Here is a 72,089-nt window from a genome sequence, read left to right on the forward strand (position 1 = left end):
CCAAAACATCTGGAGGGCACCTGGTTAGGGAAGGCTATGTTAGAAGATTGTGTCTTGGCAGCTTTTGATATTATTAGTAGGACAAAACTGATCAGAGAAAGAGATAGGAAGCACACCTCTTTCCAGGCCTGGTAAGAGTGATGTCATCTAGACCTTGTTGAGTATCTGTGAAAGATAACCCCTACAGTACGGGCAAGGAGAAGCAAGGGGAGCGGTAGCTTTGATGGGGACACTGCTGGGAGATCTACTGCAGGAGTGTCAGCCTACATCTTTGCTATGATTAAATAACTACAATTATTAATGAAAGACTGTATGTTTCACTCTCCAAAAGAGACAGATCCCAAGTAACCACTGCACTGCAAATCTACATTACAGGGACATTGCTAGTCCTGGGATCATAAAGTGCCAGTCCCAAATCTACTCAAAGGGCCCTGGATCTATTCTACAGAATGATGGGTGTCTAATGTTGCTCTTAGAATTGTTTTTATCAACTTAATTGCCATGCAGGGGGTGTGGGATTTTCAAATGACATTCAAGGGTTAATTCTCCCCATGCCACATGTAGTGATACCCCTCCCACAATAAAATATGCATGGGACTCAATGCAAATTAACTGTTTTGGCTGAGATATTAATTGGCTAACTTTGCACTCTGTTAAATGTAAACAAATCCTTGCAATTATTTCTATATTTGTATGTATAGATACAAACTAGCATTGGTTATTTTATGCAGGTTTATGTTCTATGAGTATTAGCCTCAAACCTTTGTGCCTAACAAACCCCAGTTGCTCAGAGGCATAGTGTTCAGGGAAAAACTCCATGAGAACACAGATATCATGAGAATGAAAGCTTAGAATATAGATTATATGTGCTGGATCAGACCAAGATCCACGGGAGACTTGCTTCTGGGTCATTATGAAGTTCTTTGCTTTGCAGACAGAGCCTATGCAATATTTAGTCAGAAGTGAACCTCACCAATTTTAGAAGGATTTAAGCGTGCCCCAAACTGCTGTTCCAGGGTTAATTTTCTCTCACACTTTGGCAGGCTACTATTGTTTACAAAAATACAAAGAACAATAATCTTACTGTTTTGAACCTATAAACACCTTTTTAGAATGGTCTTTGCTCAGACTGATCAAGTTCATTCCTTCACTGTGGCTCCCCTCTTCAAAATTAAAAAGACGTATGTATATATAGTGTGATTCAGCACCCCAGAAAGAGGGCATGTTTTTCCCCTTCAATCAGCATGCAAAATTCTTCCCAGAATATTCCCGTGCAGCTTAGCAACTGGTAGAGACATTCATTCCCAAAGTAGTGTTACAGGCCAAGATAATGACTGGCAAACAACCAAACTGAGCTGGTATTGTTGCCATGCCTTTCACATCAACAAAGGAAAGCAATGCAAATTTACTTCTGGTAGGCTCTGACTTTTCTGCCCAGCAGAATTAAAGACGAGAGTGTGTCTTGTTTGAATAGGAATCAGATTTGCTTCTAGGACTCAAATGTAATAGATCCACTGACCTGTTAGTAAGTTGTGCACTACAAAGATGTGGTAAGAATCGCAGAACCTAATGCAAGATGTGTGCGTGTGTAAATACCTTCATGAACATTTACATGGTCTTAACACCTGTTCATAGCTGAGAATATGTGCATGCTCACATGTACCTCATGCATAAGAACATAAGAAAAGCCATGCTGGATCAGACCAAAGGTCCATTCAGTCCAACAGTCTGTGCACATGGTGGCAAACCAGCTGCCCACAGGATTGCTCAAGCAGGATGGGTGCAAGACCTCCACCTGCCCAAGCTTCTCAGCAACTGGTATATGCAGGCATGCAACCTCTCTGAAGGAGACTGGTAGCCACGTACAGCCTCTTCTTTCATGAGTCTGTTCAAGCCCCTTTTAAATCCTCCCAAATTGGTGGCTATCATCACTTCCCATGGCAGCAAATTCCATAGTTTAAATATATGTTGCATGGAGAAGTACATCCTTTTACCTATCCTAGACTAATGAGCTTCATGGAATGACCGAGGGTTTGAGTGTTATGGGAGAGGAAGAAAAAAGTTTTTCTATCTACTTTCTCCATACTGTGCACTATTTTAAACACTTTTCTCTTGTTTCCTTTTTTTCTAAGCTGAATAGTCCCAATTGTTGTAGCTGTTCCTCATAGGAGAAATGCTGCTGCCGCCTCATCATTTTTATGCCCTTCTCCATATTTTTCCAACTCAGTAATTACCTTTTTCAGGTAAGGTGACCAGAACTGAACACAATATTCCAAGTGTACCAAAGATTTTTATAAGATTTTGGCATTTCTATTTTCCATCCCATTCCTAATTATTCATAGCTTGGAATTTGCCTTTTTCACTGGGCCAACATTTTCACTTAGCTATGCGCCACTACCCCAAGATCCCGTTCTTGTTCAGTCACTGCAATCATATACTTGATGTAAGCCGCCCCGAGGCTTCGGCGAATGGGGCAGCCTAGAAATTTTCTAAATGAATGAATGAATGAATGAATGAATGTTGGGGAAGTTTTGCCTCAACATGTTTTTCTTTACAGTTGCTTATATTGAACTGCATTTTCCATTTTCATGCCCACTCTTTCAGAACCATCCACTGCTTCTTTTGATCCATACTGGATGGACTGCCTTTGACCCACTTTAAAGGCTTTGCTGACATCTATAAACATGGTCTGATCTTCTTCTGACCTTCTTTGATCTGCTCCTGTAGTCAACATGTATTTGCAATCACTTCCTCTTCCTTTTTGGAATCCTTTCTGAACATCAGACATTCCTCATTCTATATAGGGTAAAAATCATTGTTGTAACACCCTGAGCAACTGTTTCTTTCTATGGAAAATTAGTTCACTGACCCCATAGTTGCTGTACCTCTTAGCTTTTCCTTTCCTGGGGATTTGCATGAACAGTCTGTGGACCATTGTTTTGTTTTCCATATTTGCTGGCATAATCTTGTTAGGATTTGGACTGATTCAGTCTCTGCTGTTTGGAATAGTTCTGTTGGTATCCTATCTAGCCCAGGTGCTTTATTCCTTCCAAGTGCTTCAGAGCAGCTTCCACTTCACTTCTTGATACTGCAAGTCCTTCTTCATAGGACTGATCTTCAAAGCATTCTGCCATCTTTGTATCTCTTCTGTATAGTTCTTCCATATATTGCTTCTGTATTCTAGTCAGATAGACTACTCCTGTTTCAGCATTCCCAATCTAGGTTTAAATTTCCCTTGGACTGCTTCGATCTTCTGGAAGTGGTGTTTTTTTCTTTTGTTGTTTTTGACCTTAATTTCTTCATTTGCACTGGCCATTGTCATAGTTCTTTTTGCCGCTACATGAAAGTTGCTTTCAGGATCCCGTCCCTGTTACTGTCACATTTCTGTGCCTGTCTAATGCTGGTACTGTATTCCTCCCAAGTACATTCAGAGCAGCTTACACTAGCCAGCATCTAGCTTCATTGGAGTGCTGCTTAGAGGATATGATAGTGGTGGCAGGACAGCCCATCAACACCAGCAACTTCCCCAAATGGACAGCTTTATCAAGTCCTCAAGGCTTAGCTGCCACTTGTTCCATGCATCTATCACCTCTAAGCTGGCTACCACGGAGCCAGGATTAACCATGAGGTACCCGTGTTGGATGCTGTATGATGCTATGATATTACTCATTGGAAGTAGCAACTGGATTGGGATTGAGCTGTAGTGTTCCTGTTACCAAGAAAGACAGTGCTAAGATTATTAAAGCTGCCACTTTTTGATCTTGGGCAGCTGCTGTCTTACATGCAGGTAGGCTCAATGGTGATGTTGACTGAGTCTAAATCAAGAAGCAGTTCAGGACAGTGTTCAGTCAAAAACATCAGAGGCTAATGAAAGAGTAGACATACATTGTGGTCAGTAAGTGGAAACTTTCAGCTTCCACTTCATTGGCCTGGTTTTTGCCCACGTATGCAGCCTCATAATTTCTTCATGAGTCAGTGAGAGTGGTGTGGTTACTGCTAAAAGTAAAAAATGTGCCCAAATCATGCATTTCATGTGGCAATTGGCATCTCTGGATATCATATGCTTAATTTCTGAGGCAGAATACATTCCCATTTTCTTTAGAAACAGGAGAGGCAGGGGAAATGGAATGGAATGAGAGGATGTTTGCAGACACTGTGCTGTATTTTACATCCAGTTCATGACAACTGACAAATGTAGACTTGAGATTGTCTGCCAAACATTACAAATCAATACGTGAAAGTCCGGAGCCTCAGCATTTTCTTCTGTTATAGTCTGGGGCCTTGTACCTAGGCCAGAAGGGCAGAGCCAAAATGCACTACTGCTTTGTTACTGCTTTCTTCTGAGTGATGCTTACTACTTACGGTTATACACATATACCTCACCTCCAATTGGTGAGAGTTTTGAGGAATTCTGATGCTTACCCACAGCTCTGTTTTGTTAGTAGGAAGTCACTGAATACAGGATGTTTCTCCGGTCAGGGGAGGGGGAGATTCTCTTAACACATGCATGCACCCAAATGCAGAAACACATGTAGGCTGAGTGTAAGATGATGGTTGACAGTGTTAATTGTTGTGAAACACCCATAGTACTTGGGCTGTTGGGTGGTATGGAGATTTAATTAATTAATAAGTTTCCAATGCAATTCTGTTCCTTTTCATATTTCTAGAGAACCTTTAGGGTTTCCTGTAGAGGGCTAAATCAGCCCTCTGTCTCTTTCAGGCATGATTCCAGCACAAACTTCCTGCTACATACATAGATCTCACCCACCTCTCCCCTTGTCTAGTGGGAGTGGGAAACGGTATGGAATGTTCTAAAGTTGGAGTGGTTTGGAATGTTCCAAGGGAAAAGTCATGTGACAAGCTGTTAAAATCACTAGTGATTTCTACTAATAGCAGTAATGTTTGTAAAATCTTACTACTGAATAGGATCACCATTATCCATGAATTCTAGTCTTCTTAGCTCATTGCATTCTTAACTAGAAGCAAGATTCAGGATTAGATCAGACATCCAACCTGGTCCAGTTTTGAAACACACGAGTCATTCTGATTTTTTCCTAAAGGCAATGTGTTGACAATGTTTCAAGTTACATTTCTCTGAACTGTCAACACAGTTTAGGAACATTTGCAGAAACACACTGGTGGTTTGGAAATGATATAATCTCTGTAGGAAGCTTTGGATGCTTCCAGGTGAGGCTTTTCTGGTTCCATCACCTTGCCTCATTCATGGAATTTTGTGCTGTGGTTGGGCAAAAATGTTTTCCAATTGTGGCACTTCCAAGTTTTTCTTACCGCTTGTTTTTGTTTTACTGCAGAAAATCTGCTAAGAATAGGTGGAATAGCTATATAATACTTTCTAACCATCAGCTCTGGAAGCATCTGATCACAGTGTAGCAAAATCACTGTGAAAGCCGTTCATGTGATGAAAAGGAATCATGATAGTGTGAACATGAGCTTCTAAAAGGAGTTTCAAGAAAAGGCTTTTATTATACTTCAGGCATAGTATGTTCTAAGGGCCCAGACAACTTACTCCATTTGCAACCTTCTTATCTCTTCCCATTGTTTCTTCTGTCATTTCTCTTACTCATCAGTAAGGCAGGAATAGCTGCACCATGCATTTTGACTGGTGACACTTGGAGTTTTCCATCTGGAAGCAGCCACACCAATCTTTTTTCCTTGCTTCTGCTGGGGTGTACAGAGTTCCAGCAAATAATTTCTGGAGCTCAGTGAAATGGCAATCTGATAATCTTTTATTTTGTGCTACAGGATTAGGGGAAGAGAATGTGCAAGAGACTCAGGCATCGACATGGATGGAACCAATTACCAAGGGAGGTTGCAGGTTCTCCCATGTTTGAAGGCATTCAAGATGCAACTGGACAGCCATCTGAGAGGGAACATTTAACTTGGTGTCCTGAACTACGCAGCAGTTTGGACTTGATGGCTTTCTGTGACCCACCCAATCCTACTATTCTATGATTCTTTATATAATCTCTTATGATTTCAATCTTGTACATGTCTGTCTACTCAAAAGTAAGTTGCATTAAATTCAATGGGGTGTACCACCAGATAAAGGACTGCAGTTTCTTTCACTTCAACTGGCATGCCCATTAGCTCTTAGTTTTCAAGCTTGACTGGCAACTGGCAAAGCATTCACAAGGACACAACCAAAATTCATCCACTGCCAGGTTACTGATTAGAGGGCCTTCTTCCCCAGATCAGTTTGCGGTGGAGGGAAACAAATAAGCTAGAACTGGAAACATTAGAAATGATTGAAATATCCTTATGCTACTCCTTCTTTTTGAAGGAAGAACAACTTAATGTACAGGATCATATTGGTCTGCACAGGTTGATACATTAAAAACAAGCAAACACACATGTGCACACACACATACACACTTAATCCGAGGAGCCAGGGCATTCCAATGAACATGCAGTGGCTGCTGTGCCCTTGTGGAATGTCTTCTCTGTCACCATCATGTAATATCCATGGATGACAAGGATTATAGTAAACCTGAGGAGAAGAAAGATCTCCAGAAGTCATCTCCCATCATTCCTGATCATTGGCCATGACTGGGGGGCAAGAACGTCTGGAAGTTGTAGTCCAAAACATCTGCAGATTGACTTTCTGCCACCCCTGCAGTAAGCCATCCTTCCTCAGCCTGATACCTTCCCAAATCCTGCATTGTCCCTGTTCCATGGGACTCATGGAAGATACAGTCCAAGGCATCAGGAATACTTCCTGCTGACAAGTATTGAGTCGTGAGGTTTAATTCTCTCTGTGGAGCCCCAGTGTCAAAATTTCTCTACCTGAAACCTCATTTCTCATCAGACCCAGTCAGCATGGAGACTGGCCAAGAATGCTGGGAGTTGTAGTCAAAAATAACCGGCAGGCACCAGGTTGGTAAAGTTTTCCTTGCTAATACTATTACGATATCCAGCTCTGTCGCGCCAGGATGAAAGTAACGGAGTGCGTGTTGGTTTTCCGGGGACACGGGGCGGGAGCCAGCCAAAGGACTTCGCTCTTCCCATTCCGCTAGCCGGCGCATTCCAGTGCACTGAAAAGCCAGAGAAGTGAGGGCAGTCTCCAGACAGGGCAGCGCTTCACACCCACCATTGCACATGTGCAGAGAGCTTGCACATGCTCCCTGGCCGCCGCTCGCGAGGTGTGCACATGCTCAGTAGCAAAATGGACGCTTTATTGATGCAGGGTTCATTTTAATAGCGCCGCGGTCGCTGCCGAGAGATCGCTTTGCCGCTGCCTTCCAGCCTGCTCGCGACCCTCGGCTCGGCGATGGGCCGCTGCAGGCTTCTCAGCCGCCCGCGGCCGTGATCGAGGGGGCGGCATCCTGGCACTGTTGCGTCTTTCCTGGCTTGTGGTAAGTCCTCCTCCCCCGCGACCCCCAAATGCAGCGCCTGCACCCAGGAAAAGGGCACTGTCGTGGCGCCGGGCTGAGGGCTGGGGGCGATCCTGCTGCGCACCCGCTTCCAGAGGAAAGGAGAAACTGCGGCATGCATGAGGCTGGCTCGCGGTGGGGAGGGGAGACCGGCGGGTGGGCCGTGGCAGACAAGGCGATGCTCCACACCCTTGCAGGCGCTCGATCTGGACTGCCGCTCCCGTCCGCCCTGCAAAGAAGGGCGGTGGGGCTTCCGAGCCGTCCTGCTTGCTCCCTGCCGGCAGCCCCTTCGTTCAGGACCTCGGCCAGCACTATGCAGCTGCCGGAGCGCTGTGGCCGCCGGCTGCGCTCGCCAGGGGCATGGCCTCCTTCCGGTGTTGGCGAGCCACTGGGCACCTCCTGGTGCTGTTGCTGTTGAGGCCCGAGGGGACGGAGGCAGGCAGGTATGCGGGAAGTGCAAGTTGCACTGGAGGGAAATCGCCCCTTCCTGCCTTTGGTGGGGCCTTGGGGCGCTTCTGGAAGCCCCCTCCCCCAGTTAAATTGTGGGAAGGTCCGCATGGCATGAATAGAAGGGGTTCCTGACCTCTTCTGGTCAGTGGGGAGGAAGAGGAAATCACCTCTGCTTTGGGAAAGGAACGCAATGGCCTTGTTGCTTCGGCGAAGCAAGGAGGAGGGCAAGCACGAGGGGCAGAAGAGCAGCGAGACTGATGAGGCGGCAGCAAAGGGACACCTGTTGCCAAGGTTACACAGACCATCTTCCCGATCTTTTAAAACACATTTCAAAGCAGTATCCTCCGATAGAAGCACTATCAGTTTCATTTTCCCTTTGCAGCTGTCTGGTTTTCATTGCCTGGGTAATGTGTGTTGATATTTTCATACGCGGGCAGAGAGGTCACAAAAGTCCCTCGGCAGCAGTGGATGCATGAGATGGTGCAGGTGGACCACACTACTGTGTCACTAGGGGGACGGGGAGACACCACCATCACCACTGCTGCTGCAGGGGACGATGGCCTAGCAATCAAAGCGCGGCTGTGGGAATGGAGGGCCCCATGTCTCCTTTGGCTGGAAGCCCTGGCTGCTGTTGCTCTGGGCATAAGAAGATGCTTCTTCTGCTGCTCTTGGAAGGAAGACAAGAATGTCTTCTGTTGCTGTGATGGAAGGGATATAAATATCCTCCTGCTTTTAAGAAAAAAGAAAATGTGTCTAGCCTCTGCATTAGAATAAGTGGGAGAAAGAAGAATGGAAAAATAGAGCTATGCAGCTAGTGCATAGTCAATCCCTTGCTTTAGAGAGCAAAGGAGAAAGGAGAAAGCACTGCATATGGTGCTGAGACCATGAAATGCAGAGATCTTTTTCCCTCTCGCAGTTCAGCTAGATGCATTATTTGGCATTATTCATGCTGTATGAAATCCACTGGAATGAAATGTTCAATAAGCAAGCATCATTCAAATACGATGTGATAGTAAAATATTTTGAGTTGTGCAGGGAACACCAGCACTTTTTCTTGCCTATTATACATGCAGTAGTGATATAATACTAATAAGAATGCTAACCAAAGTCATTACTGGTGTTTAATTCATTGTATCAGTAGGCACATGAACTCTTTGTGCATCTTATTAAAGCATCTCAGGGCACAATACTATGCATATTTAGGCAGAATAAGTCCTACAATTCTCAGCATCCTCTAGCTAGCTATAGTGGAACTAATCCTGGGAGTCAGTATCTGAAGGACAAGGCCCTGAAGTTATATGCTATTTGTTATTCACAGCCTATTGCAATAGTTACAAGTGAGATTGGTCAGAGACACCATTGACCTGAAGATGTGTATGCTAGCATGTATGGGTGACTGTCAGATTTAACATTTGAAAAGGTGGTCTTCTGTAGTATGTAGCTTCATTTGGGAGTTTGTTCCACAAGCACTTCAACTGCAGGTGTATATTAATAATTAATACAGAACTATTATGCATTTACTAATTATTTATTTATAAAATTTGTATGCCATCTCTGGATGGCTAACAGCATAAATAAATTGACAACCCACTCTGGCTGCAATTAATAATACACAATAATAAAATTCAATATTAAAGCTTATTAAAATATTGATTAAATAAAAAGGTCTTAACCTGGCTCTGAAAAACATAATGACGGCGCCAGGCAGACCTCTCTGGGGAGCACATTCCATAGATGGGGTGCCACTGCAGAGAAGGCCCTCCTCCGGGTACTCTATCTCCTAACATCTTTCACAGAGGGTTCCCAGAGGAGGGCTTCTGTTGCCGATCTCAGGGGGCAGGAGGGCAAATAGTGAAAAAGGCGTTCCTTTAGATATCCTGGTCCCAGGCCATTTAGGGCTTTATTGGTAACAACCAGCACCTTGAATTGAGCCCGGACTTCAATGGGAAGCCAATGGAGCTGATAGAGTACTGGGGTTATATGAGAATAACGCCCAGTCCCCGACAGCATCCTGTCAGCTCTATTTTGAACCATCTGAAGTATCCGGACTGTCTTCAAGGGCAGCCCCACATAAAGCGTGTTACAGAAATCCAACTGGGAAGTAGCCAATGCATGTGTTACTGTTGCTAGGCAATCTTCCTCCAGGTAGGGATGCAGCTGATGGATTAGCCAAAGCTGAAGGAAAGCATTCCTCGCCACCACTGTCACTTGAGCTTCCAAGGACAGCTCCGGGTCGAGGAGCAATCCCAAGCTGCGGACCCTGTCCTTTAGAGGGAGTGCAACCCCATCCAGGGCATGGCCCAAGTCACCTACCCAGGAGCTCGAATCACCCACCAACAGAACCTTTATCTTATTTGGATTGAGCTTGTTTGTTGGCCCTCATCCAGCCCATTACTTCGGCCAGGCATCGGTTCAGTACAGCCACTGCCTCACCTGGGTTAGTTGAAAAGAGAGGTAGAGCTGGGTATCATCAGCATACTGATGACTCCACAGCCCAAACCTCCTGATGACCTCTCCCAATGGTGTCATGTAGATATTAAATAGCAAGGGGGACAAAAACCCTGCGGTACTCCATGGCAAAGTTGCCATGGCACAGAGCCAAAGTCCCCCAGCACCACCTTCTGGAATCAGCCATCAAGGTAGGAGTGGAACCACTGCCAAGCAGTGCCTCCTACTCCCAATCCCGCCAGCCTATCCAGGAGGATACCACGGTCGATGGTATCGAAAGTCGCTGAGAGGTCCAGGAGAACCAACAGGGATGCACTCCCCCATCTCTCTCCCTGCACAGGTCATTGTACAGGGTAACCAAGGCAGATTCAGTACTGTACCCGTGTCTGAAGCCAGACTGAAATGGGTCCAGATAATCAGTTTCATCCAAGAGTACTTGGAGTTGTCCCACTACCATCCATTCCAACACCTTGCCCAAAAACGGAATGTTGGCCATCGGTCTATAATTGGTGGTCTGGATCCAGAGATGCCTTCTTTATTATGATGAATGTATGTTGCAAATACAGAGGGCTTCATTCAAGACAGAGTGATTTTACTGGGATTATCATACTTACAAGCCTAGCCCAGATACTTCTGTCGGTAACCAGACAAATGATATCCAGGAACTGATCGTTATACGAATACATATTAGTATTTAGTGTTTTCCATGCCTGAAAGCTGTATGATTATTTCTTGTATGATTTCCCCCCTTTTTTTCCACTTTCAACCCCTTTAATATAAAACCTTTTCTCTCTCTGTTGTAGGTCAACTTTTGTTCCAGACTTTGTTCCCCACGATGAAGTGTTTACTGGCAATTCTTGTGTTTGTTTTTTTCTCCTTATATGTTGAAGAAGTCTATTCCAAAGAGAAATCTTCAAAGAAAGGGAAAGGGAAAAAGAAGCAATATCTCTGCCCTTCGTATGTTCTTTCTATATTTAAAATAACTGTGCATAATGAAAAGGGTGTTGGTTGTACTTTTACCATTTCACAACAAGAGATGGCATGCACTGAAATGCATCCGGTAGGACAACTGTTTTGAGCAAAGCAAATATCTTGTATGGAGGAAATATTCCTGTATGAGCCATGGGAAAAAAGCTGAATGAAGCTGGCAGAAAGTATGGATGAAAGAGTCTGAAGGCTTGGGAACTTTAGAGGAAAAGGAATAAGAGCATACTGCATAAAAAAGATAGGGGATAGAGGTATATAAGAAAGTTTGTTGACTGTAATGGACTGAAAACTGGGTGAAGTGGTAGATGCTTAAAGAAGGAAGAAACAGGAAAACATGGAAAAAGAAGGGTCCAGAAGAAAATGGGGCTGTCTGCTCTAGACCAAGTAGGGAATTGTGGAGGTAGTGGGTCCAGAGCCCAAGAAATGGGTAGGTCAAAAGAGCTAGTGGAAAGCCTGAATTCCACTTACTCAGTTGGATCTGAATTTAGGTGTCTGTAACATGGGTGATCGAAGTAGAATTTTCATGTTCCATCCTTCTGGTTGTCCTTCCAATCCCCCCAGTTGAATAGGGTAGTACATGGTGGAAGAGAAAAGCAGTATTCTCCTGCAAAACCCAATTCAGATGGGACTCCCAACCAACTAGATCATCTTCCCCAACTTGGTACCCTCAAGAAGTTTTGGACTAGAATTCCAATCATGCTAGCTAGAGATTATATGTCTTGTGCATCTGGAGGGCATCAGATTGGACAAGCCTGCACTAGCTGGTCATATCTTTACTATTGGTTTCTGCTTTCCAGTCTAATTCAATCAATGGTGGATTTGCATGACACGAGCCATGGCAATTTTGTTTTTTTTTTACCATTGTTGGTCTGTTGTGTAGTCTGGAATCTATTGCAGTATTTTGGTGTGCTGTGATTTTAGAAACCATGAACAGACAATGGTCTGTTCTATGGTTTCCTGGTACCACAATGACATGTCATGTTGTCTAAGCTGGAAAACACAACTCATTGCTGTGCCAAGGCAAGAACTAGAAAACTGTTTGGAAAGCATCACCGATGGCTGCCATTTTGTGCAACTGTCTGCCCGTGTTCTGCCCGCATTCTGTCCTAAAGATCTCCTCTGGGTAGGAAAGGGTAATCAGCTGGTTGGCAAGGAGAAGAGCAGTGCTGCTTATCTGATTCACCCACCGTGTACACATGCACGGAAAGCTCTTCATGCCCAGCAGAGGGGTGAAAATCAGCTTGGCAGTGGTGCCCAGTTGGGGGCTAGACATGGTTCCATCCGGAGCAGGATGGGGGCAAGTGCCTTACCAACTCCCTCATCCTCTCTGCTGTTCTTTAGGGCATGAGCCCTGTTTGCATAACAGAGGGTGCCTGAGAGTTGCAGCAAGCCAAAGGTGGCTTGCAGTCATGGTTGTCAAGGAGAAGAAGCTCATTCCTACCTGAGGTAACACCTGGAAGACTGAGAAGGCATGAAGAGATTTACTATAATGAGACTGATCATCTGCCAGGTACCTGGAAGGATAAACCCATGAACTGTGGTGACCACACAGGGATGTGTCAGCCCAGCCATGGAGTACAGTGGTACCTCGGTTCACAAATGCCTCAGTTCATGACCAAATCAGTTCACGAACAAAAATTTCAGAAAAATTTTGCCTCCTTTCACGAACTCCGCATCAGGTGACGACCACAATCGCGGCTATGTTCCTGCACGAACACAATCACGATCGCGGCCATCTTCCCCACACGAGCACAATTGTGACTGTGCCCATCTTCCCTGCTCGCGGTTGCAAACAGACCTGTGGTCACTTGCTGTGAAGCTTTTTTGTGTGCTTTTTAGCACATACAGTACTGCAAAGTATTATTCAATAATAATATTGAATAATGGCACCAAAGAAAGTGCAGCACAAGAATGGTGGTAAAAAGAACATGCAGAGGGGTAATGAAGGTGACCAGAATGTGCAGACTTTTCGCCAGAATTGACCCTGTAGCTAAGAGACAAAGAAAAGAGGAAACCCCTGAAAGAGATCTCCCCAGTGTCCTTATGGAGGGGGACTCTCTCTCCAAACAATAACCTCCCTCCCACATCTAGGTTAGTGTTCTTTACTGTACTGTACTTTGTTACTTTGTTTCAAATCTTTGTGATTAAAAATATTTACAGAATGGATTAATCTTACTTACATTGAAACTTATGGGCAAATTTAACTTGGTTCGTGACCAGAATCGGTTCACAACCATGTTTGTAAGGGTCAGAACAGATTAACCTTATTTACATTGAACATTATGGGGGAATTTGACTTGGTTCGCAACCAATTTGGGTTGTGACCAGAGTCATGGAACAAATTAAGTTCATGAACCATGGTACCACTGTACTCTTAATTTTTCTTTCTGAAAAGCACATCTATTGTGCTGCTGTGCACATCTTCATATGTATATAGCAACTTGGTAAGCAGATTAGCTGCACAGTCCTATGTGGTAAGAAACAGCCTTCCTCAAACAGGTGCCTTCCAGATGTGTTGGAGTGTAACTAGCATTAATTCCCAGAGAGTGTTGAGGATTACCCTGCCTCTCACGATCAGACTCTGGGAAGCAGGAGATGTTCTTCACTGCTTGACTGCAGACAACAACTGGCTTACAAAAAGCACATGGTGCACATTTGTTACATGGTAAATACTTGTCTGGATCACCCATGGCTTAGTCTATTTTTCTAGTTGTATTGAACATAAGCTTGAAAAAACATTCTGCTTGACTTGAAACTTCTCATCTCAGTTTTAAGATACTAGTTTATCTAATTAAGTCTTCAAAGTTGATGGTCTGAAGTTCAATTATAAGGAAGTTCTTTTCATTTTATTCTTCTAGGTAATATGTACAGTGCTATGCAAATTGCACTATATTGGCACAACCATTTTATGTGCCTCCACAATAATTTAGCAACTCTGCTGCAAGAAATTTATTTACAATCCAGGTTTACAATATCTTGTTTCTGTTCAAAGGCAATAGCATTCAGCGGGAAGTTCAGCAACACAATATGTCTTTGTGTAAGCACTTAATGTAGTGGGCTGGTTGGCTTCCCAGTACTGTATAGGTAAAATTCAATGTTTTGCAAAATGTATCTTCATTGCTCCCTCAGGGCAGATTGTCATCCAGATTCTGTTTGCCAGTGTTAAGCTGACTAGTAGCAATATGAAGCCAACAGATGGGACTACAGAAACTGCATGGGGGAAAAAGTTAATTGTTATGTCGTAGGCAAATATTTACTAGAAATGCTTTTCCATTTTCCAAATAGGAGAATTCTTGGTATGATTACTCATGCTTCTGTTTAGATATGGTTATGTAATTATTGACTAGTTTGGGAAGTTTTTCTACTGCCTGTTTAGGTCTCAAACAGCTTGTTTCCACAGTTTTACAATGCGGTTTTTACCATAAAAGAGTCATCAAATTGATCTTTCTTGGGATTTGGCTTTTGTGAAAATGGCTTTAATATTATCCATTTGAGTATCATCTCTTCTTTTATTTCACACATGTTGATGCAAATTCCTTGTTTGGTATACTTTCCTTTGATCTGAATAAAGGATTAGAGGACATGTTCATGGTTGAAGTCACAATGGCTGTTGAGGACACTAAGTTTTCACCAATATAGTTTAACTGATGGTGTTTCTGTGTGCATTGCTGGAATGGCAGCATGAATTGTGTTGGTCCAATGACTGGCAAAGCCTTCCCATTCTAAGAATTCCCTTGTTGGAGAAATGTCAGGAGTATTAGATCTCAGGTTTGGGGCCAAATCTGGCCCACCAGCTGTACAAATCCAGCACTTGGTGGTTTCTGAGACAGCAGCTCCCTCTTCCTCATGTCACCATGGTTACCGCATGTGAAGACAGAAGAAAACCACTCTCGGTTTTCTTCAGCAGCCATGGCTGGCTGAGGAATGTTAGGGGTTGTAGGACTTTTTATGTGTAAACATGGTGGGAACCTTTAGTTACTGACAGTAAGAGTATTAAGCTAAAACAAGCTGGTATTTTTGTTACTGAGCAAATTTCTCTTTCCCTTTTATCCCATCCTCCTTGCCTTCAGACCTGTGTAATATACAGTGTGGTCCCTTCTCTGAAACTGGATTCAGCCCTTGGGCTGATAGAGGTTCAAACCTCCTGATTTATGTAATATTATGACAAGTTCATTTGTACAAGAAATCATATAACTGTCTCTGTCTTCACTGGGCACTTGGAGAAGGTGGCTGTGTACTTTTGGTGAACCTGTTTAGTGAAAGTTCTGGGACTATGTTTGGTGAGATGTATCTTGAGTTAAGCATAGTATCTAATACTTTAGGTGTAATCATGTGTTGTTCAGAATAACAGCTATGTAATGGTACTATAATTGCATAATGGATACAGAATATACAGCTTTATGATATCCTTGGCTGTCAGAAGCCTTTAGTAACCTGAAACAAGGATATTAATTCATGAGAGACCTTTTGAATGTTTCAAGCTAGGAAGCATGAATGAGTCATTTGCTTTCATGTTTCTCTTGTACTTTTGAATACTGATGTGTGCGTCTCTCCTGGAGTATGGAGAGCTGCTTGTTCTTCTTTTGTGAAGATAGCAGAGACTTGTGCACAGGCAAAAACTAGCCGCAACCATTATTGGCTACAGCTCTCAGTAGCCCTTGGTGTGGCATTGGGCTGGATCTAGGCAAACTGACTGCTGGTTGATTCTCTGCTTGCACCCATATGCTGATAGACCACCCTGGGAATGATGAAAGCATTGTGGACTGATGCTGTAGGGATACCTCTTCTTCCTGAGTGTGTAGCAGGGATGCCAGATTCTAACCCAAGCAGTAGCATCATAGCTGCACATCCACAAACACACATTCACACTCCCCTGAAAGTCTTGCCAGAGATGGAAAAAGTCTGCACCTGTATAAATTATAATCAGGTAAATTATCATGAGAAAAGCCTGTTGTACTAGACCCAGTCTCAGCAGTGTGTAAAACTCTTTCCCAGCATCTGGCAGCCACCGCAAGACCACAGCAACCACAAGCAGGTCACCTAGGAGAGTAGGTGAGGAAGTCCAAGTTGACAATAGCCAACTCCACACATGGGCCTTTTTTTTATGCCTCAAAATGGACCAGAGAAGAGATGTTCTTTCTCCACTCTGCCTCTGGATTTCGTATCTCTTGAGACCAACTGGCATTGCTCTTTCCCCCCACCTCCCAGCACCTTGCAGTGAGCCCCAAGACCACCAGTCATATCACGGAATGGAAGTAGCACCATCCCATCTGCCTACCCGTATGAGGCTACAAAATGGGCCTGGCCATCTCTTTTCAGATTTACAACTCCATTTTCAAATGTTCCATTACTTTCTCCTCACCCTTCAAGGCTTTTTCTATTCTTGCAAAGCTCAGCTTCTCTCAAGCTGTCTCTTGTACATGGGTGATGCTGTTTTTGCTACACAAGGATAAGAACCTAGAGAACGTGTTTGCTATTAGTATGCATGCTGTGACCACTTTTGAAGTATCTTCCGAACTTGTTTTGGTTTTTACCATGCATGCATTGAAGGAATAAAAGCCAAAGCAGCATGTCAATGGGCCACTCTGAGCACAGATTGATTGGTGGTCCTTGGGCAGAGTGCATGGCTTTCTTTGTTGCATTTATACCCTGCTTTTCTTTTGAAGAACCCAGGGCACTGCGCCATTTCCCTCCACCAATTTTATCCTTACAACCACCCTATGAAGTCTGATAGGTTGAGGCACATGTGTGTGTGTGTGTGTGTGTGTGTGTGTGTGTGTGTGTGACTAGCTCACAATAACCTTGAGAAAGGAGTTCAAATTCTTCCCCCCAGGTCTTGTCCCACACTGTAATGGCAACACCACACGGAATCAGTGAACAGGCTGACAATTAGTGCTCCAGCTCATTACATGAACATTGAAATTTAGGTGATGTTGGTGAGGAAGCTTGCATGAACTTAAGAACAAAACTCCTTCCTCATAGATACCAGAAATTATCACTTGAATCATATATATAAGCAAACAAGCAACAGATGCAAAAGTATAATTTTATTCTGAATCTCAAGCTATGGAATTGATGAAATTCACTGTGCTCAACCAGGTATTACTGGGTTAATCTGTATGCTTATGCATTTAATGGGTTCACTGCAGACTAAAAGCAGTTGCTGATTAATCAGAAATAAGGATCTAGTAACCCCCACTGCCATGATGGGAGTCCCAGCATTTCTGCTGTCTGCCTGCTTTTCCAGTAGTTCTTGTTATGACTTATGCTAGATCCTGGGAATACAGCCCATCTGACCAAGCACCAAAAAGAATAGATAGCTGGCCCGAAGAAGAAAGGGGAAGTCTCCTTCCTGCTGGTGTTTTCTTCTGCAACGTCTCTGAACATCAGCGGAATTTGACTTGGAGTGCAGCAAAACTGTCATCCCAGTGTCAAATTTAATCTTCCTTTGCTCTTGGTCTTGAGTGTGAGCTGGAGGGGAAGGGGTCTTAGTCTATCCTAATAAAATTGCACATTTTGAGCAGAAATAAGTTATTCCCTTGGATTTATGCCAGGGACATACTACCACTGTGAAAACAATCCCTTAATATGTGGTGGCAGCTTCCCTAAGGATACAGGGAGTCTCCTGCATTGAAAGAACACAGAACAAAAAGCTCCCTTTGATAGCATAAGCTTTAGAAAGAGCCCCAGGACTGATTTTGCAGATAACACACAAGGGACCAGATTTTCTTTGGCTTTTTATTTTTAGAGTATAACATTTGGTAGTTTCATAATCACATACATGTATCAGATCAAAGTCACATAGTAATGTGGGATTTGTAGTGCTTGAAGAATCTGAATTCTTATTGCTCATGTATTTGATGAATGTGTCAAAAGGACTTTTTATGTGACAGCATTTTGATTGGCATTTTGCTGATACAGATTTCTCCACCATAGTGCAATCTGCCATTGAGAATTTGGATTGAATTCATATGGCTGCTATTAGACAGCACTTCAAGAACTCAGGAGAATAAGTGAAAGATAGTGAAGACATCAATTCTTATGTTTGCCTGTGTGCAGCTGTGTCTTGCTACTTAATCAGTGCCAGACATCCTATTCTGCGAATGTGTTTGCTACTGTGTGATTTCCTATCTGCTAACCTCATGTCATCTCTTCCTTGCATCTTGAATGAATGGAGAAGGAACAGTCCTCTACCAGTACTTCTGCTGGAGATGGACAAGCTCCTTATTTGCCTTTCACCGATCAATGCTTTGGGCCTCATGCATGCTAATGGAAGGCCAATATATGACCTGCAGTATTTAACTAGATATACAAAGTCTCATTGTGTGCTAGTTTTCAAACAACATATAACTGTTCATCCTACTTAATATATACATTAATGTAGTGAATTAGTTTGAGAATGGTAGGGAAGCCAAGAGCAATGCTACCAGGAGACCAGACTTTCCCATTAGTCTGTTCTCCGAGCAAGGTCACCAAAGGTGGAATGGCCAAATCTGAGACATCCACCCACTTAAGAAGTAGCAGTCACATTAGAAGAAAGGAATGGATACCTCAAATGGTAATTGTGCTAAGCAACTCCTGCAGGGCAGCTACTGGGCAACAGTAGTAGTTGGAGGCAATGTTGATGGAAGATCTTGGAAGACTATGTAGTGATGCTCAGGCTAACTCTGGTTAGTACTGCACAGAAGAAGGCAATAGTAAATAACTTCTGAATATTTCTCATCTTGAAAACCTTAAGATGAAACAATCCAAAATGAAACAAGTGATGATGCTGGAAGATGAAAATCCCAAGTTGAAAGGCACTGAACCAGCTACTGGGGAAGAGTGACAAACAAGTAAGAATAGTGCTGTCCCTAATGGTGCAACTGGATCAAGCAGGTCCAATAGTCTAATGACTGATAAGGTTCAATGCTGCACAACACATACAATTGGAACATCAAATATGAAAAGTGTGCACAGCAAGAAATGGAACAGCTAAACAACACAGTATTTGGTGAGAATGAACTAAAGTAGACTGGAAAGGGACATTTTCTGTTAAACAACATAAAATGTTTTAATCTGGAAATGACAAAATCAGAAGAAAGGGAGTGGCTATAATACTGAGGGAAGATGTAACACAAACAATAAGGGGTTATAAAGCAAAGTCTAATTAAATAGTATCAGTCAGAATTCTTAGAAACCTATCAATATAACCATCATTAGAAGTTTCAATCCAACATCAAATACTGAGAAAGAAGAAATGGAAAACTTTTATGCAAATGTCCAAGAAGAAATTGAGAACACCCCAAAATAAGATATACGGATAATCATAGATGACTAAAATGCAAAATTAGGAAACAAAGCAGAATCCAGTGCTGTAGGATAATTTGGACTAGGAGTTAGACAGAAATCAGGAGAACAATTCTTAGAATTCTGTGATGCCATCTATCTATCTATTATAAATACATACTTCAGGCAGCTGATCAGATGACTGTAGAGATCATCAACAGATGGCCAAAGTAGAAATCAAAGCAAAGCTGAAAAATCTCACTAACAGAAGCATATTACCAAAATACAACTTCACTAATATTCCCGAGGAATATAAAGTCCACATAAATAATAGATTTGTATTACTGAACTCAACTGACTGTGAACCAAAAGAACTCTGGATTGAAACTGGATAATATTAGGGAAGAATGTAAAAAGACCATTCTTGTGGCAAAAAAGCGTAGATGGATGACAGAAGAAACAATTGCTAAGTACTGGTGAAAAGCAAAAGGGAATAGAAACAGAGACAGAATCCTGAATGCAGCACTTAAGTGTCTAACAGATATGAAGCAAAAAACATTATGCTAAACCCCCTATTACAATCACAAGTGCAAAGAAAAAAAGAAAATAAGATCTCCTCCAGAAGACCCAAGAAATCAAAGGGAAATTCAAACATAGATTAGGAATACTGAAAGATAAACAAGAAAACATAACCTCTGACCAGGGTAAAATAAAGAGAAACTACATACAAAGAATGATATGAAAGAGAAAAAAAGGATGACTGACTCCTATGAGAAAAAACCTGCAATAAAAGAAAGTGGAGCAAAAACTGCTCCAAAAGCACTTGGAAGGAATGAAGCACCCACAGTAGGTGGGATACCAATCGAACTATTCCAAGTTGGAGAGACTGATCTATATCCTAACAATATGCTCAAAATATGGAAAATAAAATAGCAGACCACAGACTGGAAACATGAAATATAGATTCTGAGCCACACAAAAGGTATTGCAAAAGAGTGCAGCAAGTATAGGACCATTGCAGTAATTTTCCATGTAAATGAAGTGATGCTAAAAGCATGCGTATCAGCAATTTCTGATGTTCATGCTTGAGATCATACTGTAAATATATTTTGGCTACTGGAACATACCAAAGAATTTTAGAAGAAGATCAGACTACATTTTATAGACTACAACAAAGCCTTTGACTATGTGGATCATGAAAAGCCATGGATGTGTCTGAAAGAAATCGGTGGGCTTTGGCATTGAATCATGCTTATGCATAAGTTCTGTTGCAGAAAAAACTACTGTCAAGATATAATAATGGAGAAAAAGAATGGTTTCCAATAGGCAAAAGTATCAGTCAAGGGTGTATTTTATACCTCTTTGTTCAGTCCATGTTCAGAATATATTGTAAGGAAAGCTAGATTATGATCAGATGAAGGAGGACTGAAAATTGGCAGAAGATACACTGATAATTTAAGATATGTAGATTGATGCCATATTACTGGCAAAAAGCAGCACTGGACTGAAATGACTCCTGATGAAATTGAAAGAAAAAAGTGAAAAACAATGAACCTTAAGAAAACAAAACCAAAAAATATGACTGCAGAATAATCAATCAATGTTCATGTTGACAATAAAGAAATTGAAATTGTGAAAGATTTTACATCTGGTGGCTCAATTATCAATTCAGAAGGAGACTGCAACCAAAACATTAGAAGAAGATGGAGACATGGAAAGGCACCAGTGAAAGAAGTAGAAAACTTCATCAAGTGCAAAAATGTTTCACTGGAACCGAAAGGCAAGTTCATGCACACTATAGCATTCCTGATCAGTAAGTTTGCATATGAAAGCAGGACAGCAAAGAATGTTGACAGGAAGAGACCTGATGCATTTGAAACATGGTGCTGGAGAAGAACTTTGCAAATAGCCTGTACTGACAGAAGGATGCACAGGTGAGTCCCAGGTCAAATCAAGCTATAACATATCCCAAACCAAAAATGACAAAACTGAAACGACTGTATTTATGACATCTCAATAAGAAGACAAGACTCACTGGAGAAGGAAAGAATGCAACATTTAACTGTTACCAAAATCTCCCAGTTATCTGCTGAAGGCTGTACCAGTTAAACATCAAGACATATCCAAGATCAGTGTGCATTATGGCTTAATCGGAGTTATCCAAAAAAAGGCACAACACAATGGTTGTGTTGACAGAAGAAGAGGCCTACAACTTTGAGTATGCCCCCACTTTTTTGTATACATGTATGTACAGGAGTCTGATGTGAGGGAGCTGGGACCTTTTCAAAACATTTGTGAATTGTGGTAGCAGGAATCATCCTTCCAAAATATGCAGTATGTCTTGTTTTTTAAACCCCTCTTTCACTTGTTCCTAAACCTACACTTCTGTTGTTCAGAAATTTATATGAATCTAGCATAAATCCAAGCTAAAGGCCAGTAAGCAGTAAAGACCAGCCAAGGGAAGTCTATGGCCTTCCTTAGGGCTATTTACTTGAAGAGGTAAGAACAAAGCCAGGTAACAGTTCCAGGTGAAATTTGACCTGGGCTTAACAGTGTTAGGTCTCAGAATGTCAAAAGCTGGTGTCAGGTTTTGGAACTGCATCCTCTAACATAATTCCCCCATGTGAGCTAGAACTATTGTTCCTACTGGCTGGAAGACCAGAAGACTTTTAAGTCTCTCTTCACTGTGCACTACCGACTAGTTTGCAGGGTGTGTGGATCTAGCCTCATGGCTTCCAAAATTTTTTAATCCCCAGCAGTTCCATTTTATTCTTTTGTATGAATAAGCACTCATAGAATATCATTACCATTATGACAGTATTCTGGTTATGTCCATTTATCTGTATCCTTTTTGGACATGCATTGCTTGAACTATTAGCATAATACTGACTCTTTAAATATGTACTGCTATGCAACAAGTATTTCTAGGGATGTCAGCAAAACTATTCCCAAACTTGTGCATAGTTTTTAATTTATTTATCATATTAATATCCATCTTTCCAGAAATGTCACCAAGGTGGCATACAACAATAGAAGGACAATAAATTATCAGTTTATTGTTATCATTATTGTTACATGTATATCCCACCTTTTCCTCTTGGGAGGAACCCAAGGTGACTTAAATAGTTCCATTTTGTCTTAACAAGAACCCTTTAAGGCAAGTTAGGCTGACAGTAACTCGCCCAATGAGCTTAGGTCCTCAGTCCTGCACCTTACCCACCATCCCAATCTAAGCAATGTTAGACATGCCAACCACTAAACCCTGAATTTGACTACATCAAAAGACAGGCAGGATTGACAAGCAAGCCCCTTGGATTCTCCTCTGCCTCAGATTAAACTACAAGATAAAAAAGGATTCTGACCCCTGTCCCCCAGCTCCAATCCCTCCAAAATCACCCTAATGAGTTGCGACTCATTAGGTGCCACTCGTCTGAGCTTTTGTATGCCTGGTCAGTGCACTGCCAAGGAGATATTATTTGCTTGGACTGGCTGTGAGGTTTTTTCCCTGAACTAAAACCTTAGTTTTTGGGTTTTATTGTAGTGCTGGCAGTTTGCAATAAATAAGTGGGCTTTGGGTTGCAGTTTGGGCACTTGGTCTCTAAAAGGTTCACCATCAATGTCCTAGAGCAGGGGTCTCAAACTCAACTTACCTGGGGGCGGCTGGAAGTAGAGTCTGGGTGAGGCTGGGCCGCATCAAGCGGTGGTGGTGGGCCGCTCATCCCGTGTCACTCCCGGAGGCCAGCCTGGGTGCCGCCGGCGCTTTGAAGGCCGCAGGGCCCCTCCCCCATGCCCTGCCCGTCCCGGCAATTGGCCCGCGGGCCGCGAGTTTGAGACCCCTGTCCTAAAGCCTCACCTTTGCCAAACCTATTCTGCATTCTCTTTCAACATGATACTTGTCAGGGATGGTCCTCGCTTCTTCTTGCTGCGCACAGAGCAAGGTACTTTATCAACACTTTGATAAAGCAACTTTGAGTGTTCCTGTTGAATTAATGCAGATGGGGAGGAATTTGGGGTGAGTCTAAGTGGATGGCAATCTACACATCTTTTAGTGGCTCAGAACACATACCAAGGTATTCCGAATTTGGAGAGAAATAACGGCTCTCTTCTGTGACAATAATAGCCAAGCTCAGTTGAATTTACTATTTCCAATTATTTTCAGAGGACCTTGTTTTATAGACAGTTTCCCCTGTAGGCTTCATTATTATAATGCTTTGTCTTTGCTGGTTTTAGTTTTATGTAACATGCTAAACTTATTGCTGCCTTACTGTTAAATTTCTAACACTGTTTTGTTCTCATGAGAAAGACTAGCAGTTACCAATACTGTCTAGGAGACTCTTTCTGTGAGCGACACCTTTCTCCATGGACTCATTGTTTTCTGAGCCTTCTCTTCTTGCTATCAGTGCTTTACGGTAGCAATCTGTGAGCAAGCATGGCCCAAGTGAAAGCTTCTGCTCCAAAGTTCTTGTGTCAGGCCTCCAAGCTTTCCAGTCTCATTATTGTTTAGAAAAGTGAGGGTTACTTAACTCTTTCAGAAAGGAAAACCATTAAATTATCCAGTCTGCATTATATCCCTGTGATAGCTGGTCTGCATTTTATTGGTATATCTGCAATACTTATTCTGTATGTTTACTGGTACATCTGTTAATTTAGCTGACATTTAACTTAGGCTTGGAGGTCTTTATGTGTTGACCACCATATTTTATTCAGGGCATCGTCAAGATACTGAAAGCTGGCTGCTTTCATTTGATGACAAATTACTGATTGTCTGATACTTCAGTCTATTGCAAAAAAGCATTTCTGCTGCAGCACTCACTGTGCTGAAACAAATGGGCCAACCTTGTCTCCCCTGTCTAGTCCACATCCTATCAGATGCATCCACCTGGCATTGGAGAGCCAGTGCAGTGTAGTGGTTAGAACGCTGGACTGGGTGCAGGTTTTTAATCCAGTTTCTAGTGCCCACTTGGCCACAAGGCTCACTGAGTGATTCTGAGCCAATCACAGACTCTAAGCCTGTTGTTGCTGTGAGGATAAGACTGAGAGAGGAGGAGGGAGGTTATATAAGTTGCTCTGAGTTCTCTGAAAGAAAAAAGGTAGGATATAAATATAATAACGATATTTGGTTTTGAATGAGTTGTTTTTCAATTATGAGTGCAGCTAGTGCTTCAGTCAATGGGGCACAGTTTTGAAAGGTGCATTGTACGTTGGGACTAATTCGGACCTCAGCACTGAAAGGTTTTCGGTGACGAAGACTTAAAGTCACAATTAGGTGCATTCATTCATGTGTATATGTATGCGTATATTTGTAACCAGGTAACTGGGTTGGCCAAGATTTGCAACTGGCTTTTGGAAGCTAATAATACCACATTGTGGATAGGAAGGACTTTCTTGACTCTGCAAATACATCCAGAGGCTGCCATTGCAGTGAGCCTTCACAGATGGCCAGGGTGCTCTAGCAGGACCAAGCTCATTTCAGCTCCTTTTGAAGCCACTGTATTATGGTTTGGTGGTCAGGTAATGTCTGCAGCCCTCCATACCCAAAGGCCACTGCATTACATAATATGCCTCTGTCATAAGGATTTTCCTTTTCTGTAGGATATGTCCTGTCCCCCTGGAAAAGACCATGCCCAGTTCTTTAAACAGGTTTCTCAGTGAATCATTTTGCATTCAGCAATGCAATGTTGTCAGTTAATGAAGACAGTCAGCATATCGTTCACAGTGTTATATACATCTGGCCTTGTCAATGATGTATCTACATACTATTGTTTCTGAACACTTTTGTTCCGAAGACAGAAGACGAAAAAGAGAGGTATACTTTTAAAATGCCCATTCTGAAAGCAGAGAATTAAGACTGCTAAGCCTAGCCCAGCTTAGCCTGATTTAAAAGAAGATTAAGGAACATGTGAGATTTGTATTCAGACAGGATTTGCTTGCTTCTGTTTGTAAGTAAAATGAAGATTTTTGAGAACATTTCTTTCCCTTTCCTTTAAGTTTTACATGTAAGTTTCAGGCATTTCACAAGAAGTGTCCTGCTTTAATAAGTCACAAAAGCATCAACAGTACATTTTCTTCATTTTTAAAGGTGTGGATTAATGTACTAGATCCATTTCTTACTTCTGCCAAACATTAACCAATGTCACTTATTTTTAACAGACAGCAATCTGCTGAAGATCTTGCAAGGGTACCTGTTAATTCCACCAGCAACATCTTAAATAGACTTCTGGTTAGCTACGATCCCAGAATAAGACCAAATTTCAAAGGTTGGTTAATGTATAATTAAAAATTTTGAAGTTATTTAGAGGTTGATATATTTGTACCAACAATTGCTAATTGCTTAAAAAAGCACCTTGGGGGATGGTTCCAGTTCTGAATGGCAGAGGGGTTTGATAGAGGAAAATGTAAAGCTTTTTCCTATCCTATATTCCTGACCAAAATGACTGCTTTCCCAAGGCTGCTATCATATTCTCTGATGAAAAAAAGACATGGACCTGCATTTTGACTCGCTCTGGGCACTTTCCCTTGCAGGAAGCATGGGAAGCAGAATCAGAACATACTTGAACATATTTAGTTGGACCATGGGCCCATCTGGCTCAGCACTGTTAACATTGACTTGCAGTGACTCAGCAGGGCTTCAGGAAGTTTTTCCAGCCTTACTTGGAGATTCCAGTGATTGAACTTGGGACTTTTTGCATGCAAAACATGTGATCTATTATGCTGAGCGATGGTCCATCCTTGCTCCCTGTGCACTCTCCCCCCAGCCCTTCCCGCCACAAACACAAAATTTCATTTTAAAATGAGTTTATTTGACCATTGCTATTTCTTCTACAACCCTATTTGCTATTCAATCATCACTCGGAATATTGCTCTAAAATGGCTTCCAGTTCTTTGCCTTCCTACTCATTATGCCTTCCTAGTCCAAAAATAAAATTGTATCAATTCATTACAAATATTTTAATAAATATTTTATAATGTGAAGAAGAAAATGGAAATGAGATTTCCTGGCAAGTTTGACACTGAGTTTCTTTAATGGATATTTTAGGAATTCCAGTTGATGTAGCAGTTAATATTTTCATTAACAGTTTTGGATCGATTCAAGAGACAACTATGGTAAGATGGATTTTTTTCTTGACTATTTTATTTATTTGGATAATTTATATCCCATCTTTCATTTAATAACATACAAAATGGACAAAAATATTGATATTGAAGTTAAATACAGGAAGGGCACATTCCTGTATATATTTTCACTGGAAAATATACTTGTCATCCTGGAATCCTGGTTGCTATAGAACTTCTTTCTGTCTAAGTATGCATAATGTAGAGCCCTGGGACAATCATAGTACAAACAATTTAGACATTGAGAAACAACTAAATCATGAAAGAAACAAAACGGCATCCCAGTTAACATCAGAGTTAGTTTAAAATTTTAGCGTTATGAAAAGCCTATCTAAATGAAATGGCCTTTAACAGGTGGCAGAACAAGAGAGAGAGAGATTTTTAGGCTGTATTCATTTCTATAAAGGCTTGATTTTTTGACTATAAAGAATAAAATTGTATTACTTTGCAAAGAAGATCAACATAGCAATCCTAAGTAGTGTGCAGTGTCTAGTTAAGTAGCAGATAATCTCAAATACTTTGGCCACCTTAATGAGAAGGAAGGACTCCCTGGAGAAGACTCTAATGCTGGGAACAATTGAGGGCAAAAGAAGGAGGGGACGGAAGAGAATGAGGTGGCTAGATGGAGTCACTGAAGCAGTTGGTGTGAGCTTAAGTGGACTCCGGGGGATGGTGGAGGACAGGAAGGCCTGGAGGAATGTTGTCCATGGGGTCGCGATGGGTCAGACACGACTTTGCGACTAACAACAACAACAACAAATCTACCACTTCCGACAGATTGGCATTTCTAACCAGAGAGGTGGGTGATGGACAGTTATTTGCTTTAATTTCTCTTGTTCTTTCCTTTTTTTTAATTTTCCTCCCATTGGTTTTGAGGAGAGGGACAAAATAACTACACTTCATCAAATGTCAGAAGATCAAGAAAACTTGAGAGCATTGGATCCAAGGATCCTGCCCTTCCATTCCTGAAACATATCAAGTAGCTGTTCAACTATCAGGAGAAATGCCACCCAAAGGGTCTCCTGTTCCAGTTATCACTGGGTTCCAGGCGGGATCAGTCTCCCTGCTAGTGAGAGAAGCTCTTCAGCAGAGAAGCTCCCTTCCTTCTCTGGCCCCCATCAGCCAGTCTTCAACAGGCAATGCTGGTGTGCATTCCCCACCTGTCCCCTGTTACTCCTACTGCCACTGTTGGCATGCCTGTTCTTGGGCCCTCCCAGCTGCCATTCACAGAGTTTTCCTTTCTCCCAGCTCAGCAGTGAGCTCAATTTACTTCCTCAAAAAGCTGCTACCCACTTCTGGAATGGTGCTCTAGCAACATCACTCAGAAGGCAGACACCATCAGGCTCTTTGCAAGCAACTGCCATATCTGCTCCTAACAGTATCAGTGTATTAATGGTTAGGACACATCATTTAAAAATATCATCAGAAACAGACTGATTTTGCTTTAGTGATTCTTTCACATTTAGTAATTATTGTATGTATGTCATTTAGTGAAGCAGAAGACAGATAATAACTTTCTATACATTTTTCTTAATTTCGGATTTGCATATTGCTGTTTTGTTTAAAACAGGATTATAGAGTTAACATCTTCCTAAGACAAAAGTGGAATGACCCTCGACTTAAACTGCCCACTGACTGGAAAGGGTCTGAATCATTAACGGTAGATCCCACAATGTTTAAGTGTCTGTGGAAGCCAGATTTATTCTTTGCAAATGAAAAGAATGCCAACTTCCATGATGTCACTCAAGAAAATATTCTTCTGTTTATATTCCGTGATGGAGATGTCCTGGTTAGCATGAGGTATTTTTTTCTTTCTGCTTTCAACTGTAAATATTTATTATTAATTTTGAGTGCGTACAATCTCTACTTGGTACATACTGGGTACTTTTCTTATCATAAAATGTGCTTCCAAAGCATTACAAATGGGAAGATACTATTGGGAAGTTCAGTAGTAGTGAAGGAAGGGGAAGCTGTAGTCAGAAGATTCAACTGCTTCCTTGATGGCATTGAGTTGGTTTTCATTTCACATGGTATTACTAGCTTCAATCTGTAACTTTCTGAGAAAAGGAACCATTAGGTTTCAGAAGTCATTAGTATGGAAAGAACCACATCATTTATTTCTATAATTTGATTTATTTGAGTAAATGTGTAAATGTATTTATTTATTTGTGTGAATCACATATGATGCCCTCTGGGAGCCTTCAATCAGACTTTTATGTCTTTCCCCACTCCTAGCCTTGAGTTTATTTTATTTTGAAGTGAAGTAAAAAATACAGGCAACAAAACAAATGCATAAACGCATGCGGACTCATCCAATTCAGCTAGAATACCCAAGAAACCCACAAATCATGATTTCTCTTATATCTTGGATATGTTTGTGGGACAACTGCAGCCTAAAAAGAATTTCCATGTTATGTTAAATAACAGATCCTGTGGCTGCCAGTGAAGTCATGAAGGCAGGAAGAGAGGGGTTATATGTTCTTTTTGGGTGAGACAGAAGCCAATGAAGAATGTTGATAGTTGGAGCCAGAGTCATATAGATATGCTGACTTTTTAGGAGCAGAGGGGTCAGGCTCAGAGAACAGGCTTCCAATTCCATTCATATCAAGCCTTCACTACCAGCTTGCATCTCCCTTTGCAAATGACACTGGGTCTTCCCAGTTATCATCCAGTGATAACTTTCTCTTCCTTCCTAGCAAACCATCTCATTTATTTTCTTGTATGTAGAGGCCAAACAACACTTATGGTCACAGTAATTACATATTATGCAGCTATTTGGGATAGTTTTCTTTATTCTTGTTTCATTGTGGGTAAGGGAGGGAAGAATGGCAATCTGGGGAACCTGTGCCTTTGCTTAAAAGGTTAATGGATGAAGAGGAAATAAAAGCTAATGTTGCAATGACATGGTGATCTTTGCCACTACTTTCCATGGTCATCTGGATCCAGAAGAAAAAGTATCTAAGAAACAAATTGTCACTGCAGATTGGAAGACAAGCCATGCTTGCACTCCGATACATTCTCCATCCCTCTGATGATGATAACAATGATGATGATGATGAAGAACCACCTTGGTAGAATATTCTGCATCTCTGTGTTCTCATATTTCAATCCAATTCCAGTAGGGGAAAAACCACTGTAAAACTAATCTTTATAGGATACTTTCTGAGAATGAAATGGACAGTTAGTTTTTGCATGTGTCCAAGGCCAGACAAATATGAACTTGTCACATGATGAGGGGTCCTGAAAAACAGAATTCTCAGATGTTGAAACAGAAGAAGCAGAGGGGCATAGCTCAAGGGCAACCTCTCCAGGTGTTCATGTGGGCACTGAGAATAGTCAAGATTTACAGCTGCAGGGAGGGGCATGAGAGAAGACCTCCTGCAGCTAGCTGAGTCTTGACCCCATGACACAGTGTCAGGAGAGATGGGTCAACCATCTAGATGGGCAACAAACAGAGAAGAGGCTTGCCTTCCTCCTTCCACATCCCATAGGGAGGGCCCCCAGCTACACAAAATGAGACTGTTTTCAAGTAGTTGTTGGACTGGGTTCAATGAACACTCTGTGCCTGCTCAGTTACTCATTATATGTTGGTTGTGCTTACTGGAAGTGCATTGGAGCATAGCACTTTTGCCAAAGAAAGGTCTGTGTTTGGAAGTGTGAAGGGGGAAAACCCATCTCATGACAGATATGATTTATTATACTAATCTACTTTATTAAGTAACATGAAGGCACAAAACAAAACTCCTTTTGTACCTTGGTGAGTATTTTGAATTGCTTGCAAACATTTGTTTTATATTTTCAGATTATCTGTTACTCTCTCTTGCCCGTTGGACTTAACTTTGTTTCCTATGGACACACAACGCTGTAAGATGCAGTTGGAGAGCTGTACGTACATCGGAAATGCATTAAAATAATTGTTACTTTTGCCTAAAAGCTCAACAAGAATTGGCAAATTCTTAATACTGCTTAATGTGGCCTTCTAACATTTCTTAATAAAATCATTTTGATTCATCTCTTTCATTTAGAATTTTCCATTAAAACCCTTAATTGTTGCACTGTTATTTTAAGAATAAAACTGAATTTTTAATTTACTTACAGACAAGGAAGGGCATTGATTCAGATTGGGATTACTATGCATGAGGAGAGAGGCTTACACCTTCCCCCAACTCTTTCCCTCATGAATTTGTCACCATTACCCTGTGCAAGGATTACAAAAAGCAAAACGAACAAAACATAACATCTACATTGTCCCATTGGGGACTTTCTGATACTCTCTTCCACCCTTTGTCAGCACAGGGCCTGGACAATTTTATATTTATTTTAATCTGAAAAATGTTTGTAATCTATCCAGAGAACATTAATTACTGGGTAGATTATAGATGTAAGAAACCAATGAGGCATATTAAACATACTGCTTCTCTTTTCTAAAGAAATCCCAAAATACTTCAAAAGACAAAAACATGATAAAAGTGCCACAAGACTAACCAGTAAAATAATAATTAAGTAATAAAATACCATATTAAAATAACTGCAGAGAGCCAGCAATGCTAATGGTCATGGAAATATCCGGGCTAAAAAAATTATCCATTTTTTGTCAGTGAAAACAATTCCCACTAGGAGGATACCTGACCTCAGCTGGAGCCCCACATTCATTACCTGGAAGTAAACCACATTTATCTCCGTAAGACTTAAGACTAAGTGAAAATACTACAGGATTGCACTGTAAATGTTAGTTTCACTCGATCTCTTTTTACTGACACTGACTGATTTATTATTTACTTTAAAAATGTATATTCAGCCATTTCATTTAAAGACATGTAGAAGGCACCATATAGAAAAGCTTTAAGCAAATAGTAAAACTAATTAGAATAGTAAACATTCCACAGTATAAAAATCAAAAGCAGCAATTTAGAACAAACTATAAACGTGATTGCAACCTGCCAAAGTTCTTGGTAAATAAAATAGCTTTTGCTGGTATCTGAAATAAATCAATGGAAGGACCTGGCAAATAGCCTTGAGGAGAATATTCCACAGTCAGGATGTGCCTCTTACAGGTAAAGAGGCATCTAACCTCTGAAGGAGGCACCTAGAGCAATATTTCACTGAATGGACTTAACAAATCATCAGGTTCCTAACAGAATAGGTGATCCTTCAGATACTATAGCTTGCTTCCTATGGGAGTACCCAATTTAATTTAATGAGTCTCATTCATTTCAGTAAATCTGATCTACATAGGATTAATGTAGGGCTTTATAGTTAAAACAAATACTTTGAATTATGTCTGGAAATGATATGGAAATCAGTATGGATGCTTCATTTCAAAATGAAAAAATGAAATAAGCATTCATGAATAACTATTATTTTCTAAGGCAGGAGTGTAAGGAGAAAATATTATTGTTTTTTCCGTATTAGATTATTGTATTTGTTATTCCTATCTCTTTACCCCTTTTCCCCTTTAACATATAGTTGGCTACACTACTGATGATTTACGATTTATTTGGCAATCTGGTGATCCTGTTCAACTAGAAAAAATTGCGTTGCCTCAATTTGACATTAAGAAAGAAGATATTGAATATGGCAATTGTACCAAATACTACAAAGGGACTGGTATGTATTATCATTTATGAATTTATGGATTCAGTAACATACTCAGGCTTCCTTCCCCTATAGTGTATGTTTGGTAGCCATTTGTTAAATTTTGACCTTTCTGTTTTGCAGAGAGATGTTTGATCAAAAAATGTTTTGCAGTATCATTTATAGTTTAATCACAAACTGATAGAAAAGATTAGTACTGAAAACTGAGGTATCAGTATGAACTGAAAAGCCTTTGGTTCCATATTTTTGCAGTTCCTGAAGTTTCATAACTGTATTAATATTGGAAGATGCATAGTATTTCTAATTAGCTATCATTTTAGAATGTAGATTGAGGTCTCAGTTGTCTTATGGATGGTCATTTTTGTATTTCTATCACAGAAATCAGTGGAAGAGACAGATCAGCAAGTCATGCTTATTGGAGGTTTATTATTGCCTGTCATCAGTTAATTACTTAGATAATTGCTAAGATTTATAATTAAGCAATTATTCCAGTTCTAGTTATCCATATAAGCCAGATGAAAAGAATTTACAACTTGCTGTACTTTTATGGGAGAATATCCAATATTTTGCAGATTGTAGGGCCAATGAAATAAAAATGTTAAAAAGCAGAATGATATTTTATTTTGCTATCTCACTGTGTTTCCTATGTAATCAAAGATCAAGAGCATTCCATTTCTTTAATAAAATCTGATTCTTTAGGAAGTTTCATGTAAAGCATTTTTCTTTTTGTCGTACCTTGCTGGATTTTGAGGATGACTGAAGAAGGAAGTTTGAGAATGACTTTTGCTTTTTTTAATGGTTGGCTTTGTGTTTTTTTTCTTGTTTATGAGACAGTATTATGATTATTATAATGAAATCACTAGGTGGCCTTAATGTAAAATTAATATCATTTGTTTATTCTATTTCATTCCTATACATTCCAATAACCAAAGCTCTCTGGGCAGTTCACAGCAAAATTATCCACAGTGGTGCCTAGGAATGCTATTATTTCTATCTGAAAGGTAATATTGGGCTTTTGATCAGAGTAGAAGTGACCCACTGACCTAATACAAACAGCTGAAAACATAAAAGTCATATATAGCATTGAAAGTGAAATAAGAATTTAACAGTCTATGGAATCCAGTTATAAATGGCATTGAGAGCATTCCACTGGATCCAGTCTGTGAAAGAAGAGAAGATCGGATAACCAGAACGTGATTGTCTCCAGTACATGAACAATGCAAATTATAATTTGTACTGGACCTTTTCTTTATGTTAAATTTAAATATTTAGATACCAATTTTATACTTTATAGTAAAGGTTTGTAGTTAAGTTTGTTATGTCAGGTGGTGGTTAGAGAGCAATTAGATGCTCCCTATCAGCAATTTTATGCATTAAAACTATGCATTAAGTAATTGCACCCATTTGTGACTAAAAATGTGGAGTTGCACCCTGGAGAACAGAGTAGTTGTCCTTTTATATGATAGCTACATATTCATACTAACTTGAAAATCCACTGTTATATTTTGTCACATAGATTTCAGTTAAGCAGAAATAAGGAAGTACAAGATTGCCATGTTAGTTATAGTGCAATCTTTATTTGTGTTACTTTAATATATATACTGGCCAGGACCCAATTAAAGGTAATCCACATGTGGAAATTAATATGCTGTTATTGCCACCATAGTGGGAGTGGAGAAATTGTGACCTCCCCCACCAAAATAGTTTTAAAGAAAAACCTACGTATAGTGAGAACTATAGAAACCTGGTAGAACAGATAAAATGAGTGACATATGGTAATCTCTGGATGTAAGCTTTATAGGAAGGACAGGGAAGCAAGTACTGGAGAAGATATTGTTCTGTATGGCAGAGAAGACATAGTGTCAATAAGACTAGGAAACTGAAAAGGTAGGCTCATCCAAAGAAGCACCATGGGTGACAATACCAGACTCCAGAACTGCTTTAGTACTAGGAACCTGCTATTGTTCTCCAGACCAAAATGCTCCAGGTGACACTTCCCTGAAAAATGAAATCAAGGGGCCTCCAGATGACAACTTTTGTATAATAATGGGTAACTGAAGTTATCTTTATATTGACTAGATAAACGTATGGTCCAGTCACAACAAAGAAGTTAATTTTCTCAGTGTCCTCAACAACTGTGCCCTAGAACAATTGGTCATGGAACTAACCAGAGGGGAGACAATCATGGAATTAATCCTAAACACAGGCAACCAGAACCTAGTATGAGATGTGAATTTTGTTGACCCAATTGGTAACAGTGACCACAGAACTAATAGATTTAATATATATTTAAGTGGAAAATTGTCAAGAACTTGAGACTGACCAATTTAATGCACAAAAGGAAAATAAATATAAAGGATAAAATTAATAAGCTCATAGAAAAACAAGCCCTGCTGAAAAAGAATCAACATGGCTTTGATAAAAGTAAGCTCTGTCTCACTAACATTTCACTGTTCTTGAGAGTGTCAAAAAACACGAGGGTGGGATGATTCTTTAGACATTGTTTACTTGGACTTCCCAAAGGTGTACTGATAAAGTCCATTACCAAAGGCTCCTAAGAAAACTTAGCAGTTATGGATTAAGAGGAGAGTTCATTCTATGGATCAGTAACTGGTTAAAGAACAGGAAACAGAGAGTAGAAATGCATTGTATGCTATTCCAGTGGAGGAGTTTAAACAGTAGGGTTCCATAGGATATGTTTTGGGACCTATACTTTTTAATTTATTAAGAAATGATTTGAAACTAGTGGTAAGTTACCAGTTTTACTGATGACACCACATTATTTAGGTGGTTAAAACCCAAAGGGGTTGAGATGAACTCCAGAAAGGTAGCTTTAAATATGATCAGGGAAATTCCTGGAGGATAAGGCTATCAATGGCTACCAGTCCTGATGGCTATACACTACTTCCAGGATCAGTGGCTACTAAGAAAGGGCTTTTTCAGTGCTGGGAACCTGGTATCCTTCCCAGATAGGTTTGCCTGCTATCTATATTATATTGCCTTTCTAACACCAGGTCAGGACCTTTCTATTCACCCAGGCACTGTAAGAACTGCTTTAATAGCCTATTCTGCTGCTCTTTTTCATGAAGTTTCATGATGTTGTTATGGTTTGGGGTTTTTAAAAGTTTTTTTTGCTGCTGGTTTTAATTCTGTCTTGTTTTTATTTTGTTGGTTGGTTGGTTTCAATATTTTAACCTCATATTTTTATATATTGGATAACTTCACTCATTAGGTAATTTAAAATACAGTAAATAAATAAAAAAGAACCAATAATTTTATTGGTGACATTAACAATGGAGTCTTGTACATGTCTATTCAGTAGTAAGCTCCACTGAAATCAGTGAGAAAGTATATATAAGATTGCTTCCAACAGTAGATGATGGCTCCAATCTCAGCAGGACTGTGTATCTGTCCTGAGCTTTACTCCGAACTTTGAAGTATCTAGCCATGGTTCTGAACCTGTTTGGGGGGATATGATTTGCATCATGGATAGTCCCTGAAAGTTTAAACTGAAAGTCAAAGTAGTTAAGTACACCACTCCACTGACATTGGAGCTACCAGCTTCCACTGAAGGCACATAAAATGTTTATATCTGAGACCAGAGGCCTATAGAAACATGAGTATTTACATTTACATTTATATTTCTCCAAAGGTTATTACACATGTGTAGAAGTGATCTTCACTTTAAGAAGACAAGTTGGCTTTTACATGATGGGTGTTTATGCCCCAACATTGCTTATTGTTGTACTTTCGTGGTTGTCATTTTGGATCAATCCTGATGCAAGTGCTGCAAGAGTGCCTCTGGGTAACCTATGTTTTCACCTCCTGTCAAAACCACCGAATGCCATTTGTCCATTTTGAAGTTGCTTCAGTAGCAGGACATTTCACTGGATACTGAAGGCAACTGCACTCTCATAGCATGCTTTTCACTCTCATCCCAATCTTCTCTCTTTCAGTCCCATACATGTCTTCACATTTTAAGAGACAAGATCTGTAGCCTATAACCAGGTTGTTCCTGTATCTGCTCACTGTATCACCATTGACCTGTATGAATGCAACTGTGAGTAGAATTTGCAAGGGATATCCAGTTTGGTGTTGGGGGTGGAATGCCAGATTCTTGACATTCTTGATATTTAAAGCATTACCTATTTGTAGCTTTTCCAACATCTGTCAGTATGGGATGGTAAGATGATAACATGCTGTGATTCAGATTTAAATTTCTAGCTGTTTGCAAGAGTGGGGAAGGACTCTTCTTTCCATTTTCATTGTCCCTTTTATACAGTGGGCAGGTTTGCATGACATGACAAGGTACTTTCTTGTGCAGGATAGTCTGTTGTTTTGTATGAACCCTGTTGTGATATTTAAGAATGGAACATTTGTTTTTTACAAACCATGATAAAAAAAACAGTGTCTGTTATACGGTTTCCACACTTTGCCATGATTTTTCCAGTTGTCCAAACCTGGCATTGTGGTTTCCATTGTTGCGGTATGCAGCTACCACAGAGTTCCCTGAAAGAGTGAGAGCTGCAGGAGCTACTCTGGCCATGCAACATGGGATTGAATTTCAGGAATGGTGACTGATGTCATATGGGCCAACAGCAGAAGGACTGAGCGAGGATGGTAGAAACCATGCTAGCATAGTAGCCACTGGATCACCTGTCAAGCACATCCAGGCAAAAAAACCACACACTATGGAAACTGCATGCTTGTCATGATGTGTGAACCCAATCAAGGAGAGGACAGGACTAGCACTTGAGTGGACCCTAGGCAAGTTGCCCAGGCAGGTGCTCAAGGACTACCTAGCTCCAGGTGTGAGTGGGCCTTCTGGGGTACCCCTGCAGACTACTGTAGTGAAGTACATCCTACATCCTGATGGTAGTAGGAAAATAGTACCAATACGGAGATGTCTGCAAAAATAGGCCTGTTGCCTACCCTGTTGGTGCTACAGACTAATGTAAATAGTAGGCATCCATTATGCAGAAGACCAGCCAGTAGTCAACCAGCCAGACCTCAGGACTTTTCTTAGGGAACTTCCATTCACAGTGGAAACTGTCACAGCATTTGGACCCCAGCAGCTGCTTGAGGATGCCAGGTGGTGCCATCAGGCCTGATTCTGCATTCTGGAGATAGTAGTGTCAATGTTTCTAAGCCATAGAAATATGAAGACTGGAATGTGGCCATCCAAGGGGAAGACGATGCACAGTCCAGACTCTGCTGAAAGAGACTCCAATAATTCCCTAGTCAATGGGGTTCCAGTGTACCCTGCTGAGTTCTCTCTTCATGTAGACACAGCTAGAGTTCTAGGTAGGTTTTCTTTCCAATCTGTTGTCTCTTTCTTTTCTAAACCTCTCACACCCACAGCTTCTGACAGTGTAACAGCACATTTTCTGGCTTTCTCTGAGGCCACAGAACCCTTGGTTTTCAGTGCAGAGCAACTCCTTGAAAAAATCTGCTTCTCACCCACTCCCTTCTGTCTTATGATGCATTTCCTTTGAAATATTATAAGATTTTTTTCCCTGTCACCCCAAGATTGAACTTCCAAGCCTAGATCCAAGACAAATGGAAACCAGTAGCAGGTCACAGTGACCTTTGCTGCTTGACTGAATAAAGCAATGAAAGCCAAGCTGCCCTCTATTCTGTCAATAGATTTTAGGTTTTAAAAGTTTAGTTTTAGATTTGAATAGCTATGGAGTGTAAGGTGTTTTAAAAATATGGATTTTAGCTCTATATAGAAAGAGCTATACTTTACCGTGAAGGATAGGCAATTGTTAAAACATAATGCTAATTTTTGAAGGTAGAAGAACAACTACTGGACTGTTTTGTGATGTATAAATTAGTATACATATAGACAACCAATTTGATTGCTGCGTTCCCTGCAGGCGAATCAGAAGCAGAGATAGCCAGCTGTCTGCCACTCAGTTGCCGTATTTCTCCATCTTTTTGTGACATCTAAAACTCCATTTGATTGATGGTTTGAAAATTCATGGTAAGAACCAGTGCCAATCAGGAAAAGGACATAGATATGCCATGATAAATAAAAGTTGTCAGCAACAATACAATCAATAACAGTTATGCATGTGCTCAGAATGATTATATATCTGTGTATGTAACCAATTCCATAATTCACCATGTACATCCATATTCATTTCCTGCCAACATATGTGCTACATCAGCAAGTTCTGTTCCTTTTGAATGTAAATATCATTATTTAGGATCTGGCAACACTAATGCTTGGGGACAGTAAAGAGGGGAAAGGTTAGCAATGCAGGAATATTTCAATTGCTTAGAATATTGCTGTATTCTTTTCCTCCCATGACTTAGGTATCTTCTCCGTGCTCAGTTTGGCATCCGAATGTACAACCCTTGCCGCTGAACTCCCCAAAGTGTCTTATGTGAAGGCCTTAGATGTATGGTTGATTGCATGCCTTCTCTTTGGGTTTGCTTCACTGGTTGAGTACGCCGTGGTTCAAGTCATGCTGAACAATCCAAAGCGAATTGAGGCTGAAAAAGCAAAAATCGCTAAGGCAGAGCAAGCAGAAGGGAAAGGTGGCAATGCAGCTAAAAAGAATACTGTGAATGGCACAGGCACCCCGGTGCACATTAGCACCTTACAGGTAAGGGCCTTTCTTGCATTATCATTTTTGCCAAGTTCCTCTGTTTTCATTCATCTGGCATATGAAATATAGAGGGCAGTGCTAGGTAAATGCAAAACTGAGGTTTTTATACACCATCTTTCCCCAGCCTGGTACCCCCAGATGTCTTGGACTATAATTGTCATTACCCCTAGGATATCTGTTATACTTCAGGATATTGAGAGGGCACCAAGCTGGGGAAGGCTGGTGCTTATACTGCAGTGCGATTTCATTGTGATGCTACAGTGAAGCGTTTTTTGAAATAAGCAGGCACAAGGTCACCAGCATTCGCAGACCAATGTGTCACTTGACAGATTTAAGAAACTTCTGTAGCACCACCACAAAATGCCTAGTCAATGGATCACCACATTGGTGTCCATCACATTTATGTATAATTGCTAGAAAGTTGGGTACATTTCATATGTTTTGATTGCGATGGATATATAAAAATCCGTATACATATATTAAAAAACCAGGATGCCAATGAGCACTATTGGAGCTGTTGTATAAGGAACACCCAAGCTAGGACTGCTTACTAAAATTTTCTCTGAAGCAGGTGAGAGGAGGAGGGAGAAAGGTAATGGGTATCATTCAGAACAGTCCTGTTTTCATAGTGGCAGCACGATTCCCTATGGACATAATAGAAGGGGAAAAATCAGTTCATATCTTGGGCAATTTTTTGTCTTAGGCTATCCTTGATTTTCAGAAAGAAAACTCTGTAGGAGCGTTCCAGTCTGCCTGCCTGGATCAGGGTTTGCTGGATTTCTTTTACCCCAGCATTATCTGGGACAGAAAATGCTCCACAACCAAGGTTCAGCTGGGTGTTTAGAGTAGATTTCCCCCCACTTCCCCAGTTTTATGTACAGAAAGGAAACTGTAACTATTAAATGTGAAATTTGGTAGCAGTGAGCACCATCATTGACAAAAAGTAGGATGTAAACTGAATAAATGGTAAGTATTGCATAGAAGTGACAAGTTCCTAGAAATATTATATTGTAGGTCTGCTTCTGCGTAAATTCTGCAATGTAAAGTACATGCTGGGTAAATTTGCCCCATGTTGTTGAATGAGGGTTTTAATAATGTTTTAATAACAATATTAAATTAAGTAAATTCTCCCCGTTAAATAGACTTCACAGTTGTCTGAACTATAAATAATCACTGTGGATGAATGGAAAGTGCTGTGGATTCATGGTAGATGAGACACAGCCTTAGATAATTTGTCTGCAGTATTGTCCTGTATCCTGTGCTGCAAAGACTGGAAACATGGTTGCCTCTTGATCTGTGTTGCATTTGCTACTATGAGCCCTTGGAACATAAGTCTGCAGAGAGAAGGCTGAAGCAGCTGAATTAACTACCCAAGGTTCCAGCAGGGCTCTCTGCACCCAAGCAGTCTATTGGTCAGCCTGGCTGTAAATGTTTCTAGGTCAAGCCTGGATCTTTGGTCTGTAGCCAGATTCTGGTCTTGTCACTATGGCTTGCTAAGAACTTTTCAAGCAACAGCATTTCTGAACTTTCCTAACTATACGCCTGCCTTTACTTCTGCGAAGATTCCTGGAGCAATTCATTCTGATCTTCTATTTAGCTAGACCCCAGTGCTTCATTTATTGCTACCTATGCCCCACTCCCGAAGACAAATGGCAATGCTCGGCACCCAACATGTTGCTTTTGCTTCTTATTTATTTATTTGGAGTTTTTACATGCCGTCCCATTCGCATAAGCCTCGGGACGGCTTCCAACATAATACATAAACAATCATACAAAAAGATACGTATAAAATCTGGATTCACCCTGGCTAAAAAATTTAAAACCAATAAATAATATTAACAATTATTAAAATATTGTTTAAATAAAAAGGTCTTGGCCTGGAGCCGAAAAACAAATAACGACAGCGCCAGGCGGACCTCTCAAATTATTCAAATTTGATGGCTACCATTCTCTTTCTTTTCACTGTGGCAGGCCACTGGGATAGTAGAAACTAGGTGCAGGACTAGGAAACGGAGCATGACTGTTATCCTATGTCTGGAAGTTACCCAGTGGCAAGGCTGCTCTGAGCTCAGTGTGAAAATGAGGATGGGTGTGCCTCTCCCCACAGCAATTCCTTTTTCCTGTTTCCAAGCCAAGCTCTCTTGCATGACTGCTGGATCAGAGGAAGAATTCAGGCAGCAGATGAATAGTAGAGAGAAAGCAAGGTTCAGCCGTGAGAGCTATGTTGAAAAATGGGGTTATACTGGAAATGAAAACAATAAGTTGGTTGGTTCATTGGTTGGTTGGTTGTGGGTCAATAACCCAATAACCAGCATTGCCTGGGCAGATTTCAGCAGATAAAATACTAAAATGCCTTGGAAACAGTTAAAAATATAAAATACTATACAGATATTTAAAAGAATAAAATACAATGCAATTCAGCAAATAGCACAGGAATAGATATAATGGCTGTAAAATTTAGAATAAGGTTTCTAAAGGTGCAATCCTGTGCCTGTTTAGACATAAGTCCCACACCTCCCATCATTCCCCACCAACAAATGCTGGGAGCTGTATGATTCTTTTCTGTCTGAGCATGCATAGGATCATTCCTTAAAATACCTGGGAGAAAAGAAAGGTGTTTGCCTGGCATTGAAAAGAGAGCAATGTAGGTGGCAGGCAAATCTTCCTTTGGGCAAGGCATTTCTATGTAGTTGAATCAGAAAAAGCACTTATTGCTAGTCATAAACTCAAAAAGTATCATGTAACTATTGCTGAGCATTAATACAATTATGCAAAACTAGATCAGTTATCTGGAAAAGGAACATTGGAAGCTTCCTTGATCCATCTAGTCCAGCATTGCCAACAGTGGGTTATGGGCAGGAGTATTTCTTAACCTACCTGGAGATACCAGGGACTGAACCAGGGACCTTCTGCATGCAAATCACACACTCTTCCACTGAGCTATGGCCTCTCTCTTAAATCATTTCAGTACAGAGTGCTGCCACTGCCGAATTCCACCCGATCATCCTGGGAAATGTGCAAAATAGCCACCACCTTAATTTGCAGTAAAATATGGCTGCATTTCTCCCCTGCTACTAGATCATACAAAGAAACGAATGACCATCTTGCACCCTCTAGTGACTCTTCGGGGAATCATCAGCCTCTGTAACAAAGTCTTTCCATTCTAAAGAGCATGTTCAAGGGCTTTCTTTCTGAGTGGAAGCGAGTGATAGAGGCTTAAAAGTTCAATTTGGTTTGACAGTATGTCTACATGCTACTGCTGCAAGCAATGAAAGCAACATCTTTGTCAGAAACATGTAACTTTTGCAGTCTTGTGCCCTCAGCTTAATAGTTTATTATGTTTCTGGTTCATGCATCTAGCCCCAGGTAGAACACATGATGACACTACTGCTGTTTCAGGGGCGAGGGATTTTGTATTTTGTTTTTGGTTTGTTTTTAGATTTTCTTAAAGCCATGGGTACAATGGCATAACAGTTCTGAAGCTATATGAGAAATATCACTGTGGGATAATATGCGTACAATTATCTCCTGATATGTCCATTAATGGCATGACCCCATAAATGGATTTTTAATGAAACTGAGTGTATCTAAGGACCAAAGGCATCCAAGGTATCTAAGGCCTCTGCAGGCATTCATGCTTGCCCTACCCCTCCTAGTCACAACTTTTACATCATTTACACCGTTCATACCCAACCTGGTGCCCTTTGGATATGCTAGGAGTATAATTTCCATAATTCCCAGATAGCATGCTGGCTGGGAATTATGGGGGTTGTAGTCCTAACTCATCTAGAGGACACTGAAGTGGGGATGGCTGCTCTGCCTCTTGATTGTGTGGAAGCTGCTTCATACCTGTGAAGGCCCTCCTTGTGATCTAGAGCCCTGATTCTTCCAAGTTTTCAGGAGAAATCACACTAATTGTGCAGGATTAAGTAAATAGCTGAGGGAGGTTTTACTTTGAGATTAGGGCTTCACTTGCTTACACCAGCATTGCAAGAGAGAGAGAGAGAGAGAGAGAGAGAGAGAGAGAGAGAGAGAGAGAGAGCGAGCGCTGCCTCAGTTACATGATTAGCATAATGTGTAATTTGGTTCTCAGTTGGCCATAAGGCAGTAACTCTACTGTTAGACTCTTTGAAGTCAATTACGAGGACAACATCATAAGAATATCACTGCTGGGAAGACCAAAAACCAATATGGCTCAACAACCTGATTATTGCAGTCAACCATATCCTCTGGAATACCTCCAAGGATTTGAACTCATCAGCCATGCCCTCTCCTCAATAATGCACTGCATCTCAACCTGGAAGTTCCTTTTCTGCTCCTGGTTAATAACCTTTGATGAGCCATCAGGTTGTCACCACTGTTTTTCTAGCTGTGAATTCCATACAGTAATTACAATTCCCACCATATTTTAGACCAGCCTTCCCCAGAGCCTGTTCCTGCTAGTTGTTTTGGTCTTCCTCGGGCAACATGGCCAGTAGTTAGCAATTATGAGGGATCCACATTTGAGAAGATTGTTCTAGAGGGATAAAATGTGGCCTCTATCCACTTTCTCTGCCTGATATGATTTTATAAGCATCTATAATATTCCTTCTTATTCCGGTTTTCTATATTAAATGGGCCTAAACATTTCAGCTTTTTCTTTCGGGAAAGATGCTCTGGCCCCTTTATCATTGCATTGCCTCTTTCTAGCTCTATATTTTCCTTTAACTTGGGATATTCAGAACTGTACACAGTGTTCTCTGGCCACAGCATAACTTTCAATAAAGCTACAACAATACTGGTTATCCTATTTTAAATTTATTTTGTAATAATCACAGAAGAACTTAGGGATGGTAATTACAAAATGTTAAAACATGTTGGTAAAGTATTCTGTGGAAGGAAAACATCCTGGGGTAATTCTGGCACAATGCAAAAGGGAGAAAATACTTTTTTCCAAAGTGAGATTCTACACACACACATATTTGCAAACACAGAGAGAGACTGTATGATTTTGGAACATTTCCCAGGGTTTGAAAAGTCAAATTTTCATTGTGCAATTTATCATTATTGTCTCTCATATCTAATGTGCTGATGACTGATAGATGTCCAAAAGTGATAAGTCATCTGTAGTCAGCCATTCGTAAAAGAGAAAGATGCATATATTTCTTATGTATATTTTCAAACATCATCTGGGAAATAGTTAACTTCTTGCTCATCAGCAAAGATTTACATTTCTGGTCATTTCCCCCATTCATATGAGTGTTTCTTCATGCCTTCTTACTTTAGTTGTGCAGTCTGTCTTCATGGATATTGGCTGCAACCCATATTGTGTGTACTACTTGCTTCCATTCTGCTTACTTCCATTTGTGATGATCAGGGCTGTCTTAACGCATGGGCCTGATGGGCACTTGCCCGTGGGCCCCATACTGATCTGTGTATGTTAACCCTTGGAAAATTGGAAAACTTCCAAAATTAACAGGAGTTGTTGTTGTCGTAGGGGCCCCAGGACACTGCTTTGCCCAGGGCCCGTAATGCTGTTAAGATGGCCCTGGTGATGGTTAAGCACAATTTGCAGTTGAGTGCTTGTTGCAGTGTGTGGAACTTTTATTTGTATGTGCTTTCATTGCCTTTAAACTTTCAGAACTGTGAAATGGTCTGTGATAATGATTTGGGCCAGACAAACATGGCAGGTTCAGTGTGCTAAGCTCATGACAGATGGAATTTGTATTGCACCAAACAGATTTTACTTACTTATTTCAGGAATTGATATACCATTATCATATTTCTCCAATAGTGGTTTACAATGAAAACAAAAATAAAACAACAATAGGCTATCCCAACAAGCAATTAACATCCACAAATGTCACACATATCAATCAAAACATAAGTCTGAAAATGTGGCTAATTGTTTACTTTATTTGCACAGTAAATGGCAGAGCAGGGCAACAATTGGGTTCACTGCAGAGTCCCAGTACTCAACTCCAGCTGGAGTTAGTCTGGAGCCTTAGGCTGCATCTGTGGCTGCACATCATTGGTTTCCATGTCACTGAAGAGCTGCCTATGCTTGCCCTTGAAACATCAGAGTAACTGACTTCTGAAATATATATATATATATATTTTAAAACAGGTAGGGGAGACCCGATGCAAAAAGGTTTGCACTTCGAAATCTGACCTGAGATCCAACGATTTCAGCATTGTTGGAAGCTTGCCGAGAGATTTTGAACTGTCCAACTATGACTGTTATGGAAAGCCCATAGAAGTCAACAGCGGGCTTGGGAAATCTCAGGCAAAGAACAATAAGAAACCTCCTCCTCCTAAGCCTGTCATCCCATCAGCAGCAAAGCGGATCGATCTTTATGCAAGGGCATTGTTTCCATTTTGCTTCCTGTTCTTCAATGTCATATACTGGTCTGTGTATTTATGATAATCCCTTATTTATTTTTTTAACAGAGTGTGTGCAATATATGCCATTTCATTACATCATGAAGGCCAGTCTGCAACAATTATTTGCATTTGCAAAGCAAATTATTACATATTAGATGCCATAAGTGATTGTCATGGGATAGCAAGTGGCATCGTGGTTTTGAATGAAAGCATGACACCGCAATGTCTGTGCTCGAACCAACTGTTGTATATAAATGTACAGCATACATCCTGCTTTAGGAATATATGGAGGATAATGCATTCTACATTATTGAAGCTGGATAACACTCCCTGTGAACATAACCAAGACTCAAACTGTTTCTGATAATGAAACTGATATGCACGCTGAGTATCAGTAAGATCAATATTCTAATATATGTAGTATTTAAAAGTTCTCCTTATGACTTTTCAAAGCAAAGACCCATCTTGTTCTTGTATAAAGTTAAATAGCACTGTGGAAGAACAAGCTGATGTTGTAATCCAAATGATGTAGATTTGTAAGTGGGCCAAATATATATTAAACTGATCTTGTCTATGTGAAAAATAAAGATCAGAGAATTACTGGTTCTGCAAAACCAGATTATTAAAGCGCCATTGTCTGATTCAGCATAAAATTGGGATGTATGTGCTACTAAACAGGCTGGACTGGGACTCTGGTTTAGAGATGAATGAGAATTTTATTTCAGTTCACAACTGATCAAGAATTTGCCTATTTCACAACCATGAACCCTGGGAACACATCTTACCAATTAATAATTTTTTTTTTTAAAATGTTCTCATGCTTCAGAGGGCACAATAGCATTCAAAATGTATTTCCTTTGAAAAATGTGCACTTGAAAATGTACATTTTTACAAAAGATTATGTGCACCTTTAAAAATATACATGGAAATGCTTACTTTCCCCATTCAAGCAAAAGGAAAAGCAGGTTGAATTGAAAACAGGAGCAGGGTGAACCAAAGTGGTACCTGGAATCGTATGAGCAGCTTGAGCATCCCTTGTTCATTTGTTCTCTGGCTCAGCTTTACAGGCATTGAAGAACTTGAGGACCAAAGAGATCTATCCCTCTCCAGGGTTACTCCCTCAACAATCCTGTAGTCATATAATGCCAGGACAGGAAAAAGCAGCCCACATTATCGCAAGTTGTGTTCAGCCTAGGAAGCGGGGGCACTGGAACATACAAAGATGGGGTAAAAATGGTAAACATGCCAACAGCATCCTTGGAAAGTCCACCATAGCTACCATGCACCAGCCACACACCCAGAAGCCACACAGGCAGCTGATGAACTGGCACTGATGGTGTTAAGTCCCCAGCACCCTGTCCACATTGCCCTACACACATCAGGCATCTCTAATTCCATCAGCCACAGAAGCACAGCCATCAGAGGTTACACAAATGACAGTTCCCAGGCATCTCTCCATGTTCTAGTTCAAATTCTCTTAGGCTGCTCACAACCATGGCACATGGAAGGAAAGACACCTTCAGAAAACACACACAACACAACATCTGTATAGCTCTCTGGGCAGGACACCTTGAGATAACACTCAAAGCCATCCTTGGACTCAAGATCCACCCAGGGAGATAAATGCTCTTCTGCGAAGAAATCAAAGAAAAGAAACATGATAAGCAATGAAGACAGACACAGAACCTTAGAGGCAGTAGCCACATCCCATGTCTCCTGCAAAGGGCAGGGAGATGGGAGTTTAGGCCCCACCAGAAGGCAACAGTCTCCCATTCATTTTGCAGCTATCTGTCCCCAAAAACTTGATGTCAGTAGCAGAAAGAACTGGCAGTCCAAGGACTGAGATTCACCCTGCAAAATACCAGGCATTTGGTGTTGAGTTGTACTCTGTCTTATGCTCTGTTGTGATATATGCCTGGTGGCTATCAATGGCCAAGAAGTCATTTTAAATGTTTTCCCACCCATGGACACCATGGGCAATGGGAGTGGAATTTGTGTGCCAGATATGGACTATCAGTTGGGTGCAGATGAGGAGGTGTTATGCATATGGCACATAGGTGCTCTTCTCCTGTGCTACCCATGCCCTGTCTATGATGTCTCATGCCATTTCAAGCTATCACTTTGTCTTGGCCCTTCCAATGGCATATTTTCACATTATGCTGCCATATTGGGCATATTTCCCTGATGTGTATATATATATATGGGTGTGACAACAAGGTAGTTTCTCCAGCACAGTAGGGTTCTGACAAATCCAAGGACCTCGCAATCTGTGTATCTTCAGGACAGGACTATGCCCTTGTAATGGCATCTGTAGTAGAAGACCATCTGTAATCCTAGAGTATACTGTGCAATTTTAATGTCTCTATTTAGTGTCCCAACCATGTAATCTAGCACTCAAAAGACCCATCTCTCCTCAGAGTTATAAAAAATATCTTTCCGAGGGAAGGCTTCAACAATTAAAAGAATGAAAGTAAGCAGCCCAAAGTGTTGCCCTCCACTTATTCTCCACATCAAAGTTTGACAACAGAGTAAGTGAAACAAGCCCTGGAAGAAAGCTTTGAACTCTACAGACATCTCAAGGCCTGTAATTTCATCCAACCAAATGAATAAATAGCTATCACATAGCTGAGATGAAATTTATCTAGCCAAGTTTGCTTTTAGTCAAAACAAGAAAACAGGGTGGTGGTGCAGTGAATATTCAGTGTGCAAAGTGTTAATTACATTACAGATGATTGAGGCTCAGGAAACAGAATCAAGGCTTGTCACTAAATACTGAGCAGGCTCCCAATTCCATTCACACTGGCACTGAGTCGAGCTCAGCAGGGTGTCACATGTGCATTGATTTTTTTTCTTAGTGTAACTATGTACTTTCTAATGAGTGTACATCGATAAACAGATTTTTGTTTTCATGCTCTGGATTTGAGATAATTGTTCAAGACAATCGCACTTTGTTTTCAACTGTTGGTGAATACTGAATGCTGAAGATTTGTCCACTCTGAACAACATTTTAAATCAAATTTAAAAAGTTAACGATAATACTACATATGGGGCATTTACACACATAGCATGGTACAAAATATTACTTCTATTTACTTGTGTTTTTAGCCCTTCTCATACATGTACACAACAGCATCTGTGGCTGTCCGAAGGAAGTGGTTGATGTGAAAAAGCTCTCCATGCAATGCTAGGCACTTTCACCATGTCTTTCACCCTCCAAACCCCAAAAAAGGGTGGAGGATAGAGTGGTGAATTGCTTCCCGAGTTGCTTGATATAAATAACACGTTATAAACAACAGGAAACCACCACACTGAATTACTTGCTGATGCAGTGACCATTAGCTTGCTGAACCAGATTTCAAAAGAAACCAAGAGGAATGGAAATAAAGAATGGGAGAAGCAAGGCTTGGACACAAGCTAGTGAGGGAGATCTACAAGCAGAACCTGGCTTCCATTCCTGCAGGCTTTTGGAACTCACTATATAGGTTAAAGAGCCATGCCTCAATAAAGATGGGAAGCTTTCAGTTCAGATTTCATGCTATGGATGCACCAGTGCTTTCACCCCACAGTCGAAGGGGAATGTCACCAGACGGCTGTCTTCAGATGCACATATCCTTTCATGCCTTTGGACTACAAGTCATACATAGTATTGTTTTTAAACCCTACCATTTTTCACTAAGAGCCCAGGGTAGCTAGCAACCTTCAAAAACACAAAATTGCAGTTGACAGTAAAACATATATAATAAAATATAATAACTGCCAGCACTTTGCTGGAACAGAGGCAGGAAGTACATGCCAGGCACCAAAGAGTATCCACAATCATATTTGTACCCTCCCTGTTCTCAAGCTTTCCGACTCTAGAAGGCAAATCATTACTTTGACTCAGAGACACCTCTGAGGTCCATGTTCCTTGTTAGCAATTTTGCAGAATGGCTTTTCGGTAATTAATGTCAACGTTTTATCCATACCACCTTCCAGTGCAGATTTTATTTTTAAATTAACTTCTGTTCCTCTTTGGTCTTCTGCCTCCTTGACAGCCTTTGTGTTTATCACAAAGCATTTAATCAATAATGTAATAATGGTTTTTGCTATGAAACTCCTATGAGGAAACATGAGAACTATGTGTTGTAATATGCTCTGCAAAGCAATGTTTTTGTAGTAGGTAGCGATGCCATTGCAGACTTTATACTGACAAGGACAATAATGTCTTGCAGTCTTTTTTTGGGTGCTCTACCATGCATATATGTAGCCATCAATTTCCCATTCACTTCAGTGGAGAGAGGAGGAGAATGTATATAAAGGAACTTTTCAAACCAACACCATGTGATGGCAGATTGCTTGTTAATCTAACACAGATTCAGCCACGGGCCACCAAGAAACTTGAGAAGCTCTCCCCTGTCTTGCATTGCTTCAGTACAGTGGTTAATAGTATCCCTCCATTTTTGATTGCTCATCTGTGTAACAGTGTAAGAGATATTTTGCCCCTGTTCAGTCATTCCAGAAAGCATAGTGCATAAACATATGAGGAGGGGGAGCACGCACTCCTGCCCCCGTCTGTAGCTGCTTTTGTCACTTTCTATACATGGAGGGTGATCTTGCAGGGAGGTGATCCTTCTCTGTCCTTGGGGGCCCTCCACATGACCCAACATGCCAGATAATGTAGAAAGGAAAGATATTGGTAAGAAATTTCTCTGTATGAGAAATATGTTGCATTTTATTTTTGATGAGGAGTCATCCAGTTCACACCTAGCAGATTGGCATAAATTCAAACACAATCTGCAGTTGAAGTCCATATGTTTTATGGACCAAAAGAAGATAGGGAAAAAAACACTTAACAGTGTGTGTACATTTGAAAACCATGTGCGTGATAACTGCATACTGAAGAATAATGCACCCAAATCAATAGAAAAACACACAGATTTCAAAGATACAGTCAGTGCATACTTTAAAAAACATTAATTGAAAATATGCAGGGATATTTATGCAAAAAGAAAAAAATGTAATAGTTGTTAACAAGTAGTATCTATTAAGGTATTGATCCCTCTAAACTCAGTCCTTTGGCTGGCTAGTCAGGGCTGATTTTGTTAGACAGAGTGAGAATTATAAAAGTCATTAACATGAAACATCCATTAAATTACTGATCCCTGTAATTGTGGGATTAGTTCTTGCCCATGTCAGTAAGCTGATTCCAAAATTAATCGCACTCTTCCCTTTGTCTCCAAAAGGGCTAACTCCACCCTCAGGAAGGTCTGTGCTTCTTGGGGACCAGATGGCTGGAATGGTGGCTGTTGTCCAAACATCTGACTCCACAACAAACCACTGAGCTCACGTTCTTACTCCCCTCCCCCTCTGACCATCATTGTTTACAGTGTCTTTTCAACCAGAGGCAGTCTGGTTCTCATTGGCCTCTTGACCAACTTCATAGTTCATTAACCTAAACATTTCAGTAACACACTCCAATGCCTCCTCTTTTTCTTTGCAGTTTCTTTGCTCTGTAGCTTGGAATGCTGCATTTTGGGAGAACTGAGCTCAATCCCTACATGAGCTACCTTGCCATGACTCTATTTGAAACCCATCTGCTAACACAATATATTTTGCTGGTTTGGTGCTGTACATTAACTCCTTTTATGGTGCTCTGGTTCTGATACCCATCATTGCCCCTTTTCCACTCAGCATGCCATTCCCATTTTATATCTCATGTACATTTTTGTCCATTAGTTTGGATACAGACAATCAAGAAATCAACATGCCTTTGTTGGAACTGCTCCATTGCATTTGCAATGTCATGGTTGTGCCCCTGACAACAGCCTTGGGAGAGACTTTATTATAAACAAATGACACTGTTCTGAATCAGTGCCCTCAAACATTGCAGTTTACTATTGGCTCAACCTAATGTTTTGTAGCATTATTTTGCTATAATCCTAATAAGCAACCTAATCCTATACTGTTCTATGGAATGCTATAATACAATCCAATGAGATTATTAACTGGAACATAAAATACTAATCCCAGCCAGAAGCTATATATGGCATCATATATTTCTCCCCCCGTCCCGATTTTATTACTTTATTCATTAAATCATATTATACTGTACCATACATCCTCCAACACTAAATCTAAGCAGAATATTGAATACAGAATAAGGAGAATATTTCTCCTGTTCATTTGAAGAGGAGTACATCCCCTAAAAATGCCCCCTTGGTGATGGTATATCTTAATTAAAAGTCTTCACAATGAAGTTGCCAAAGAAAAATTTTCATGATGCAAAATAAATGGGGAAAATCTGATTACTTCTACACATGCACAGTGTCCAGTAAAAATAGCCAAAAGAGAATCAATTTAGGCAAGGAAGTCTCCTGCTAAGAATCTGATGAGAATTGACAAATGGGCTCACTACTTTGGCTCAGGGAAGATTTTTTTAAAAGAAGCAAACAAGACAACACTGTGCCAGTTTTCCAGATTAAATTAAGAAAATCAAATACAGTTTTAAAAGAATTTGAAGGTCCTTTAGGCCATAATCCTAAACTTTCCAAAAAGTTGGCTGAATGGCCTTGGGAAGTGGTGGAAGAGTCTTTCCACCAGCTGAATGGCACACAAGCCTCCGAAAGGCCTTCAGTATCCCAGAGGAAATTTTTCAACTGTGGCCCTTCTGTCAGTAGCACAGGAGAAAACCAGACATGTTGGGAAGGGGCAGAGGGCAAGGACCTTCCTTCCCCTGACACACACCCAGAAAAGCACCAACATTATTTCCTTGCCATTGTAGTCAATGAGAAGGAGAGAAAAAAGCCTCTTGTTCTGCCCTGGCAATAGTATAATGATATATAATGATATAGTATAATGATAGATGTGGGCTTCACTTTGTCACCAGTGCAACCATCTACCCTTTCCCCTACCTGGCATACATGCAAGGCAGCATTTCTTTCTCACCAAGGAGGGGAATCTTACTGGTTGTAGACCTTGGCCTGCCTTTCTGGACTCCAATAAGACCAGGAGTGGGAGCCTGACGTAGTCTACACCCTGACTGAGGTGCCAGCTTCACTGATTTCTGCCTGAGCCTATGGTCAGTATTCAACTGGTTCCTAAAAGCACTGGACAAATGTACTAATTTCTTCACTCCTCTCACATGGGAGGCAGGAAAGGCAAAGGAAGTCCAACCAGTCCTCTTGGCTGGTGCTTGCAGAGATATCTGAAAGCACTGATGGAATGCACCACCATCTTTGTCCACCCCTTACTATTGTTATCTTCTGTCTCTAGAGATAACAAAGAGATTTGTCTTTGCACTGATTGCCATGGGCAAGCTGCATGTAAAGATCAGACTAGTAAGGGTCATAAATCAGAACAGGCAAGAGGCTTCTTCCTATCTTTTCTCCAAGGCCCCAGTAGCCTCCAGGCCATGGGGCAGGACCTCAGGAGTGAAGAGGGTAGGAGTTGGTGAGTGGAAGTATGAAAGTATTGCATGAAATTATCAGTTAGATAACTCTGGAGTCTGTCCCCAAGTTAGCAAGGACTATGACTGGTCCAAAGTGAACCTATCAGATCTTAAAGTAAACTGAAGTGAGCAGAAACAGTGCAGAAAAATGGAGCTTTCAGAAGGGAGCTCTGTTGACAGTCCCATTCTAGAAGCTAATATTCCTACTCATTTCCAGAATTACTTTTTAGGTCCTGCAACTTCCACAGAACCAATGGAGGTGGGACAACAGTCCTGGATGCTGCTTTATATTTCTTTGCTAAACACCTCTATTTGGGGACAACAGTAATGAGAGCCAGTGTGGTGTAGTGGTTAAGGGCATGGGACTGGGACTCAGAGGATCTGCGTTCAAGTCCCTGCTCAACCATGGAGCCAACTGGGTGACTCTGGGCCAGTCACAGACTCTCAGCCCAACCTACCTCACAGGGTTGTTGTTGTGGGGATAAGATGGGGGAGGAGAGATGATGTAAGCTGCCTTGAGCCCTTTGTAGGAAAAAGGCAGGATATAAATTGAATGAATGAATGAATGAATAACGTTAGCAAACTCCAAGGAGGTAAGAGTAATGGAGGTGGAGATCCACAAAACTTAGAAGGGGTTAGCACCCTGGTGATGGATTAAATGCAGTATATCTATATGGTTTGCAGCTTCTGGTTGCTTTAAAATCCATTCTCGCTCACATGTAATTTGCCTTGAGTTCCTTGGAAGGAAAAAGGGTGGGATCTAAATATAATGAATATATAAGCAGGTAGTGATGATGGCCAAAAGTGCATCTTAGATGTACTTGTAGAGTCCAGCCCTTCTTGAGAAAAGGTGAATGCCATGCTGATAATTCACACCCTTCTGACCTCCAAGATTGACTACTTTAATGCACTGTATGTGGGGCTGTCTTTCAAAATGATTAGGAAGGCTTTACTACTAGAAAATGGTATGGATCACCTGTTAATAAATTTTGAGAGATGCAAGCAGATTCAACAGATTGGACTGGATACTGGTGGTTCGATGTCACCTGGAAAGTATATCTACTCCAGGTTTTAGTCTGAACATTTATGGAGACATCTGTGTTGCTAAACATATCTTGGGAATATCACAATGGATATATCTTTTAAAGTTCAGGCTTAAACCCAGACTGAATACACTGCACCACAGACAATGGAGCTACAAGCCACTCCTGGGAGTGACTGCTAATGCAACAGGAAGTTTGTGTATCATAGCAAACCTCAGAAACCAATGCATCTAGATGTGGACAAATCAATGTAGCTTCATTTTGTAAGTTCTGTCATCTTGTCTAGTTCTAGAATGTTTCTAGATATGCTATCAGTTATTCATGCTAAGCACTGGATGCCACTCAATATTACCAAGGCTGACATATTTTTTCCTGCACTTAAAAATTTCTCTAAAGAGAAATGTAGTTTAACAAGAAGTAGAGATGCTTTATCATTTGAAAGGTAATAAATTGGTTTTATTATTTATCACCATAACAGAAGACTTAGGAATTGTCTATCAATGTCCCATCAGTATTTAATAAAAACCAAGTTCTTAGTCAGTAGGAAGGGCTTCTGAAATTTATCAGTGTATCTTCGTGCTTCTGCAAAGGTTGTCCACACTAATTAGACAAGTAAGAGCTATCACAAAGTGGTACATCTATTTGCCTAACTTTGGAACAAACTAGTCATGACAGAAGGAACCATCATTGTTGCCCATGTGTCTTCTCCATTTATGTATAAACCAGAGGGTACTCTGATTTTTTAGAACAAAATGTGGTAGTTGATGAACTCCACTCCCCCTTCCAAATATCAGCACTGAAAGCACCTCTTTCCTAATTGCATTCCAATGCAAAAATAAGATACAACCTGGGAGGCTGCATTACCCTTCCTCAGAATATTTCTTTGTTTCTAGCAGTCTACCACACGCCCAGCTGTTTACATGCAAACAACAAGACAGTTCCTGCCTATAGGCTTACAATCTCAAAAGACACAATATAAAAGGAAACACACACACACACACACACACATAGAGAGAGAGAGAGAATAAGGAAACAAAGCAAGAATCTTTCAGCAGGGCTGGTGGAAAAGCATTTGCTCCCATTTTATCTTCTTTGAATGCAGCCTGCTGGAATCCATCTAATAATTTGTCCATCTAACCAAATATTGTCTACTCACATTGGTAGAAGCTCTCCAGGACCTTTAAGACAAGACGTTTGCATCACTCAATATTTCCATCAACTACCTCGTTAAACAACAGAAGCCAGGGATCAAGCCTATGACCCTTCATGCTGTGTTTCTGACCTATGGTGCTTCCAGAACCAATCTGAGAAAGAAAGGCACCATAGTCACTGAGTAAAGAAGTGAGAAGGAAATCAGCTTCTTTTACGCATATGCACATGCATTTCTGTTTGCAGGGGAGACAGTGGATGAACAAGCATGGCTTCTTCTAACATGTCAAGTTTGGTCATTATAATGGCAGCTAGATGGCATTCTAGAGAAGAAGGGTTAGTGCTATATCTTAGAAAGGAGAGTGATCTGTGAGGGGTCTTCTAAGGTGTTCTTTCCTTTCATTACATTCTATCCAATATATTAGTCACACATTGCAAAATGTTCCAGAAGGGAAAAAATTGTAAAAAGGTGACAAGCATACTAGAATACTTAAAAGGGGCAGATTCCTCCAGATAAGAATTTTGGGTGAAAATACTAGTCTCCAAAACCAATTCACTACCAAGAACATGTGATCATTCCCAAGATTAGAACACCCAGAATGGTCATAAGATGGAAATCGGGGGGGGGGGGGCTCCAGATGAGGAAATGTTGTAAAAGATGGCTAGTTCTGTTATTATGACCAGATAAATGGATGTTCCAGTCATGCAAAATAATTTAATTTTGTAATGCCCTAAAAGGCTATGATCTAGAACAGTTGGTCATGGAACTAAACAGAGGGGACACAACCTTGAACTGATCTTAAGTGGTGCCACCAAGGACCTAGATGTGCTAGATGTGAGTGCAACTGAATCAGCTGGAAAATGCCACAGAGCTGTCAGATTAAATTCACATGTAATTGGAAAATTCCCAAGGAAGTCCCACACAATCCACTTTGATTTAAAAAAAAAGAAAACTTCTTTAAAATGAGGGTGCTAATAAAAAGGGAGTTGAAAGGGGGAATCAAGAGGATTAAATTACTTCAAAAATTTGGAGTTTACACAAAACTCAGCTAGCATGTATATTGGTAGCATGAAGTCCAAAAGAACACCAGCATGGTTAACAAGCAGTGTCAAGGAAGCCAGTGGAGGAAAAGAGAGTATTTTAAACTATGTCAGAAGCAGGAGATCAGCTAGCTAGGAAGGCATTGGATTGTTGGATAACAATGGATTTAAAGCAGTACTAAAGGAAAACAGGAGTGGCATCCTATGCATGTTTAAACAGAAACAAATCTTGTGATTCCCAGCATGCCCCAGCAGTGCTGGTTGGTGAAAGCTGTGAGGGGTGTGTGTGTATGTCTGTGTGGGTGTGTGCATGGCAGTGGGGCCCATCATCCACTGCAGCTTTTGCTTTTGAGTGTTGCAGGAACTCTTCATGGTGCTGAATATATTTGGAGAAAGAATTCAGCTGCATGGATAGGTCCTATAGAGTTCCCATAAAACTGAAAGGAAAAAAACAAAAACAAAACCACTCACCTTCAACAGGTTGTATGACATTTTTCTTTCTAAACATGCATAGGATTGTATAGTTAAGAAAAGATGGAGAAGCTGAATGATTTTTTAAATCCCTTTTTTCTTCACAGCAGAAGACACCTGTTCCTGAACTGATGTTTTCAGAAAAGCAATCTAGGAAACTGAGGCAAAATGTGGGACAAAAGATAATGTTATTAACAAGTAAAGTTAATTAAGTGCTAGCATACCTAGGGACAGCAGGAAAGTCACCAAAGCTTCTTTCCCCCATGACTGACTGAACCCAGCCAATTGAAAAAACCATGAGGTAAAGGATCTAAAATCTAGAGTCATGCAATACCTAGGATTGACCAAAATTCTTCAGAAGTATACAAGTTTTCAGGTTTCACAGGGTGTGAGTTCTCCTGAACTCAGCAGGTGGAGCCTGCTGTTTGTGCCACCTGGATTTAAATTCTGGAAAATTTGTAAGCTTGCACATTTTGAGAAATGTCTGTTGGCCCTACTATAAGGTACTGCACAACTGTGGAATACAAAGAATATTAGAATACTCAAACTCCAATATTTCCCCTATTTCCCCTTCTGAAAAATCAGAATATGATAGCTAAGGGTTAGTACTCACAGATTCAGCTCTCTCAAATGCAGAAGAGATCCAGAGCTGTCTGTTCCAGAAATGGAAGAGAAAAAATAACAGAGGCAGACTACAAACAAGCATGCCATTCCAGGATTTGCCAAATGCTTTTTGCATAATTGAGCAAACTCAACCCCATCTCTTGGAAATGTAACATCAATTTCAAACTGAGAAGCAAGTGCCAGGATTTTCCAGGGCAAGAACACTCCAGGGCAATTTCTCCATACTTTGATAGCAGCAACTGAGAGAGAAAAAGAGAGAGAATGAGAAAAACCTTTCCCACTGTAAGGATTATGGCACCTGGGTGAAGTTTCAAGGTCCAAGGACCCAAAGACAGCAGAACTCTCTATGGAACTGCAAAGCTGTCTAGGTGAGAAAGCCTGGGTTTCTCTATCCATATCTGGTAATTTTCCAGCTGAAATCTTAAGAAAGGGCAACAATGCTTTGTAATGAAGCCTTCCCCTGCATAGTGCCATCCAGATATTTTGGATCTCAATTTCCATAAGCCTCAACCAAGATGGCATATGATTAGGAATCCACTGGGATCTGTCCTCCAAAAAAACACCAGATTGATGAAAGATGGATAAAAGGTTTAACTCCTGCCTCCTGCCTGCTGGAGTTAGGAGACTTGAAGCAGTGGGGAAAAAACTCTAATTTTTTTGTAAATTCAGAAACTGTTAATATGAGACAAGACTGTTAACAATAATTGTATTTTCCCTCTCTGTTGTCCAAATGGGTCTAGTCACATAGACCACAATGAAGGAAACTCAGCTTTGGGGATTTGGCTCTTTTTATTCTCACATCATGTGGGGTGGGGGATGGGAATCTGCTCCAGTAGTGGACATTCTGCAGATTTATGTGGGTCAGCACCACCAAGATTCTTGTAGTGGACACAGAGACCACTATGCCCTCAAAGAGCAGTATGCCTCTTCACTGCTGCTGTTTTATAAAGAACATTCTTCAACTAGCAGGACAGAAAATTAGGCCTGACCCAGTGAATGAGAACATTAACAGTCTTCTTTTCTTTAAGCTTTAAGTCCCCCCACATGATCTGCTGGATGAGATCCAGTACCTATTGAATGAGTTTAGGGAACACAGGTGGACATCTAGATGGCTGGCGAGTCTGGGAAATAAAGAGAACTTGGTGGCACATTCTGCCATCTTGTTATTCTACAGCAAATTTTCTTTTTTCTCCACCACCCCCTTTTCTGAAAGAAGGTCCATGCCAGGCATCTGATCCAGTAGACAACTGTCTTCTAATCTTTATTTATTTGAAGAATCACACTAACGGAGAAAAAGAATTCTCCAATATGATTCAGCAAGTGAGGAGAGAATCTGCATCTTAAAATGAATTTAATGAGACATCTGCCCAGTCCTCAGCACTGAAATGAAATGGAACATTATAAAATTCCATTTCATTGTGATATTTTATTATGTTGTATTCTAAATAGTATACTACCTTCTTTTTGTTTTACTTTATTATTCAAGTGAGTATTTATGGCTAAGAATATAATCTGGAATGCCATGTACTTTCAATTTAAGCCTCTGAGGAAGTATTTCACAAGTAAACAGCAGCTTGATAACAGCAACTATTCCCTAAGACTAGTGTGAGTTTGGCTATGAATTTCTCTTAGATCGATTTTAAGTTGCCAGTTAAGATTCACTTCATGTAAAATGTTGTAAAATAGAAGCTTTCTTCTATTTTAGAAGAAAGCTTCTTCTTCACAGGGCATCATGTGTGTTACTAGTGCAAGTCTGCACCCCACCAATGCCATTTATTTATATTAAAAGGTGGCGTGAAAATTCTGCAAAGTTTCATTGTATAAACAGCATAAACTAGAGTGATCCAACTACAAAACAGATCAAACACAAAAGACAATAAAATTACAGTCTAGGCAGATAGGGGATCTCCTTCCAGCCTTTAAGAGAATCTGTTGTCACTGGGGCAATTCTTATTAACCCCCTATTAGTCTGGTAACATTAGGCGCTTACAAGATTTGGGGCCCAATCTTTCCACTGATAGCAGTGGACTTCCTCTTCTTGCTCAGTGCCAATGATGTGACCGTGGTGGTCATGCGCTTGGATGTACCACATGCCATAGTACATGCAACATGAGTGTGCATGCGGTGAAATATGCAACTTAATGTGGAGGCACGCATGGTGAACTAATTACTGTTACCCGTGCCTTTCGTGCGAAGAGCATCCGACTCCAGCTCTCTCTTCCGAGCCGAATGCAGCTGAGCGTTCCTCCCGCTCCCCCTCCTCGCCACTCTTCTTTTCCAGGGCAAGCTATTTGGTCTAAATGGCTTCTTTGAAATAAATATTCTGGAAAGCAGGATCCGATTGGCGGCCGCCGATCCCTTTTCATTTTTCCTCCAGGCAGCTTTCTCCAGCACGCCAACGCGTTTGTTTTGTTTTGTTCCGGGGTCTGCGTGTATGTCCGTGCGGGGTGTGTGTGTGTGTGTGTGCGGGCGCGCGAGCGTGTTTTAAAGCGATTAGCATGTGAAAAGCCAAACACTCTCCTCCCCCGACCAAGATGCTCCTTGCACCGTCAGATCTGGTGCGAAGGAGGAAGAGGGGGAGAGAAAAAGCTCTGGAAAGCAGGCAATTTCTAAGTTGCCTTGGGCTCGGCCCCCCTTCTGGGCGGGGGGGGGGCAGAGACCCCTTTTGCCCTTCGAGCGAGCTCGCGCGGGGAGGGGGCGAGGGAGAAAGGGTGCCCACCTCGCTGCAGCGTTAGAGGGCGGGCTGACTTTTGAATATCCGTCGTCCCCTCGGCGGCGCTGTCCGCGGTGCTGAAAAAGACAAGCCCCTCGACCAGCTGACTCGCTCGGCGGCCGAGGCTGCCCTCCCTTCCAAAGGCGCGCCGGGCTCGTGCGCCTAGGGCCAGTGCAAGGCGAGCGAGCGAGCGAGCGAGGAGGGGTCGGAGGCGCGCGCTCAGCGGGCACGCGCACGCTGTCTCCCTCTCGCTGTCTCCCTCATCCCCCGCCCCCGCTTTCCTTTGCCCATCTTGCCTGGCTTGGTGCGCGCGCGCGCGCGCGCGTGTGTGTGCAAGAGAGAGGGGAGAGAGAGAGGGAGAGAGAGTGGGAGGGCGTGTGGCGGGTGTGCGCGCGTGAGTGTGTGTGCATGTCGGTGTGCGTGTGGCAGAGAGGGGCGAATGTGTGGGATTGCCTGAGAAGGAGCTGGATGTACCGAAGCGCCGGGACTACAGCAGCGGCAGCGGCGGCGGCGGCAGCAGCAGCAGCACCGAGCCCCGCATTCCAGGCGCCTCTTCCTTCCTGGGGCTGGCCTCGGGACCACTGCAGCAGCGGGCCAAAGCTTCCTCCCCCCCGCAGCCCTTTCTGTTCCTCTTTCTCCCCCTTCTCTCTGCTGAGGGCTCCTTTCCAGCTTGGGTCCTTCATCCGCTTGCCCAAGATGCAGAGGATCTAATTTGCTGAGCGAGGAACGGGCACGGAAGAAGAAGGAGGAGGAGGAGGAGAGGAGGCGGAGGCGGAGGAGGAGGAGAGGCGGCGGCGCCGGCAGCAGCGAAGGAATATTCTGTGGCTTTGTGGATGCTCTACTTTTCATGGCAATGCAAAAGATTCGGCAGATTTCTCTCTTCCTGGCTCCTTTGGTTTGGGGACTCATCTGGGGGGTCTACTCGAACGGCATACAAATAGGTGAGTGTCCTCTTTGGAAGCAGCCTTTTGCCTCCCCCCGCCCCTATCCTCCCCTAAGAATTCTTCCTCAAACGAGGACACTTTTTGCATCCATTCACTTCGCGGAGAAGGCTCGATTTAAGGCTATATCCCTTCTGCGCTGGACTGAATGGATGCAAAAAGTGCCTTCATTTGAGATCAACTCCTCGTCTCCTCCTCTCCATTTGTGCTTTTCTGTTACGTTTATTATTCCATAAAATGTTAAATCCCTTTCGTCCCATCTTCTATTTTCCCTTCCCTCTAAACGCAACTCCTTTGGCCAAACCGGTCCGAACACTTAAACATGCCAAGCACTTCAGCTTAACCAGTGTACGGATGACATTTGCAAAGGTGCAATCTATCTCCCATTCAAACTGAATAGAGGGGAACACAAAACAGCCCCACAATTGCACTGAAAGGACCTGGTTACGCTCTTGGTGGAAAGAAAGCAGCATGCTGTGGGAGATCCACAGACTGATCTCCCCCTCCCACCATGCCGGGGTATTCAGTATCTGAGACGGCAAGGTATGGCTGAGATGCAAGGCTAGAATATCGTCCTTAGGATCAATGAGTCTGGAGGCCAGTCCAATCTGAGGGAAGTTCCAGGGCTCGGAAAAGAAGGTATCTTTTTGCTGTAACAGGCAGTGCAGCTGCCAAGCCTGCAAAATTGACACCCTCTCTCTGTGTGTGCTTCTTGTCCTGTTTTTATGTGTGTTTGTCATCTTACAGGGGGGCTCTTCCCCAGAGGAGCCGATCAGGAGTACAGTGCATTTCGGGTAGGAATGGTTCAGTTTTCCACTTCAGAGTTCCGACTGTCACCTCACATCGACAACCTGGAGGTGGCCAACAGCTTTGCAGTCACCAACGCTTGTGAGTAATTAGTGTTCTGTTCCTCTGGATCATCTCTTCGGCACCCCTTGGCTCCTGGATGGTGGGGAGGGCTAGCAGGTGCAAGGCAGTGTGCGTGTGGGATCATGACTTCGGCATTCAACCCCTCCGGAGAAGCTGGTGGCATTCAGGGGGGCGGGGAAAGGAAATTGGACAAAGGAGTGTGCACTGACCTAAGTGCATCTGCCTCTGGTGGAGGGTTGCTCTATCACCTGCTCAGGGTGGTCCCTTGCTGCTCCAGCCCCTTCGAATGAGATTGTACTAGTCGGTTTGCAAATTGACTTGAGCTTTCAAGGATATCACTCTGGTTCTTTGTATTATGTATTACATAAGGTTGGCTGCAGCAGTGGCTGGTTGTGTTGTTTGGAGGACTCCACCCTGCTCTGGATCTGAGGCCCATGTGGATCCTTGCCTGAGTGGGTGGGTGTGTTATTTACCTCCATATCTATTGTGACAAAATAATACCCCAGCCCTTCAATCCCTTGGGGTATTGGGGATAGGGAGAAAGACTGATTTTCTTCCCAAGAGATGGGGTCATTTGGTGAGAGGGCTTTCTGCAGATTCTCTCTCTCTCTCTCTCTCTCTGTGTTGGTAATAGGAAACTAGCAGTTAAATTCTCTCAATTCCACCACCCTTTCCACCTTGCCACAGAAAAGTCCTTGCAAAGCTCCTCACCTTTCCTCTGAACACAATTAAGGAAGGGTGTTGAGAAACAGCCTTCTGTGCCACAGGGCAGTGCTGGTTTCATGCAGAACAGCCCATGTGCACAGCAGGGGCCAGAAGAGTGGGGCGATCACCTCCAAGTGCCCCTTCTGGGTCATGTCCTAAGGAATGGTGGTTGGTTGCACATGGCATAAGGCCATACATGCCAAGCTTGCCTGCTGCTTTAGTCTTTGTCATTCAGAAGCCCACATTCCAACATATGCCTCCTGCTAAAAGAGACATCTGTCCTCAAGGCTATCTCAGCCCTCGAGGTCTCTCTCGGTTTCCTAAAAGGGCTCATAGGAAGACATTGCTTGAGGAAAGAGCAAAATAGCTGCAAATGGATTGTTGGGTCTGAACAGCAATTGCTGCATGAGACACTGATCAGCCATTTTCCTTTTTGCAATTCTCCATATTAGAATTATGCTGCCCATCCTTCTGTCAATAAATCAGAGCAGTTTGGGGAACACTTTTTTTAAAAATTTGGGGAGGAAACTAATTCAGTAGCAACTACAGCATAAGTGCACAAATGGCTCTTGCCCATCCAATATCCCTGCTACAGGGAGCATTGCTTTGCTGCAAGAGCAGTCTTGCCTTCCATCAGTTCAGATGAAATTTTAGCATCTACAGTGTGCCCATGTGACTAGTTTTCCTTCTCTTGCTTGGCATTATCTTGATATTTGTCTTTTGTAAGGTTCAGAGGGTTTTCCAGTAGATGTCGTTAATAGGCACAATGCAGCTATTGCAAGGGTCAAGTAGCAAAAATAATGTGATGGTAGAATCATATCTGAAATTACTGTATTTACTATCAACTTCCTTGGCTGGAGTACAAATCTCCGTAGGGGCTGGATTTGACAGAGCAATGTGGTTGGCATTATGCAAATGAGGGGCATAATGAGCTAAATAAATAAATAAATAACCAAGGCAATCATAGAAGGCTTTATTGCCTTAAAAAAAGAAACCCGGCTTACTAGGGTCTCCTCCAATGTCTCCTCCTCCTTTACCAATACTGGTGGTAAAGCTAGGACTTGAAATGTGAGGAATTGCAAGGTGAAGGTTTTTTAATTTGTGAAACAATGGACTTATTTCTTTTGGCTTGTACTGGAAAGATACATCTTAAAAAGGGAAATATAAATTTTAAAAATTAAAAGTAAAATGAATCTGTGTGGTAGGTGTGGAGGAGACATCCACTGAGGTGCTGACCTGGCCAGAATATTACATCCAACTAAGATTATTAGAATTACAATTCATTATTCTTACTTTAAGAAATGTGTGGCATTTTGTCATTTTCTGAGATTCTAAGACCTTTACATCCAGGACAGAGGGAAAACAAGAGTGGTGATGTGTCCACAGGGATCTAATCACATACCCAACAGGGATGTGATAGCCAAGTGCATCTTCCTGCAATAAAAATGAACATTGTGTTGAGAGATTATAACAAAAACAACTATGAGCTTTGGCATTTTAAGAACATCAGGCCATAAAGATGTGGAGCAGACCAGGGGCCTATTTAGTCCAGCATTCTGTTCCCACATTGGCCAATAAAATGGTCCCACAGGAAGGCACAAGCAGAACATGAATGCAACTGCCTCTTCCAGTTGGCATGGAGCTGTAAGGCCTATGAAACTGGTGTTAATAGACAGTCATGACTCAATCCTACAGGCTCACCATTATCTTGTAGCATTAGTGTCTGCAGGCAACAAACTTTGTCATTACATGCCCCTTAAACCTTGCAACATACTACAGAATTCTTTGTTGATACTATGGAAATAGTGTGGACAGGTGACACTGGAACCTTTTAGTAACCTTTTAGATGACATTCTGCTTGGTTGTGAATGCAAAGTGCTTTTTGCTCTTTTTCTTAGTGGATCTTTCTCCATCCACGGGGATCATGCAGAATCCACTGTTTCTGTTGTTAATTGCAATCTAAAATTTGTTTCATAGTCCTTAGATATGTGAATCTGACTAAACTGCAAAGGCTTTTGAACATGCACAGAGTGTGTTTTCCTCACTCATGCAGTTCTTTTTCTGGAGCAGAGGGAGGGAAAGCTCTGAAGAAATGAACCTTGTTATCTCTTTCAAGGAATAGATACACTGTCAAGACCTGGAGAATCAATAAGCAGTTCACATAGTAAAGGACTATTAGGTATATGCTGTGAAAGATCTGGAAATGAATAACTACAAGCCACTCAAAATATAAATAAGAACACATAATCTTTAAGGATACAGAGGAGGGAAAATGCTATGGAGTAATAAACATGCTGTAATATTCTGGATCAAAAGGTCATCGCAGACCAGCAAAACAAATGAACGCAACTACATTATCAATTCACCAACTTTATAAATCTCTATCCCACTTGTGAGGAAAAAATCGTCGCATGGCTCACAAAGGATTTAGAATTAGAACAATAAGATGCTCTGTAGAAAGTGGAGCTATCATCTGACATTACAGTGGATGATTTTAATGTCCAATGAATATTCACAGAGAGAAAGCAATGCATGAATCTATTGGCTCAATGCAGCAATCTTTCGTTTAAACATCATCTTCAATGTGCACATGGTGCATTAGTACATAAGAAAAGATGGAGCCCTGTCCCAAGGATCTTACAACCTGAAATTTGAGAGTGAGGAAAACAGGGGATATGATAGGACAGCATGGTCTGGGATGACCTGGAAGGTGGGGAAAGATCTGGGCAATAATAAATAAATCTGAGCAAATGCAGTACCAGCTAGTTTGTCTTTACTGCTGTTGGAATTAGATGTTCAGTTTATGTGAAAGACTCAAGAAAATTAGGATTTTAGGATGAATTTGAAGGAAGGACAGATGGAAGGAGGTGATATGGTACCACATTCATATTCTGGAATAAGAGGCAGCAAGAGAGTAGATGACAGTGGAAGTATTGGAGAATGACAGAAATTTCCTGGAAAATATGGGAGAGATGGGTTGGAACGATGCCATGAAGCGCTTTAATGGTCAGACATTAGTGTTGAATATGGGAAGGGATTGGAAGCCAGTCGAGGAGTCAGAGAAAAAGGTGCAGGAGAGTTCCTATTTGCGTCAATGGATGGGCCTTAGCTACACATGAAAGGAGGATGTACTGGCTTTCAATACACCATTCTTATTTTAATTGGTGCCAAGGGAAAACTATATCTCCTTCCCCTTCCAATATATTTTATCATTGCTGTTCACCATTGGTGAACATTCAGTTTACAAGACAGTTGTCACTGCTGTATTTCATTCTGAGTTTTAGCCTGTCTGATTTTCAGAACACTTAAACCAATGTTTAGGTATTCATAAAACATTGACACTTGAGCTACTGTCTACAAACAGCTCAGTCCAATCTGGGGCTGCTATGGAAAAGTAGGCTATGGATTTATTCCCTATCCCATCAATGGATTTCTCCCCAGTTGCCTATGCATCATGTGCCCATAATGTAGAGAATGAAATTAAATAGTAATTAATCTAGATGTCCCATATTTCATTTTAACACAATATCATTAATATGATAATTAAAATATTGTATTATAATATAGTCACTATAGTGCAGGGTTGAACTTGGACCAGGGAAAGATGGGCAGACATTCATTACATTTTAATATTAATAACTCAGTGTTAATTTAATTTAATATTATGTTTTCCTCTGGTAGTGATAGCTAACTGAATAACTTTATGGAACCTTTCTTTTCTGTCCTTTTCTCACTACCACCATCATGCTATAAAACGTGGTTGCCTTGTGGAATAGGTAATGAATCTCTTTGGGTGTTTATATATTAATATCAATTAATGAAGATGAATTGGGGATTTCTTTCAACCTTTCTAAATACCATTTGCCTAAGTGCTGCTATCAGTCAAAAATGATAGCATATATTTTCAAGAAGCAGATGGGAACCTTAGCTTTTATGCATGCATATGTCTTAGCATCTTAGCTATGAATTTTACAATTGACAGCATCACAGAGATGGAATGGACATCTGTGTAATATCAATGGCCAGAAATGTTAATCTTGGTGTAATATGTTGGCTGTAATAAAAGCACAGCAGGTAATATCACTCCAACCATGTCTTGAGGCAGATAAGTCAATGCATTTACTATATGGTTTCTCATGGTTTCACATTTATTACTGTAAATAATATATAAAGAAGAAGTGGAACAGTGTAAATCACAGTCAAGGCCTTTATCAATTGATTCCGTGCCCCCCCCCCCCCCCCCCCCAAATAAAAAGAGAAAAGCATCATCGAAGGGCTGGTTCATGGACAAACATGACTTAATTACTCTAGTCTTCAGCATGTGATTGACAGTTGTGACCGATGGGGTTGCTTCTGGAAAGCACAGCAATTGCGATGCCGTCAGCTGATATGGACATTTCCTAGACTGAAAATGGTATTCAATCTGTGATGGTCCATTCCTACATGGACGATCATTACTTGATATCACAGTTATCAAACATTAAACAAGCACAAGTGAGTCATCCCTGTGACTGTATTTTTCTAAAAGGATGCCACAAAGACAGACACAACTGCAATTTTATTAGCAATGTCCCTTGGAAGTCAAACTTTCCTTAAGGTAGAAATCTTATCCCAAGAACATGTAGTAGGAAGCTCATCCCAGTGAACTCAGTGGGACTTACTTTTACAATAAAACTGTTCAATTGAAATGCAATGCTTGTTAAAAAACTTGAAGACCCTCTCTTGACCATTTGCATAGCCTTTGTTCCCTTCTTACCCCATGAAACACAAGGCTTCATCAGTAACTTTGATACAAACCCTCTACAATCAATGTATCATTCTTCATCATGCGAAGTTTATAACAAGCTTTTTTAAAAAAACAAACAATATTTATTTGTTTGTTTGTTTTAAATAAATCAACAATAAAAATATAGCAAAGAAGAACAAAAGATATAGATCTAAATTCACAACAAAACTAGTCATGTTTAAGCTCATTTATTTCCACGAGCTTAGAAATACTTAACTTTATATTGGATTTGGGCCATAAAGCCAGATGGACTTAAATTCTGCCAAACTGCACTTACAGCTGATAATCATACAGAAAAAGATCAACAAGGAGAAGCCAGTGAATTGCATGAATTCTGAAGAGAGATTTGACACTGTGTAGATGTTCTGAGAGAAGAGGCAACATTTCAGGAAATCTTTACATGACAACCTAGGCATATCTAGTCAGACTTAACCTTTATAGAGTTTAATTTGACTTGCTCTCTATTTAAGGTTGCAATTTAAGAATGACTGCTGAGCCTAGCATTTGTCAGTATTTAGTAATGGACATGCAATGCTATCTAGGTGTCTGAAACAACCTGAAAGCTTGCTTCAGTTCACAATCGATGTCTGTCAAGATAATTAACACTTACAGGACTAAAGCCACATATTTTTAAAAAAATGATGAAAAGATACTAAATAGAACATGGCATAATAGTTTTTCCTACTATTTCTATGTCATTGGCTTATAATGCCATTTCTAAAACTTGGCAAAAAGGAAGGAAGGAAGGAAGGAAGGAAGGCAGGCAGGCAGGCAGGCAGGCAGGCAGGCAGGCAGGCAGGCCGGCCGGCCAGTTAGCTAATCATCTACAAATTCTCAAAGTTCTATTATTAAAGAGATGTAAATAATAACAGGAATACTGTAACTGGCAGAGGAGTGGTATTTTAAAATGATATATTTTCACAGGAAAAATAGGCATGACAATTTTATAGACTCTTACTTGGGAGAAAGCCTAATTGCATTCAATGGAATGTGCTTCAAAGTAGACATGTACAGTGTTGCGCTATAAGAGCCCATTCAAAAGATTGCAGACAAAACGGCATCCACCAGATGGCAGAGTGCTCCTAGCATTAGGAAGTTGTTTCTCTATCATCTAGTGAGACTGAAATGAATGTGCAAAAGTGTAGCAAATTCTCTCCCTCTCTTTCTCTCTCTCTCTCCTCCATGAAAACGTAAGACATATTAGCGTGTGTTTTTATACTATGCCTTTCCTCCAAGAATCCAAGGCAGTATACATGACCGTCCTTATCTCCATTTCATCTGCCTAAGTACTCTATAAGGTTGGTTTGATTGAGAGTCAGTGACTGGCCGAAAGGTGCCCAATGACTGTCATGGTTGATTAGGGACTGGAACATGGATTTTCCTAAGTCCCAGTCCGACATCACACTGACTTGACTTTCGAAATATTGGCTATATGATGATATGAAACTTAATTTATATATGTTTTAAAATGGCTTTAAGAATATGCCCTAAAATTGCATTGCAAATGTAAGGAATTATAATCTGAGTCTATGTAGGAGTCAAGCAAAATTAAGGCATTTGTGCTTCTGTGCCTTTTTTGCCCTGATGAATTATTATATTTATATATGATGTGGAAATATCACCCCCAAAATGGGCATGTTTTGAAGTAGGAAGAGAGGCTCCATAAAAGCTGCATAGTCCATTTCTGCTTGGTTCTAGCATTTCACAATATTCAGTCAATATCATTAAATAGCATTTAGGTTTTTCACTATCTCTGACAGCTGCAAATTTGTCCTCAGTCCATACTTTACACCTGCTGAAACAATAGAGACCTGCCTAGAGGAGTAAAACACATTTCTGAGGAAAATATGACCAAATTTCAACACTCTGATTGAATTTCACTTGGCATCCCAATGTAATGGGTGGCGCTTATTTGCTAGCTTTCAGTTGACATTTGTGAATAGCTACATGGTGGTTTGGACTTTAAGTCAATTTCTTCCTTCAATAAAGAGAGCCTTTTCATCCTCATAAAAAGCATCACGGCATGCTGTCGGGGCATGGGTGCTCATCCTGAACAAGCCATCCATCTTCCTGCATTCCTTATCGAACGGATCCACAGTGGTTCAGAAGCTGGTTGCCAGAGTAGCTGCATTCTCACATACTAACTGCATGAGCAGGGGGGTGCTGTAGTCTTGCCCCCTCCTTGTGCATTTGCACACATTCTCTGAAGAGAGGAGCCTCCTGTATCCATGCAGGTCCCCATAGGAGACTCTCATCTTCATTCCAAAACCACCATTCCTGAGTACAAGTTGACAGAAACATGTGAGGACAGCCAAGACTAGAGCAACACAACATCATAATTGGGCTATCACTGGTTTCTCTTCTTCCTAAAACTCCCATTAAATGGGTGTCCAGAATGTTTTGATGAAGGTTAAATAAAATAATTGCCTGTCTGGCAAATTCACAATTCCACTTTCAGGTAGTGAAATGGCTTCACTGCTTACCCTTTTTGTGGAATATAATTCCCTTAACTGCACGTGAGGTGGTAGTCTAGATGAAGCTTACATTCTTTATCTACTGTTTGTAAGAGCTAGTCCTCACTCCTGAGGAAGAAGTAGCAGGAAATAATTAAACACTGTAATTACATGTTGTACCATTCCAAAGTATGCCCTATTAAGTTTAGCAGGACTTACTCCTTAGATTGTAGTCTAAGTGCATATCCTATACCAGGGATCGGCAACCCGCAGCTCCGGAGCCGCACATGGCTCTTGAATCCCCTTGCTGCAGCTCTGTCGCTCAAAACACGCACCGGCACAGCCGCCAATCTGCAACCGAGGCTCTGAATTACAAAATACCAATAGGTGATGATGAGGCAACCAGTAAGGAATGCCCCGCTCTGCTATTGTGCAGGGAAGGAGTGGAGCAAGCTTCCTGCAGGTTCTCATGTTACACTAAATGCTGCTGAAAAGATTCTCTTTGTCCAAATGTAATCTCCTTCCTCTGCATGATAAAAGCTGCGCTTGGGACCTGTCACAATTCACATCACTTGACTGTTTATCTGTTAATCAGTCACTAAACACACCTATATCTGCAACTTCCCCTGGTAGGCCAACCATGGATAAATCGAAGAAAAGTTTCTGAAGAAAATCAAATGTTTAATGATATGTGGGTAGATTCATTTGATTTTACTGCTGATGAACTTATGGGGTTTGCTGTTTAATGCACGCAGCCCTTTAGCACTGACTTTGACTCTTCAGGAAGCTGTTCTCCTATTCAAAATATGAAAGGAGTCCTACTAGTTTATAATGTAAGATTAAAAATAACAGTTTTTCGTGACCTGCAGCTAAATCATAATGAAGATATACATAGCATTAAGGTAAAAATGATATATGCAGTGTTATCTTCATTTTAGATGTCAAAAGGGTTTTGCAGCTCCTGGTGTTTTCTTTTGTGTGGGAAACAGGTCCAAATGGCTCTTTGAGTGTTAAAGGTTGCTGACCCCGTCCTATACGTTCCAGCAGAATGTAACACAGAGCTTTGAGAGACAGCTCTTTTAAACTAGAACTTCTAAAAAATTGGTGACATTGAAGAAAATATTGCAAACATTCCACAAATTAAAACTTGGAATATCTGTACGATCCATAGAGCAATGTTCATGCTTGAGTTCACTTGAATAAAACTGTTACAGCAAACGGTGCACCAAAATGAACAATGCAATCTTATGCATGTTGTGTCGGAAGTAAATTCTTCTGATATCAATGGGGTGTGTAATGATGTGTTTAGGATTGTAGCCTAGAGCTGCAGGATTTAGTTGATTGATCAGAAGATTTGATTACAAAGATAGTGTTTGGCTCAAAACTTACCCCAGATGAATTAGTTAATTTAAGCAGATTTTAATAGTTCAACAATCATTTCTAGTACAGTTGCCCCTCCAAATTCATGAGGATAGGGGCACAGAACCCCTTCGAAAGTGGAAAAAATATGAATATCTCCAGCCTTCCTCAAACCTTAACTCTTAATACTGTTGACCATGTGTATACTGGATTGCTTCTCCTTCCCTCTCTCCCACCTTGGTCTGCTCCAGCAGGGCTCCTATTCATTTATTACATCCTTATGTTCTCATGTCCCACCATCCTTTTTATTCACCAGTGCTTCCTCTTTCTACCAAGGAAATGCCAGAGAATTCCCTCTCCAAATGGGTGGGGCAAGAAGGCATGCTCTGGAGGCATGATCTCCTCTTTTGCTCCCTCTCTCTCTATGGCGATGACAACTTTCTGCAGTAGGGCACCAAAAAAAAAAAAAAATCCATTTAATTATTGATGGCAAACTCACAAAATCAAATCTGCAAAAGTTAAACCCACAGCAATCAAGGTTCAACTGTACTTATGAAAACTGCCCATGATGAGCACAATCAGCAAGAGAAATTGATGTCTTTTAACTTGATGCTACTGAGTGATGAATCTGAATACAAAAAAAGTTACTTTGGAATTATTTTTCATATATGCAAAGTTATGCAGGTGGAGAACATGATCTGATGTGGCTGCCCATCCAAACTCAGATGATTATGAGGAAGCTATCAAGAGTGGAGGCAAAGGTCATCTCTACATATCTCTCATTCTGAAAAAGACTTGGCCACCTAAATCATTTGTCACAGCTCATGAGAAAGACTTCTCCACTCCTCATCTCCTAGAATGCCCACCAAAGGCTGCTTCCAAGGTCACTCTTTTGACCTCAGAGCTGTAGCTGGCACAGTTCTTCCTCCACTGGTTGTGAGGGCAGAAGGAGGGCATTCTGAGGATGCAGTGTCCTGCCTCTGAACTTTGAGTCCATTTCTAAGGTTGGAACTGGGGCTCCAACCTTTCCTATGGCTGTGTAGTCTCTATTAGCCATAGGATTTTACCCCTAACTGATGGATCAACTGAATCATTATTAATCAACTAGGACTTCTTTAGTCAAATGGCAGTTGCAATTATAATTTCTAGGGCATAATTTATTATCACCTACCAATAACAATGGGGGACTGCAGGTGGTGCAGTGCTTTAATCCACTGTACTGCTGGGCTGGTTGATCGAAAAGTCGGCAGTTCAGATCTACACAATAGAGTGAGTT

General features: G+C 41.2%; 2 protein-coding genes across 4 annotated transcripts in view; both read left to right on the plus strand.

Moving 5' to 3' along the window:
* The first annotated feature begins 11,124 nt into the window (after positions 1-11,124).
* GLRB (glycine receptor beta) lies at positions 11,125-45,272 on the plus strand. The gene is made up of 9 exons (XM_044430823.1): positions 11,125-11,246; positions 25,695-25,801; positions 26,581-26,648; positions 28,228-28,457; positions 30,460-30,542; positions 32,124-32,264; positions 35,905-36,057; positions 38,574-38,866; positions 44,976-45,272. The coding sequence occupies exons 1-9, from the start codon at positions 11,125-11,127 to the stop codon at positions 45,270-45,272; spliced, it is 1,494 nt and encodes a 497-aa protein (XP_044286758.1).
* Positions 45,273-60,546: 15,274 nt separating this feature from the next.
* GRIA2 (glutamate ionotropic receptor AMPA type subunit 2) overlaps positions 60,547-72,089 on the plus strand; it is an 82,706-nt gene continuing 71,163 nt past the window's right edge. For 2 of the 3 annotated variants that reach the window (XM_044430693.1, XM_044430695.1), the window contains exons 1-2: positions 60,553-60,640; positions 61,388-61,528. In XM_044430693.1, the coding sequence (XP_044286628.1) occupies positions 60,553-60,640; positions 61,388-61,528 (229 nt within the window). Of the gene's footprint in view, positions 60,641-61,387; positions 61,529-72,089 lie in introns of all 3 variants that reach the window. The other variant, XM_044430694.1, reaches the window with a different exon arrangement.

The sequence above is a fragment of the Varanus komodoensis genome, unplaced genomic scaffold (genome assembly GCF_004798865.1).
Source record: "Varanus komodoensis strain SLA01 unplaced genomic scaffold, ASM479886v1 scaffold21, whole genome shotgun sequence".
Lineage (NCBI taxonomy): Eukaryota > Metazoa > Chordata > Lepidosauria > Squamata > Varanidae > Varanus > Varanus komodoensis.

Bases quoted from the DNA above. Each gene is read 5' to 3' on its own strand.
- GLRB (XM_044430823.1), top strand. From the start codon at position 11,125: ATGAAGTGTTTACTGGCAATTCTTGTGTTTGTTTTTTTCTCCTTATAT. The intron at 11,247-25,694 runs GTATGTTCTTTC...TATTTTTAACAG, and splicing joins AAGCAATATCTCTGCCCTTC to ACAGCAATCTGCTGAAGATC. The intron at 26,649-28,227 runs GTAAGATGGATT...TGTTTAAAACAG, and splicing joins CGATTCAAGAGACAACTATG to GATTATAGAGTTAACATCTT.